The sequence below is a fragment of the Bos mutus genome, chromosome 22 (genome assembly GCF_027580195.1).
Source record: "Bos mutus isolate GX-2022 chromosome 22, NWIPB_WYAK_1.1, whole genome shotgun sequence".
In the NCBI taxonomy this organism is placed as follows: Eukaryota; Metazoa; Chordata; class Mammalia; order Artiodactyla; family Bovidae; genus Bos; species Bos mutus.
Genome location: NC_091638.1, coordinates 67,808,082 through 67,860,561, shown reverse-complemented (window position 1 = coordinate 67,860,561; position 52,480 = coordinate 67,808,082). Strand labels below are relative to the sequence as shown.

Genomic DNA, 52,480 nt, shown 5'->3' with positions numbered 1-52,480 from the left:
CTTCTCTTTCTACTGTTTCCATCCTCCTCAGGGCAGCCCAGTTCTGGGGAGACATGAGACAGAAGGCTTAAAATAGGGAAAGTCCGTTTCCAGAGGGGTCCTGAGTCATGGTTTTCTCCTCTGTGAAATGGGAGATAACCCATCCTCACAGCCCTAGGACTAGCGATTCCGAAGCGCTTTAAAAAGAGCACATCGGGGAGCTTCAAAAGGGAGGGGATATGTGTATACCTATGGCTGATTCAGGAGAGGGCAATGGCACCCCACTCCAGTACTCTTGCCTGGAGAATCCCATGGACGGAGGAGCTTGGTAGGCTGCAGTCCATGGGGTCGATAAGAGTCGGACATGACTGAGCGACTTCACTTTCACTTTCGTGCATTGGAGAAAGAAATGGCAACCTACTCCAGTGTTCTTGCCTGGAGAATCCCAGGGATGGGGAAGCCTGGTGGGCTGACGTCTATGGGGTCGCACAGAGTCGGACACGACTGAAGCAACTTAGCAGCAGCAGCATGGCTGATTCATGCTGAGGTTTGACAGAAAACAACAAAATTCTGTAAAGCAATTATCCTTCAGTTAAAAAATAAATAAAAACTTAAAAAACTATTTATGTAAAAAAAGAGCACATCAATTTGCAAATCCATAGAGAGCAGAGCCATGGGTACCAGGGGCTGGGGTGTGCAAGGAACGGACAGTGGCTGCTAACAGGTAGGGGGTTTCTTTAGGGGGTGATGAAAGTGTTTCTGAAGACAGTGGTGACGACTGCCCAGCTCTGTGCAGATACTAAAACCCACAGGGAATTCCCTGCTGGTCCAGTGGTAGGTCTCTGTGCTCTCACTGCTGAAGGTGCAGGTTTAATCCCTGCTGGGGGAACTAAGGTCCTACAAGCATGGCCAAGAACAAAACAAAACCCCACTCACTGACTTGTACACTTTGAAAGGGTGAATTTTATGGGTATGTGAACTATATCTAAATAAAGCTACTAAAAATGATGTTAAAAGAGGTCCCTCATGTACAGAACTTACACTGGGGGAGAATGGAACAGACAAGACAAATCAAAATTTCATGGAAAGAGATGCTACAAAAAAGCATAATAAAATAAGGTAATGGGACAGAAGTGACTGGTGGGACAAGGATTTAGCTGGGGCGCTCAGAGAGGCTTCTTAGAAGAGGGCATGTCTGGCTGAAACCTGAGTGAGCAGAGAGAGCCAGTCATCAAGTGGGGAAATGCCTTGGGGCAGAAGGAGCAGCGGAGGAGAGGCCTGAGCTGGGAACCAGCTTTGGCCAGTTCAGTGGCCAGAGAGCCAACAGCGTGGCGGGCACACAAGAGGCCAGCAGGGCCAGAGCACGCTGGGCCCCAAGGACTCCATTCAGTTCCCAAGGATCGGAGTGGGAAACACGGAGAGTGAGGTGTGGGCAGATTCCAGGTGCCCTGGAAACTGACAGGACAAAACTCAGCAAGCGATGGCAGCGTCGGTGCTGCACTTCATAGCTTGCCAGGGGCTTTGCAGCGTCCTCGGGGCTCCTGTCAAACAGGGCTGGAAAGGCCGCTATTTGAGCCAGGCAGAGGCCTCAGCGGCCCGAGCACCAGCAGTCTGCTTTAAGGCTGAGTCCATTCTCAAGAGCTGCTAGTCCCCCCGGCCAAAGCGAATCAGAAGCATCTCTTGACAGCAGGGTTGGAACTTGGAGCCCTCCGTACAGATGTGGCTTAGCCCAAGTCCCTGGCTGGGGCAGCCCGACTCCAGGACCAGTGTTCTGCCTGTTTTCTCAGCACAGCTTCTGGAAGCTCTTCCATCTCCAGCCACCATGCCTCTAAGCCTAAACCCCACCCTCACCCCCTCCCAGTTCCTCCCAGAAGCCTTCTCTGAGAACAGGAAGGGGTTAAAACTTCTCCATCCGACTCCTGCCCTGGCTCTCCCCAGAGCTGCTCAGGATGGGAACCAAGCACTGAAGATGGGTGCCAGCCACCAGTCTTTGGGGAGCATGGTCCTTACTTGCCTGTTGGGGTTCTGTCTCCTCACACCCCTGTCCACTGTACCAAAGAGACAGGTCTGCTGAGGACACTTGGAATCAGCACTCGTGGCTCGTTTTGCAGCCAGCCCAGGCCACCATCCCCTCCTGCTTGGACCATGACAGTGGCTTCCTCGCTGATCTCCCCACTGCCACCCTCAGCTCCCCTCCCCTGTCGATGCACTCCCTTCTCCCCATCACAGACCCCAAGGCTGCCCATCGCCCTGAGCCTCACATGACATGGCAGACCTGCCTCTCCAAGCTCAGACCTTACACCCTCCCATCCTCTCACGATCCAGCCACCCTTCAGTTCATCACACACAGACACCTCCTGTTCTGGGGCCATTGAGCCATCTGATCCATCTACACTTCATGCTCTTCCCTGCTCTGCACAGCTGGCTCCTACCTCGAATTCAGATCTCAGTGCCCCTTGCCTGTCACCTGAAATCAGTCCTGAATATTCACTGGAAGGACTGATGCTGAAGCTGAAGCTCCAATACTTTGGCCATCTGATTCGAAGGACTGGAAAAGACCCTGATGCCAGGCAAGACTGAAGGCAGGAGAAGGGGTGACAGAGGATGAGATGGTTGGATGGCATCACCAACTCGATGGACATGAGTTTGAGCAAGCTCTGGGAATTGGTGATGGACAGGGAAGCCTAGTGTGTTGCAGTCCGTGGGGTTGCAAAGAGTCAGACACAACTGAGTGACTGAACTGAACTGCCTGTCACCATCCACCACTAACGGAATGTCCTGCACCACACTAATCGTTTCCATCTTTGTTTGCCTTGCATCACAGGATACCCAGTGCTAGCATATAGTAGGTGTTCAATGAACATTTGTTGACTGAATTAAGGAAGGAGAGAGTGATATTGAACCGGTGCTGTATGAACAGAGCAGAAGGCACTTGCCCTTACGGAGCTCACAGTTCGGTGTTTACCCAAGTTCACATATACTGCCTAGTTCTAGATGAACTAGAACCAGAGCCCATGAACCAGAAGCCACACACTGACAGCCCATAGGTCAAATCCGCCCCACAAATGTATTTTATTTGACTCATTTCTTTTTCTTTTTTTAAGCTGAAGTCAATGTTTAAAAACTGGTAGGTTTCAAGGAATTCTCTGGCGGTTCAGTGGTTGGGACTCCAAGCTTTTGGTGTTGAGGGCCTGGGTTCGATCCCTGATTGGGGAACCAAGATCCTGCAAGCCACACAGTGAAGCCATAAGTAAATGATAAAAACTGGTAGATTTCACACACAAATTTCGATTTCCAGTTCCCAAATGGACGGAAGTGGCACCACTGGGTCTCTGTGCTTGAACGACATGCTTGCCACTGGCACTGTAGACAGTCACATTCTCCATGGCGCCCTCAGTTTCAGAGAGCTGCCTTTTGTCACTGAACTGACATTATAGTTTTCCTTATGATAATAATAATAATAAAAAAAGTCAGCTCTGCATTTATGCCTCTAGCAAAAGTTGGAACAGGAAAGGCTGTGTCACACGAGTCAAGAAACATAGGCTAGGGGCTTCCCTGATGGTTCAGTGGTGAAGAATCTGCCTGCCAGTGGAACACTGATCCACGATCCAGGAAGATCCCATATGCCATGGAGCAACTAAGCCCGTGGGCCGCAACTATTGAGCCTGTGCTCTAGAGCCTGGGACCCGCAGCTACTAAGCCCACGTGCAGCAACTACTGAAGCCCGAGCACCTAGAGCCCGTGCTCCACAACAAGAAAAGCCACAACGAAAAGCCCGAGCAGCAACAAAGACCCAGCACTGCCAATAAATAAAGCATTTTTTTTAAAAAACAAACATACGCTATTCATCCATTCAATAAACATTCATTGACACCCACTATGTGCCAGGCACTGTTACAGATGCTGTAGATACAGCGTGGACAACACAGACAAATCTCTCTCCTTCGCGGGGCCTCATTCTATACACTGGGTACACTGGAGAACTTTCTTTCCACAAGTGAAGACATCTGAGTTCTTTCCCCATAAAAAGGACTGCCCGTGTCCAGCATTATCCATGAAGACTTCATCAGAGTTTCCACGAAGTCCCTACTGTGTCCCAGCTCCTGTCAAGGTCTGGTACAACCAGGGTGCTCAATAAACATTTATCGGATGTCTGAGAGTTCAGGGTAAGAGTTGACAAGGTAAGTGTGGGCTGTGGGAGGCAGTCTTGGGAAAGGAAGGGGAAGGGGGCGAACATTAATGCCCCTGCCAGATCTCACACCATCCTCAACAGGGCCCCAGGACTTAGACAAGGGATTCTCAGGTCACAGACAATACAGGCTGGAAAGGAAAGCTCCTCCGCAGGCCAGACTCCCGGGTTCCAGGAAGATGTAGAGGAGGAGGCCCATCTGGCCCCTAAGTCCACCCTTTCCCCACCCACCCAGGGTGTGTGCCACAGAAGTTCTGTGGGGGGATGTTAAGGGCCTCTGGAACCTCCCTCTTAAAAAACTACCTTCTTTCACTACATGCCTGAAAGTCCACCATAGGCAGGCTGCTCCTTTTCTGACTCCTGACTTTTGAACTGTGTGAATTCATTTATCAGATTCATTTCCTCCTAATCTGTTTCAGCAAACATTTAATATGTGAGAAAGGTGTGTGTTGTGTAGCCGGGACTCTGAAATATTAGTTTATTTTACATGGCGGAAGCGAGGGGAGCTAAAAGAGGAAGGGGTCCCATCCCCTGCCCTTACTGGTCAGCTGGTAAGAGAAGCCCAGTGGCGCAAGCGTCACAGTTACTGTGCCTCACGGAGGCCACCAGGTGCTTCTGAGGAGGGCGGGGGGCTCCCTCCAGGAGGCTGGGCCTGGGGCCTGGGCAGGGCATGGTGAATGGTTGGAGTGAGGGTCCCAAGCTGAACCTGAGCCCTGGGTAGGACACAAGCTCTTTGCCTGCCGTGGCTGCAGCCAGGCGAAGGAAGCTGGTCCTCCACCATCCGCTCCCCTCCAGTCTTGCTGCACCCGAAATCGGGCCATCTGGGACAAAGACGAGGGCTTTGGGGGTGGGGCGCGGGGTAAGCCCCAATGGCTAAGGCGCTGGGGTCTTTCGGGAAGGCGGCGGACTCAGAGCGCTTTAAACGACCCTTCCTCCACGAAGCCTTCCACGCCTGCCCGGCGGAAAGGCGGGCTCTCGGCGGCCCCGGGCCCGGCGGGTTCTCTCCGCTTTGTATTGCGGCCGGCGCGGCCTGGCCTGCGGGTCCACCCGCCTGCGCGTTCCTGCGGCCCCGCGTGCCATTCCGCACGGAGCCGGCGACCAGCCAACACCTCTGGGCTGAGCCACGAATTGCTCAGCCAGGCCTTTGAGACCCGGGGCCGCCTGGGCCCAGGCCCGGTTCAACAAGTGTGGGCCGGGCCGCCCAGTCTCGCCCGACGGCTTCGCGCCTCCCCAGGCGCCCGGGGCGCGCCGGGCCTCGTCGGGCGAGTTTCACTTCATCACCCGCGGAGCGTGCGAGCGCCGGATAACGTTGCCCCTTCCCCTTCCTCCCCTGCTCGTCGGCTCTCTCTCCGAAACTCCGGTTGGCGAACGCTAGCCCTCCCGCTGGGCGGCAACCGGGCCGGCCCGGCAGCCGGGTGCCCTGCTCCCGCCCCCGCCCGGCCACCCCGCCCAGGCCGCGAGGCCACCTCACCGGCAGCGGAATGGAAACCGGTTCGACAGGTAACAAATAGGTGGGTTGTCACCGTTATTTCCCAACGCATGCGCCGTCGCTCCCCGGGCCACTCCAAGCTAATTAGCTCCGATCACCCCCTCCCCGCCCCAGCCACCAACACACACCGCCGCGAGCCAATAAAGCGTGAACCCGTCCGGCCGGCTAGCACTTTAAGACTCCGCGAGCGGCCGCGAGGGACGCCAGTCGCGCCGGGAGACGCTTCCCCGCCGGCCGCTGCACCTGGCTGCAGGGGACCTCATTGGGACCGGAGGACGCAACAGCTCCGCCGAGCAGAAACGGGCGCGCGCCGTCCCGGGCACGGCCTCCTGGAGGAACGCGAGGCGCTTTGGTTACTTCTTCTCCGACCTACTCGCCTCCCCACCCCGGCCACCCCCCGCCCGCCTCCAGCCCGGCCTGGGAAAGGTGGGACGACTCCGGCTCTAGTTGCGGAAGCGGCCCGTGCCGCGCGAGGAGGGTTCGAAGATGCCCCGCGCGTTTCTGGTGAAGAAGCCGTGCGTCTCCACGTGCAAGAGGAACTGGAGCGAGCTCCCCGACGAGGAGCGCGGCGAAATCTACGTGCCAGGTGAGGCGCTCGGCCAGCGCGCCCCGAGCCCCGCGCCGCTGAGAGGACGCCGGGCCCCGTCGAGCGGGCGGCGTGCGGGGCGCCGTGGCGCAGAGCCCGGCGGCCGGCGCAGCAGCGGCGCCCGATTTAATGTTTAAGCGGCCGCGGCCCCGTTAGCCCGCGCGGGCGCGGCCGACCCCGGGCGCAGGGGGGAGGGGAGGGGAGGGGAGGGGAGGGCGGGCGGAAGGAGCGGCCATGTAGGGGCGGGGGTGGGCGCGGGGGGACAGCGGTTCCCAGGCTCCGGCGGGGGCGCACGGGCCCGCGTGGGGCCGCCCTCCCCTCCACCGGCCCGAGCCGCGGCGCAGGGGAGGCAACGGGGTGTGTCACCGCCCCGGCGACCCTCCACTCTCGCGTCGTAAATCCAGAAAGCCGGGGCTTTTATGAGGCGGGCGGAGGGCACTGGAGCGGTGTCACTTTGGGGGAGCCGGGAGCGAGCTGGAGTTTGGGCTGAGGTTTGTGCAAAATGGAAGAGAAGACCCAGAGCGTTAGGCCACCTTCATTGCTCTCTCCGTTTCCCCCACAACGCGGGTGGCCAGAAGGTCCCCGTGGGGGTCGGGCAGGCAGGGAGCCCCCAGCCGTGGGGAACGCCAGACGCGACCAGCCCTTAAGACAAAGGTGGGATCGGGTCTCACCTCGGTTAGAAACGCGCCTCCTTCAGGCTCGAAGAGGAGGACACCAGTGAGCTGAAGGGTTTAAAGAACCCATCCCACAGCCAGGGACCAGCCTGGGGGAAGCTGGGGCAGCCAGTTTATTTTCGGAAGACGCCTTGACAGCGTCGGAGTCAACTTGGAATGAGTAACCCCAGTTGTTTCTTGCCCCGGCGGCATCTTCCTTGTTAGCCTTCTGTCCGCCCCACCCCCAACAGAATCTTTGGTCGGGAGCGAGCCGGTTTCCTTCGGAACTCCCCCTCCCCAGGCCTGGGGGGTGGGGCGAGGGATGCGCTGAACACTCTGCCCAGCGCCTCCAAGGGGGGAGAGGTTGTAATTAACCAACCGACTTTGACCCTTGATCTGCAGGCTCCCCGGCACCGCCCCAGGCCTTGTAGGCAAGTGGCGAAATGAGGGCGGTGAGGGGCCCTGTGAGGGCTCTTGCCTCAGTTTCTCTCCAGAATGCACGGTTGGAGACAGTGAGTGGAGCGGTGGCCTGACCGATATCAGGATCCTATGGCCTAGGGTGCTGGCAGGGTGTTTCACAGCTGAGCCTTGTCTCAAGCTCCTTGGCCCCTGTCTACAGCCTCCTTAAGACGAGGGAATGTTCCAAGCCCTGATGATCCCAGTGGGGAAACTGAGACATCAAGGGAAGTGAGCAGGCCCAGGATTCTCTGTGCGGTTTCTCCCTTCTCCAAGTTCCCCAGGGAGTTGATGCTGTTTCAGGTCCGGAAGGGGTGAGGGTGAGGGCCAGGGCCCCCTTCCTTGCTCCTGCTCCTCCCTCACCTGTGTTTGACTTGCTGCTTAGCTGCTCCTTGGGATCTGATAAACCGAACTTGGACTGTGTTAAAGGTGAGCGGAGCCTTGCTGGAGACTCAGTGTGCTGTTATTTTTAGTTTTATTTCACATCCCAATCAGTAACAGGTCATGTGTTGACTTTTACAAAGGACAAAGAAATTCCGCTTGTTCAAATCATTGGCCGCCTTGTGTCCTAGTGGTTTTCCCCACCGCAGTTCTGGCGGCTGTGGTGGGAGTGGCGGGGGGTGGGGGGTACCTACACCCAGGGGCAGGCCCAGCAGGTGCGGAGGAGGGCATCTGGATGTGTGCCACCTGCTGCTGCTGTCCAGGTGAGGGGAGCTGCTCAGCCTGCAGGACCACCCTGGACGTAGGGTGGGGTCTGACCTGTAGATGCAGGTGAGAATTTGCCAGGCACAGTCCTGTGGGGTCAAGCAAAGAGCAGAAGTCAAAGAACTGACTTTTGTCCCTCAAAGCCATGTGGCCCACTAGCAAGTTTTCCCACAGTTTTTGGAAATGAGAAAGCGAATGTTCTCGGGCTACGCTCGGGCGCCTCAGATGGCTGGAGAGTGGGGAGTGTGTTTTGTGGTGGCCTGTCCCCTGACTGGGCCATTCCATCACCAGCGGACCGTGACCCCAGGAGCCGGCTGGGCACGTTTCCTTCACCCCACCCCACAGACTCAGCACGTTGTGACCAGCTAAGCATTGACCCCGTCCGGTCCCCCGGGAGAGGCACTGGGAGGGCAGGGGAATGAAGCGTTTGAGGTCTGACCTTCCCACCCCAGACCTCTGAGACCCTCAGAGCAGCAAAGAATGCCTGGAAAGAAGGGCTTTACTGACTGAAGGGTCTGGCCCCTGGCCTGGCAGGTCTGACTCCAGGGCTCCAGCCTCTTCTCTAAGGCACAGTTCTAGAGGTTTCCCACCCTCAGTCCCCTGGCGTCAATCTCCCCCGAAAGCTGAGGGAAAGGCCCACAGGTGGGCACAGGGGCTGGAAGGCTGTGGGGTGGGAGACGGTGCCACTCCTGCTGGGAGCATTGAAAGGGCTCATGGTTAAGAAGCCCCCTCTTTGGGCTCCCCTGGCCCCCATCTCCCTGGCATTTCTCCTGTTGTGTCAGTACTGACTGTGAGAGGGCTGCTGGTTTCTTGAGGATGAACTCAGGCACCTGTACCCAGGAGCTAAATTCCATCTCCTGGACCAAAGAGGAAGCTCCAGGAACAGACAGGAACGCGGATGAAGCGGGGGTCCTCCTGGCCCCTGCTGAGAGAAATAGGCAAAGGCTGGGAAGGCCCTGGAGGGGCAGACCGAGTCTGGAAGCTGAAGCACACGCGCCAGCCATGAGCGTCCCGGGGCCTCTCCCCTCTCCCTAGCTTGGGACACAGCGTCTGTGGGCCCTTCTGCCAGTTCCCCAGCACGTGCCCTCCCCAGGGAGGCAGCCAGGCTGAGGTGGGGGGGCCTGGAGGCCGTGCGGGTTGCTGGGCAGCTCTCTTTCCGGGCCAGCGGAGATAGGAAGGCTGAGAAAGTCAGCTTGGGGCCCCAGCGTACCCATGTGGGGGTGGGACGGAGTGGAGCTGGGGTGCGATTATGCCTCTGCTGGTAATTATTCTAATTCCTGGGAAGGGTTGGCAGTGAGGTCTCCGTGCAGCAAGGCTGGGAAGGTAGGCAGCCAGCCCACGGGTGGGAAGGGTGGGCTCGGTGGGCTTCCTGGCTGTCCCATGGGGTGCTGTCACCCAAGCTGCCCTTGCTCTTTGTCCCTCGCTTGGGTGACCTGAGGCAGAATCCTGCCAGACTGTTTGTCCCAGAAAGAGAGCAGGTGAGGACGAGTCCTCTGGGCACAGGGAGGACAGGAGCAGAGTGTGGCCATTGTTGACGTCAGGCTTCCTCTTTAACTCTGTTCACTCTCAGCCGGGGTTGCGTGGCCTCCCACAGGGGGCTCCCCGTGCTGCCCCGGGAGGGAAGGTGGGCAGCACGCAAATGCTGCCCAGTCCCGCGGTGTCTGCCCGGGAGTGAGGGCTGGGGTGCGCCGGGTGACCTGCACTGTGGACTCCGTATGAAAAACGGTTGGCGGAGGGGGAAGGTCCCGCCTGAGGGGAACACTTGGCGTTCACAGGATGGGAACCACGGGCTGAGAGACGGGCCCGTTGTGTTTGCAGGGCTGCCCACTTCGGGCAGTTGGTTTCACTGGCTTCCTTTGAGGCCCTGCTAGCTGACCTGGGGGCGGGAGGAGATGGGTGCGGGAACCCTGCCCTTCCTGATGAGGGTGCAAGGCCGCCTGACAGCCAGGGCTGTGCTGACACTTGGGGCTCCCTCCGCCCCGATTCAGGGCTGAGCTGAGCCCCGACCCGCTCCCAGGTCGGCGCAGCCCCAGCCTCTGGGAGGCGGAGGCTGGGTGTCCTCACGCCTCCTTCAGCTGCTCTGCCCAGAGAGCCTGGCCCTGGCCTGAGGCCTTGGATGGGGAGGACCCAGCACCCTGTCTGGTATTTGGGCCAGGAGCTTGAGGGACTTGCTGAAGGCCGAGGAGCAGGGAGAAGGCCTTTTGGGGGGGTAGAGGGAGCTGCTCTGAACCCCTCATCCAGGTGGAGGCAAGCTGGGCAGACAGAAGGAAAGCCCTCAAACCCCTGAGGCTGCGGGGAGAGGGCCCAGCTGGCGCGGCCTGGCCACGCTCCTCAGCCGTGGGCGGGCGAAGAGTAGCCACAGCGGCCGCCACCTTGCCGGAAATGTCTAATTAGGGGACAGAGAGCAGCACCGGCAGGACCCAACCAGTTCTGCTTCCTGCGACTCGGTGACACCCAGCCAGAGGAGCGGCACGCGGGCGAGCACTCCCTGTGCGTGCGGCGGTGGCGGGGACACGCTCCTGGAGGTGGCAGGAAGACAGGTTTGGCGGGGCGGGTGGGAGGAGGTGAGCACCCCACCCTGATGGCCTCACCTGCCCCTGGCGCGGGGTAGAAGCAGCGTGGAAGCAGGCCAGGTGTCCCTGGCTCCCCAGCACCGTCATTTCGGGGGTTTCTGTGGAATGAGAGAGGCAGGCACTGGTCCCTCCCCAAACGGGCTGAGATCTCAGAACCCTGGCCTCGGACACCACCCCCCAACCCTGGTGGAGCAAGGGAGCCAAGAGTGACGACTCACTGGGGTGCAAGCCAGTTAAGCCTTGCCTGCTGTCACGCCTCCGTCTACTGCTCCGTGTGCAGGCGGTGTGGCCCAGCTCCAGTGCTGGGGAGCCTCGCTCATGCTACCCGATACTGAAAGAGAGAGAGTAGAGGTTCCCATTTATCCCTACCTGGATTGAGAAATGGAAATTGTCATCCAGCTTTGAATTCCCAGGCAGGATCTCCAACAGCCGTGTAAGCTGGCATCAGCTGAAGCTGCCAGCTCTCAGACACGCCCGCCCTCAGCAGCCCCCGTCCCTGTGGGAAAACTGGAGGGACCCCCGAGAGCTCCGGCCTGACGTCCAGCCGCCCAGGGCTTGGAGAGAGGCCAGGCCAGGGCCAGGCGCTGGTGAATCAACTCCCAGAATGAGGTGGCTCATTAGAATCCCCGAACGGACAGACAGACGGCGCCAGTGCCAGCCGAACGGGTTTGGGTGTCGGGCAAGCACATTCTTCCCCCGTCAGACCTTTGTTGTGCTTTGAGGGGGCGAGAGCCGGGGCCTCTCCCGAAACTGGGGTGCCTCCACAGCTGCCTCTCTTCCATCAGTGTGTCCTCCGCCCCCTCGGGTCCCGGCCCTCCGCCTCCAGCCTCACCCGCTGCGTCCTGTCTTACCGGCCAGGGGGCAGCGGCGCAGGGGTCTGTTCATGGTTCTGAAACCCTAAGTCCACTTCCCGAGTCCCCTCCCGGAAGCCCACTCATCCTTTCCTCCCTGTGCCCCTCTTGAGTTTTCCTTCTGAGGCTTGGAGAATGTTCCTGGCTTAGCCTCTCTGGGGGAAAAACACTAAGTTGAAACATTAGATTGTTTGCCTTGGCTCTGGGGGGTGTGAGACTCGTCTCTTCTTTGTCACTCGGGAGACCTCCCCGCCTCTCTAGTTGGGACGGGGTCCAAGCCCCCGTGTGTGAGGTGTCTGCTCGCTGTCGCTGGTGTCACTACCCGGGGGGAGCCCAAGCCCTCTAGGCGCCACCGTGAACTGAGCTTGGAGCGGTGAGGAGCGGTCCCTGCTGCGGGGGAGGCTTGCGTCACAGGCAGGCAGGCTGCCCAGGAGACTGTTAGGCCACATCCACCTGTTGCTCCCTGACCTCCTCCCTGCTCTGCCCCACCCACCTGTCTGCCTGCCAGGCTCGGCCCACAGGAGTGGGGAGCCTGGAGCCCCAAACAGCCGCAGTGTCCGGGACAGACCGGCCTGAAGGAGGGAGGGGTTAGGACCACCCCGTTCCCCACAACCAGCGGCTGAATCTGCCTGGAGGAGAGTCCCTGAGTGGCCCTGACCACCAGGACCCTTCTGGGGCCGCGATGAGTCCCGGGACCCCGGGCTTCCCATGGTGCCCTTTGTCCCTGTGGGAGCGTGGATGAGGCCTGGAATCCAGGGGGACTGGCCCAGGTGGAGCCAGCAGACAACTCAGGAGGAATAATTGGTAGCGCAGGTTCGGTCCTCCCAGTTCCGCTAAGACACAAATTACTCAGTGGGCAGGCCTGTGGGCCGTGGCGCTTGGCTGGCGTCACCTGTAATTACCTTAATGGGGTGGGAGGGAGGTGCGGCGGGCAGTGGGCTGGGGGCAGCCCTGCTCTGCCACATGCCTGCGAGGGGCGGGACAGTGGCTCGCGGTTCCAGCCAGCTCACTGCCAGGGAGCCCTCCTGAAACCCCACAGAGTCCCCTTTTCTCTTCCAAGCCCTTCACCTGGCTGCTCTTCTTTTCACAGTCAGCCTGGGCTTCTGTCCGCCACAGCCCTACCAGGAACCAGAGCCATCGGTGGCCGAACCCCCTTCTTGCCCCCTGGCTTTGGACATGAGCCTTCGGAACTCCAGCTATAGCGTGACCCCCGGGCCCTGCGTGGTGGCCCAGCTGCCCTCCGAAGACATGAGCCGTCTGGCAGGCCCGCAGAGCAGAGACCACGGCTTTCTGCGCACCAAGATGAAGGTACTGACCCTCACAGTGTCCCTGAGGCCCAGCGCACGTGGGTCCACATGGGTCCCACCCACGAGATGTGGCCCAAATGAGATTAGGCAGACTGGCTTTGGATCTGGGTCCATATTTCTACAGATGTGAACCTCCCTGGGGCATAGACAGGGTGGGAAAGAAAAGTGAGTCTGAAGTGAGAATGCCATGCATTGGGGAGAAGCAGTAGGGTTCAAGAGATGTCCAGCCCTTTGGAGTCCTTTGTGGGGGTTGTTTAGTTTTGTTTCTGGCCTTGAGGGGAGGCAGCCCTTACACAGAAGTCCTTGGAAGAGCGGGGAGGCGTGAGCCTGGCTCTGCGCCTTGGCCTGGCCTGCGTCTCCGCTGCCTCAAGAGTGAGGTCTAGGGTCTGCCCAGTGGTCAGCTGTCCCCTGAGGCGTGTGCCCAGCAGTCTCTGCCTCGCCCAAGTGTACGCTTCCGACCCAGGGCCTTGCATCTGGGGCGGGGCCTGGTGAGCCCCAGTTCAGCAGCCGAGGCAGGAAGAAGCACAGGGTGGCGGAAACGGCCCTGCTTTCCAGGAGCACGAGGCCTGCATTCCTGAAAGTGCTGGAACCTGGAAGCAGCTGCCAGTGGTGATCTAGTGGAAGGGCTCTCACGGAGCTTCCTGTGAGCCAAGGGACTGGAGAAAACTGGCAGGGAAAGGCTGCTCCTCCTCTCTCACCCGTGGAGGCCAGGTGTTGTAACCTGCCGGGCATCACCAGGAAATGCGCTGGGCGGCTGACAGGGGAGCTGACACGGCGCCCCGATCCCCAAGGGCCTCTCCTCCCAGCCCTTGAGCCCCAGCAGCTAGGGAGCACGTGGAGGGAAAGCAGAGGGCACGGGACCGTAGACGAGCCAGAGAAGTGAGTCCTGACCCCAAACAGCTTGCTCAGTGAGCAACACAGCCTCTACCCAGTGCCAAGGGCAGCGCAGGGCCAGGCGGTATGGGTGATGGGGGGGCCCCTTGGGCCCGGGGAGCTCAGGTGGCGTCGCCAGCGACGAGGCCACCACGAAGCACAAGCAGCCTCTGAGCGTTCAGAGCTAGGGCCTGGAGCCCACGTCTCCATTCCTGAACAGACCTGAGGTGTTGCACGGTTACCCTGAATATGAAAAACCTTTATAAAGAGAATCATCAGGGTGGCAAAGGGACTCAGACTAGACCATGTCAGGCTCAAGAAAGGCCGGGGCTGGGCTGGCCTGTGAGGCGAGGCAGCTCCGGGCCCCCAGCGGTGGCCTCAGCCTCGGAGGGCGGCGCGGAGACCAGGACCGCGTGTGGAGCCTTCCCCGTCCTGAGGCGCAGACTGAGAACTGAGCAGCAGCTAGAGGACGCCCAGGCTCAGCGAAGCGGGGCTTTCTGCCAGGGAGAGTTGCCCTCTTTCTGTCGGGAGCTGGCCGGCTGTCTTTAGTGACGGCAAAGAAGGGCCTCGCAGAGGGACTCAGGAGCCCAACAGGAGGCTGACCGAGGACCCAAGGAGGCTTCCGGCCCCACCACCCCATCTCCGGGAGCCAGCGGCCCAGAGGTGTGGCCCCTGGGTGGGCAGCGCCCCTCCTCGGGGCTGGGGGCTGGCACAGTGCATCTTCCCCATCTGCCACCTGCAGCCCCAGCTCCTGGGTGTCTATCACACACACCGCCCTCGCCCACAGGTGACACTGGGGGATGGTCCCAGTGGAGACCTCTTCACCTGCCACATCTGCCAGAAGGCCTTCACCTACCAGCGCATGCTGAACCGCCACATGAAGTGCCACAATGACGTCAAGAGGCACCTCTGCACCTACTGCGGGAAGGGCTTCAACGACACCTTCGACCTCAAGAGGCATGTGCGCACCCACACAGGTGAGAGGGCCCGCCCAGCGCGAGGCCCAGCAGCTGCACGGCCATGGCGGGGGGCCGGGGCGTTCGGGGCGGACTTCCTCGTCCCCTCTGTCAGGCCGCTGGGACTCCTGTGCCCCAGAGCTGGGTCCCTGACGCCCGCGCTACCCTCCCCGCAGGCGTGCGGCCCTACAAGTGCAGCCTGTGTGACAAGGCCTTCACGCAGCGCTGCTCTCTGGAGTCCCACCTCAAGAAGATCCACGGTGTGCAGCAGAAGTACGCGTACAAGGAGCGGCGGGCCAAGCTGTACGTGTGCGAGGAGTGCGGCTGCACGTCCGAGAGCCAGGAGGGCCATGTCCTCCACCTCAAGGAGCACCATCCCGACAGCCCACTGCTGCGCAAGACCTCCAAGAAGGTGGCCGTGGCCCTGCAGAACACCGTCACCTCCCTGCTGCAGGGCGCCCACCACGTCTGAGCAGTGACGCCCCGAGAGGGTGGGGGCCGCCTCCTCGCTGCCCCGCCAGCCCGCCCTCTGCGGCTTCCTGCCGGAGCACCCGAGGACAGGCCTGGAGCTGGCCACGCGTGCTTGCTCAGGCTAGCGCTACTGACCTCTGTTTGTATTTGCACTGGTGTCTTTGAGCAGAGGCCACTCTGAGCCTGGGCAGATGTGTGGGGCAGGGCGAGGCCAGGACTGCCTTCCTTGTGGAGCAGCTGAGTCCAGAGATAGGACTTCCTTCCCAGATGAGGTATGGGAAGGTGATTCTCTCATCCCTCGCTTCTGCAGCCCCGGGGCAGGGGCAGCTGGTTCCCCGTGGATGGCAGTCGGGTGCCCTGACAAAGGACACCCCGGTAAACGCCAGCGGTGGAGGAGCTGGCTTTGGCCCACTCGGCTGTGTTCCTCTTGCTCAGGGCTGCAGGGCTCTGCTCGTTGACAGGGAGATGCACGCGCGTGTGCACAGCCGTGGACGTGCGTACACAGGAGGCCTTGCCACGTATCACCTCATTTTTAAGAAATCAACTACTGGTGCCAAGGAGGTTTTATTTCTTTTTTAAAAAGATGACAAGTGTACAGATATTAATATATTTTTGGTGCCGATGGCGACTGCTTTTGAGAGAGGATGGAGCTGAATTTCTCCTCCCCGCGCGGTTGTGTTTATCCTGGACATTTCACACCGCCCCTGTGCCTCGGCTGTGGGGTGGCTGCCCTCCCGCACCCTCGTCTTTCCCCAGATATTTAATCGAAGACTTCCCTCCAGCCCTGGGGGAGGGTGCACTGCGCCCCGTTCTCTCCTCCTGATGGGACAGCCCGTCACAGCTTCTGCTCTTCCCTCCTTATAATTCGGCCTTCCTGCATCCTTTCAAGGCCAGCCTCCGGGTGACCGAGAGCCCTCTGGCCTCCTGATGACAGACCATGGGTGGAACAACTCACCATTCCAGAGGCCGAGGGTTTGTCTGGCTGGGGTCGTGGGGCTAAGGCCAGTGGTGGGGCTGTGAGTCTGTGATGCGCCCAGGGGCCCACCGCTGGCAGTAACAGGAAGAGTGCAGGGCCAGGCTGCGAGGCCTGCCTTTTCCTGGCTGAGTCAAAACCCTAGGACAGGAGCAAAAACATGGGACAGAGTAATAACCAAACACATCAGAAGCTTCTGGAGGGAGGACAGTATGAGATGGTTAACTGGTTATCTTTGTAGCCTTTTTGCTGTTTTTCTAACGGCAGGGTTGGCCCTTGAGCCCCTGAGGAGGGAGCCACCCCTGCATTAGAAGGACTCCGTTAGAAGGACTCGGCCAGGCTCCCCTGGCTTTAGCCGGGTTTCCTACTAAGAACAGGAAAGGGCTGTGGGTCAAAAGGGAGAGACAGGCAGGGGCTGGAGCTAGTCTGCCAAAGAGTGAGAAGGCAAACTCGAAAGAGAACACAGAGCAGGTGGAGTCGCCCTGCAAAGCCAAAGCCCAGGTGGCCCCAGTCTTGGCCTCTCCTGCAGCATCCACCCAGCCTGGGATGCGGGAGGGGGCCTTCTCTGACACAGCTCGGAATGTGTGTGGATGGTTTTGGAAGAGTCTTGCTTCATTTTACTCTAGAGCCTGCAAGAGCTGCTGTATTCTGGAAGTTGTAATGTATAAAATAACTTTCTCTGGAAGTTCTGTCTTGTTTACATGTCTGGATCCCTGTGTTTGTTGCCTGGTCATTGTTCATCTCTGTGTTCCTTGCCTCTCCAAGGAAGTTGCAAAGCTCTGTGTTGTCTGTTTTATTTTATAACTTTCCCCTCAGCTAGCAAAATAAAAGAACTGTCATTTTCTGTGTTTCAGTGTTTTTGTTTTATAGGCCTTTTTTTCCCCACCTACAGGGAAATTAATCAAAACAGTGGATACATTCTATTCAAAGTCTTAGCCTTTTACAGGTAGCAGTGGCCCTCAAGTCAAGACAAGAACCTGCTCAATTAAGTGGTCTGCCCATGGTCTAAGCAGTCAGTGCCTGCTGACCCGAGGGCCCCGTTCTGTTCTCTGTGGTGGCCACAGGGTCCAGTCTCTTCCCCATACCCTGCCAGGACCATAGGAGGAAGAACCGCATTCCCTAAATAGTAGGGCATGAAGTTCTTGTCAGTTCTGGGTCAGACACGTAGCTGTGGGGACGGTCACACCCACATAGCCTTTGTTCCAGGCCAGGCACATTGTGTATTAGCACCCTTGACCTTCCAGCCACACTCTGGGATGGGTGCACACTGCTGATGGGGAGGTTGGCAGATGGCATGGCAACTCAAAGTAGAGGGAAACTTAAGAGATCACCCGGCCATGCCCATCACCTACCTAGGATCACTGCAGAGACCCGATCGCTCGGGGAACCCGGGTGCCTGAGTGCCCGTTCAGTGTTCTTCCATCACAGCCTCGCCAGGGATGGAGGAAGCGGCCGCCAGGCCTGGGCCCTTGGCGTACGTTCTGGGAGAAGGGTTGGTAGCCCTGGTGCAGTGAGGAAAAAGGAAACCATTGATCTGACCTCCACGGCTCTTCTGTGTGAAGGCAGAGGGTGGAAGGGCCCCTGGCGCTCCCTGTGTCTCTTTAAATAGCCAAGCACAGAGGATTTCTTTTTATCTCTGGAAGCCTCCCAATGTGAAAGGCAAACCAAATCCCATTTTTCTGTGTCCCAGGATGAGCAGAGCCCATTGTCGAAGCCCAGATGATTAACTGCTATGTAAACTTTAGCAGGAGCAAGGTTTCCTGGAAGCCAGGGATGGGGGTGGGGGGAGGGCTCCCTCTGCGGCTCTGCTGTCTCCCCCTCCTCAGCAGGGCTCAGGGGTGGGACACCACCCAACAAGGTCAGGCCAGGCGGTCACATTTTGAGGGCCGGTAATGATCTCTGGCTTCTGCAGGATGGCTGCCGGATGTGAGCCTCCGTGGATGGGGAAAGAGGCCGCAGCCAGGCAGAGGGGAGAGATTAACGCAAGTCAATGTATAACGACGGCCAGACGACCAATGACCAATACTGCGGGACCCAAAAAGGAGGCTTTTGCGTTTGAAAGAGTAAAGATTTCTTGGAAGAGGTGGGGTTCAGCTGGGCCGGAAAAAATGGGAGGGTCTGAAGAGAACAAAAGAGGAGGGAAGGCGTTTCTGGGCAGGCGTGGGTAGGATCAGACCCAGAAGAGAGGAGGTGTGCGCCCTGCGCTGGGCGGAGGTCCTCACCGGTCCCATTGCCAGTCCCGACGCTGTCACTCATTCAGTCACACCATGGGTATTTTTTGAGCCCTGCCCAGGTGCCAATAAGAACTGGTAACAAAACAGGAGAGACAGAAGAGCTGGCTGGGACCTAGCAAGACGTCTGGTCTAAAGGAGGATGGAGGGAGAGTCCGATTTATACAGCTAAAAGCAAAGCAACCAAGTGCAGGGCAGAGGGGACTTTACAACACCAGGAAGTGTGGCAAAGATTTAGACTGTATATTTGTATGCATTTTCTAATGTTTTTACAATGAACATATATTATCTTTTATAATCAGGAAAAAATTAAGTTATAAAACAATTCGGGGCTTTTAGTCAACTTGAAGTTCAACACGTCACTGGGGACGGAGCTGCCCAAAGGAGTGCCAGTGTGACCCTGGAGTCAGTGGGGGCGGGGAAAGAGCAGAGATAGGGCTTCCCTGGTGGCTCAGATGGTAAAGGATCCGCCTGCAATGGGGGAAAACTGGGTTCAATCCCTGGGTTGGGAAGATCCCCTGGAGGAGGGCATGGCAACCCACTCCAGTATTCTTGCCTGGAGAACCCCCATGGACAGAGAAGCCTAGCGGGCTGCAGTCCATGGGGTCCTGGAGAGTCTGACACGATTGAGCGACTAAGCACATGGGACTTGAGGCCCAGCCCTGTCTCTGACTGCCTGTGGGGCCTTGGGCAAGTGACTGAACCCCTCAGTTTTTCATCTATAAAATGAGGCGGCTCCCCAAGTTGAAAGGTCCGTTCTGTCCTAACGACTTCATGTCTCGAGGCCCCCATCTCAATAAAACCCTTGAAGAAACTCACTGACAAACTGCGGTGGAGGAGGTGCAGAAGGCCGAGAAGGTTGTCCTGCAAGTGGGGGAGATCTACCACTCGGCTGCCGACTTGAAGCAGGGGGAAAGGCTCATTCCGGTGGATCCAACGGGCAGAACCTGGGCAGAGAGGTGAGCATCAGAGGGGCGTGGGCCCCCACTGCGAGGAGCCCTGGGGCAGCAGCTCAGGAGGGAGGCAACCCCAGAGAGGGTGCCTGGGATCTGCTGGCTGTGCCTGGGAAGCCATTTGTCAGGAATTTCTGCAGGGACTCAAGTTGGGGGGCTGAAGGCTAGACAGAATAATCTTCAAGACTTCCACCCATGGAATTCTAAGAGGTTGAGCAGTGGTCAGGACTTCCCCGGTGGCTCAGATGGTAAAGCGTCTGTCTATAATGCAGGAGACCTGGGTTTGATCCCTGGGTCGGGAAGATTCCCTGGAGAAGGAAATGGCAACCCACTCCAGTACTCTTGCCTAGAAAATCCCATGGATGGAGGAGCCTGGTGCAGGCTACTGCCCATGAGGTCGCAAAGAGTCGGACACGACTGAGCGACTTCACTTTCACTTTCATGACTTCCAAGCCCCAAAAATGCGAGTGAAGAGAATGGAATAGAAAAGGAAACCCTGGATGGGGAAGACCAGCTGGGAGCCTGGGCTTGGGTGGTTTTGCCAAGAGAAGGGCTCCCCTGGCTGGTCCTTGGGGCCACCCAGGAGGAGCCCACTCCCTCAGGCGGGGGCAGTCACCTGACCTAGGATGTCCCACCTTCTTCATGTCCGAGACCAGCCTGCCCTCTGTACTCCTCATCCCAGCCCGCTTCCCCAGTTCCTAGAGTCTGCTTTGAATTTTTTCTTTTTTGACCGTGTTGCATGGCATGCAGGATCTTAGTTCCCTGACCCCCTGCACTGGGAGCATGGAGTGTTAACCACTGGACCGCCAGGGAAGTCCGCTAGAGTCTGTCTGATACTCCATCCGTCAACCCACCAGTCATCTCCCTCAGGGACGGCCCTCCTTGTCTGGCAGCCCCCTGCCCCCAGGCGGCTGGCTCGCTGACACGTTGGGGCTCAGGTCCCACGCCAGCACTGGAGGGGACGTGAGTCAGATGTGAAGATTTTGGCCCTGGCCCAAGTGGGACATGGACAATGACGTCTTCCAGTTTCTATTTCCTGAAAACGTAAGAGCTGGGTATCAAGCGATCCGTGTCCTCTCTTCCCCACGTGTTCTCTGCACAGAAAATGAGGGAGACGACTTCTACCCCGTCAAGCTTTCACGGCAGGACACACATCAGGCATCTAGAAACACGCTTAGAGATGTGAAGGGCGGGGAGCCGGCTGCATGGTGCAACCTGCCGAACCCTCAAGCGGGAGCATGCAACTGTCCACAGAATTCTCTGGTGACTTAACCTTTGAGGGTGGATCGCCTGCATGCCCCCCCCACTCCCACCTCCACACAGAGGAAGCCAGGGCAGGGCGGCCCAGGGCAGAGAACAAGTGAGTAAGCTCTGTGTCCAAGCTGCGGGTCTACGCTGCCCGTTGGTGGACAGACGGACCATGGCATTCAAGGTGGGAGACCAAACCGGGAGAGGCTCTGGGTGCTGAGAGATGCCGGTGTTGCTCACTGCTGAGCCTGGCACTCCTGGGGCCACGTCACCGGCCCTTTAATAGCAGCTAATCACCACTGGCGTTTATTGAGCTCCTACTACACACCGCGCTGCGCTTCCCCTCTGACATCATTGCTAACCACAACAACAACTCTGGGAGGTGGCTATTATTGTTCCTATTTTTAGACAAAGAAATGGAAGCTCGGGGAGATGAAATGCCTTGCTCAGGGTCACATGGGCTCCAGTCTGAGGCCTGACTCTCAGGCTGGGACTCCTGTCTCTCCAGCCCTTCACGATCAGGCGGTGGGAGAACCTTTCCTCTCCATGAGCACCTACTCTGTGCCGAGCCCTGTGCTGAGGCCCTGGGGGTGCAGGGGGATGCGGTCCCTGCACCCCGGGGTTCACCTTGCCCTGGGGGAGCCGCACTAGAGCATAAGAGCCAGGGAGCAGGAAGGGGTGACCCCATGTCAGCAGAGCTGGGGAAAAAGAAAGGTGGGAGAAACCCTGACACGAATGAGCCCCCACGACTGCCTGTCTGGTGATTTGTGCCCTAGCCCCAAGGTCTGGACTCTCCAGATGAGAAACAGCACCTTCGTGCTCAGTCACGTCTGACTCTCTGCAACCCCATGGACTGTAGCCTGCCAGGCTCTTCTGTCCATGGGGTTTTTTGGGCAAGAATACTGGAGCGGGTTGCCATTGGGAAAGTGATGCCTAGAAGCATTAACAGGAGGCCAAGTTCACAGTGGCTACCCTGCAGAGCCACCACTGTGCAGGCACCTGGCTGGAGCCTCCCAGACTCTCACTGATGGGTGTCACACTATATTCCTATGCGTGAAATGCATGAAAATATAAGAAAAGAGGGTCCCAGAAACTCCTAAGCCCAAAGGTCCTCGGTGAGAGAAAGGGGCCAAGGGTGTCGGGGTCTAGCTCCAGCCACAGCCATCTTCAGATATTCCAAACCCAGAGGAAGGACAGGCAGGGAGATGCTTGGGAACCAGGATGTTCCAAACCGGCAGGAACTCTGAAGGGAGCTCCAGCACCTGCCCCCACGCCTGCCCTGACCTTCTCCCTGCAGACCCAGATTACCAGGTAGTGATCTTGGCCTGTAAGAAACTCATCCTTTCCTCACCCCCTTGGCCTGTCCAGTCCAGCCCGCTCCTCCAGGCCTCCCCCAGGACTCCAGGCAACAGGCCCGGGCACCTCCCCCTCCCCACGCGCAGGTGAGTTGGTGAAGCTGGCCAGGAGAACTGGCAGGACTCCCGTCCCTTCTGCCAGAGGCAGAACCTGCAGCAGTAATCACAGGGCAAAGGAGCGGGCCAGCCGGAGACTCAGGAAGAGGAGGGCAGGCTGGGGGCCCCAGGCTGGCTCAGAAGCAAGAGGGGCCCTCGGAGAGTCAGGCTCTCTGTTCCTGCCCCGACAGACCCAATCAGTACAGCCTGCCCTGCCGGACCCTGATGCTAATACCCCGACATAGTCTTCTTCTCCACCATCCTCCAGGCTTCTGAGAAGTTCACGGCCGGGTTTTCTGATGGAACCTCTGAGGGGCCCACCATCACCCACAGGAAGCAGCCTGTGAAAGAGGAGGAGGCGGTGATGTCCTGGAAGTTGGGGGTGGAGGGACGGGGGCTTGGTGCCCAGGCAAAGAGGAATGGCCTTCCCTAAGGAGGCCAGGGTGCTTCTGGGGGTGGGCACTGGAGGTGGAGTCCTCTACAAAGTTTGGTCTGTTGCTGGGGAATTTGTTAAAGAGACAGCAGAGGAGAAAGAGCATCTATGGCCTGGTTGGGAGATGTGGGGGAAATCCATACATTCCCACACTCAAAATGGTGCATGAAGATGTGGTGTCGAGAGGATTTCCCTGGTGGTCCAATGGTTAAGACTCTGCCCTTCCACTGCAGGGGGTGCAGGTTCAAACCCCTGGTCAGGGAACTAAGATCCTGCAGGCACAGTGTGGCAAAAAAAAAAAAAAAAAAGAAAGGGATTTCCCTGCTGCTACAGTGTATAAGAATCCACTTGCCAATGCCAATGCAGGGGACAGGTTCCGTCCCTGGCCCAGGAAGATTCCACAAGCCACAAAGTAACTAGGCCCGCGCACCATAACTACGGAGCCCTCGTGCTACAAGTACTGAAGCCTGTGTGCTTAGAGCCTGTGCTCGGAAACAAGAGAAGCCACTGCAATGAGAAGCAACGCAGAGTAGCCCCTGCTGCTGCTGCTAAGTTGCTTCAGTCGTGTCCGACTCTGTGAGACCCCATCGACGGCAGCCCACCAGGCTCTCCTGTCCCTGGGATTCTCCAGGCAAGAACACCAGAGTGGGTTGCCATTTCCTTCTCCAATACATGAAATTGAAAAGTGAAAGTGAAGTTGCTCAGTCGTGTCTGACTCTTCGCGACCCCATGGACTGCAGCCCACCAGGCTCCTCCGTCCCTACTCACGGCAATTAGAGAGAGCCTGAGCAAAGCAACGAAGACCCAGCGCAGCCAAAGATAAATACATAATTTTAAAAAAAATAAAGAAGAAAAGAAAAAAGACGTGGTGTCAAAATGAGTTTCACAGATAAAATTTTAGCCCTAAAATAAAGAATCCATGCATATCAACAAGAAAAAGAAAATACAGACTACTGAAAACTGGGAAATAATACGCAGGAGCTGTTTATGAAAGAGCTTCAAGTGATAAAAATCATGTAAAAAAATAAACTTCATTCATAATCAAGTAAAGAAAAATTAAAATTAAAATCAGATATAGAAGTCTATCATAAAACTGATTATTTCAATGAAAAAGCAGGAAAAATCCAAATGTTTACCCCTAGGTTACCATCAAAAATTATAACGAAATGTTGTGTATCCATTAAATACGATGTTATGAAAGAATTTACTAAAGGGAAAACGTTTACAATATATAAAGTGTAAAAATCAGCGTTACGGGTAGGCGCACCTTCCACTTTTGTAAACACAGACAGGCTGACGTACACATCATCAAAGCTATGGAAGACCAGACACCGTGACCTTCACGACACTAAGTTATTCCTCAGTGGTGGAACTAGGATTTTTGCTTTCTTCCGATTGTCTGTCTATACCTGGTACTTTTCTACAATGATCCCATATCGCTTTTGTAATGAAAAGAAACCTTCTTGGTGACTCTGAAAGGGTCCTTGGCAGAGGAGATGTAAGAATTGTTGCTTTCTGTATACACTCATCCCCAAGAAGTGGACAGCTTCTCCTGCTTGGTCATCACAGAGCTGGGGTAGGGTGGGAATAGGGGGAGGAAGGCTGAGGCCCAAGGTCAGCTGGGGGTCAGGAAAGGGGTCCAGGAATCCCAACTCTGAAGCTGCTCTGAAGCCCCCAGGGGCCCACGACCTTGGATGGAAGGTACAGAGGATTTGGAGGTAAAGAACGTGAGTGGATCCCAGGTCCTCCATTTGACACAAAGGAAGCCACTTTATCTTTCTGAAAATCAATGTCTAGAAAGTGCAAGTAACAGTAATGTAGGATATTGTTAAAGACCAAATAAGATGATTATTTTCTTTTCAAGGTACAAAGCCCCACTGGACTTCCTGGTGGTCCAGTGGTTAAGACTCTCCACTGTAGAGAGCATGGATTGGATCCCTGGTTGGGGAACTAAGAACCCAACTGCCTTGCAATGAGCACCCCGCCCCAACAAAAGCCCTAAACAAATGTTAGCTGTTGTAGTTATAACGTTCACCTCCGGTTGAGCCAGAGCAAGAAAGCTGGCCAGCTGCTGCTGTCAGGGCTGCGCTGGACATGCGGGAACTGAGGGGCAAGTGTCCCTATGTGGCTCAGGAGAACTCTTGGATTTCCCGGTCCGGTCATAGCACGTAAAAATAAAAATAAAATGAGCCTGAAGGAAAGTGTGCAGGCATTCACTGGCTACTCTTTGAGGAAAGAATTTGTAATAAGTGATAAGAACTCCCTGGTAGTCTGGTGCTGGTGGTGGAAAGGAGGAGATGGATGAAAATGCAAAAGATCTTTGGTCCCCTTCACCTAGAGTTGTTTACTGATGTTCGGGCAAAATGCTTGGGGGCTGAGGCAGGTGGACCAAGGATGCCACACTCGTCATCTAAGGAGACTGGGAGAGGCTGGGTGGCGGCTCCGGTTAGATGGGTCCCCACCCTGCATGAGATGGGGGAAGCCATGGCTTGTGGGTGGAGATGGCAGGCACGCCCGTGAATCACAAGCCCCTCTTGTTCAGAACCAGGGAGCTGGCTCTTACAACGCCTCACAGCTTTCATGCAGGGTGGCCTCAAACATCCCCAAAGAGCACCACTTTCTTCATCCCACCAGAAGAAGGGGATTTACTGCTGACAAGCTTTCTAATACTGACCATGTTTGGAGACTTAGTCTTGTTTTCAGTATTCATTTTTATTTATTTATTTGGCTGTGGGGTGTGGAATCATACTTCCCTGACCAGGGATCAAACCCAGGCCTCCTGCCTTGGGAGCGCAGAGTCTTAGCCATGGGACCACCAGGGAGGTCCCTGGAGACTCCTTCTTGACTGTGCCTCCCCAAGTCCTCCAAATGAGGTGCTTCATCTTCACGCTTCTTTCCTTGTTTTTCAGCTCCTATTAGGATGCCTTTCTTTCTGTTCACGCCCTTTTCTTCTTTGGGGCCATTTTGGTTGCTGCTCCTCTCCTCGATGCTCAGTACCCCCCCTTCTCCCCTTGTCCTCCTCTCCTCGATGCTCAGTACCCCCCTTCTCCCCTTGTCCACCTCTTCTCGATGCTCAGTACCCCTCCTTCTCCCCTTGTCCACCTCTCCTCGATGCTCAGTACCCCCCTTCTCCCCTTGTCCACCTCTCCTCGATGCTCAGTACCCCCGCTTCTCCCCTTGTCCTCCCTTGTCCACCCCTCCTTCTCCCCTTGTCCACCTGCTCATGCTCAGTACCCCCTTCTCCCCTTGTCCTCCTCTCCTCGATGCTCAGTACCCCCTTCTCCCCTTGTCCACCTCTCCTCGATGCTCAGTACCCCCTTCTCCCCTTGTCCACCTCTCCTCGATGCTCAGTACCCCGTTCTCCCCTTGTCCACCTCTCCTCGATGCTCAGTACCCCCTTCTCCCCTTGTCCTCCTCTCCTCGATGCTCAGTACCCCTTTCTCCCTTGTCCACCTCTTGTGCTCACCCCCCTTCTCCCCCTTGTCCTCCTCTCTCGATGCTCAGTACCCCCTTTCTCCCCTTGCTCGATGCTCAGTACCCCCTTCTCCCCTTGTCCACCTCTCGATGCTCAGTACCCCCTTCTCCCTTGTCCTCCTCTCCTCGATGCTCAGTACCCCCTTCTCCCCTTGTCCACCTCTCCATGCTCAGTACCCCCTTCTCCCTTGTCCACCTCTCCTCGATGCTCAGTACCCAGTTCTCCCCTTGTCCACCTCTCCTCGATGCTCAGTACCCCCTTCTCCCCTTGTCCACCTCTCCTCGATGCTCAGTACCCCGTTCTCCCCTTGTCCACCTCTCCTCGATGCTCAGTACCCCCCTTCTCCCCTTGTCCTCCTCTCCTCGATGCTCAGTACCCCCCTTTCTCCCCTTGTCCACCTCTCCTCGATGCTCAGTACCCCTCCTTCTCCCCTTGTCCTCCTCTCCTCGATGCTCAGTACCCCCTTCTCCCCTTGTCCACCCTCCTCGATGCTCAGTACCCCCTTCTCCCCTTGTCCTCCTCTCCTCGATGCTCAGTACCCCCTTCTCCCCTTGTCCTTGTCCCTCTCCTCGATGCTCAGTACCCCCTTCTCCCCTTGTCCACCCTCTCCTCGATGCTCAGTACCCCCTTCTCCCCTTGTCCACCTCTCCTGTGCTCAGTACCCCGTTCTCCCCTTGTCCACCTCCTCGATGCTCAGTACCCCCTTCTCCCTTGTCCTCCTCTCCTTGCTCCACCCCCTTTCTCCCCTTGTCCACCTCTCCTCGATGCTCAGTACCCCCTTCTCCCCTTGTCCTCCTCTCCTCGTGCTCACCCCGTTCTCCCCTTGTCCACCTCTCCTCGATGCTCAGTACCCCCTTCTCCCCTTGTCCACCTCTCCTCGATGCTCAGTACCCCCGTCTCCCTTGTCCACCTCTCCTCGATGCTCAGTACCCCCTTCTCCCCTTGTCCACCCCCTTCAGTACCCCTTTCTCCCCTTGTCCACCTCTCCTCGATGCTCAGTACCCCCCTTCTCCCCTTGTCCTCCTCTCCTCGATGCTCAGTACCCCCTTTCTCCCCTTGTCCACCTCTCCTCGATGCTCAGTACCCCCTTCTCCCTTGTCCCTCCTCTGCCCCCTCCCTTGATGCTCAGTACCCCCTTCTCCCCTTGCTCAGTACCCCCTTCTCCCTTGTCCTCTCTCCTGATGCTCAGTAACCCCCTTCTCCCCTTGTCCTCCTCTCCTCGATGCTCAGTACCCCCCTTCTCCCCTTGTCCTCCTCTCCTTGATGCTCAGTACCCCCCTTCTCCCCTTGTCCTCCTCTCCTCGATGCTCAGTACCCCTCCTTCTCCCCTTGTCCACCTCTCTCTGGTTCTGGGTTCAGCCAGCACCTTCACCTGTGCTCTTCAGGTCACAGATCCTCGGAGTCACCCGATGCCTGAGCCACAGCACAGAGGACAACTGTGTGCTGAGGCTGTGCAGGCGGCCACTGGTCAGTGGGGGGGGGTGCCCCTTCCCCGGGTCCACCAAGCCTGAGGGTTCATGCGCATTTCTCCTCGCCCCCTCACTAGTCCCTTCCTCAATTATCCAACAAGTCATTTCAAATCCTTCTCTGACTTTTTCTCATGATACTCTTGCCAGCCCTACTTCCTGGCCCCCAGGCCCCTCCCCGATCTGATCTGCGGGAGCCTTGATGTATCCAGGCCTTGCTGGTGCCGACATGCCTAGACTGAAAGCTCCGCTCGGCTGTGCGGTTTCGCCTGGTGAACAGTCACAGCCTCTTGCCTCCGAGGCGGAAGCAGCGGGGAGAGACCGGCGAGGACCGTCCTGCACTCCTGCTCAGCTCGGCGGCCTCCCTCCTGTTCTAGGCTCTTCTAGGCCTTTTGTTTGTCCCCGCTATCCAGCCAAGTGCCAGGACGGAGTTTCTCCTGGTCTCCTTCATTCCTGAGAACCTCACCCCACTGTGTTTTTTTCTAATCTGAATCTCATTTCGAAATCTCCTGCCCAAGGGGTTTCCCGACACCTCCCAGTTTTGAATCAACCCGCTGTTTAGCGCACACCCAGATCGAAAATAGAGATGTCAGGGGGGCCTGGATCTGACACTACACCCTGAAGACACTCCTGTGCCCATGACAGCTGTTGGACAGGTTGCACCTGGACAAACAAATCTATTCTCGCCTTATCTCCCATGAAAGAGGGAACCAAGTTGGCTCCAAGCTGCGAACAAGGCATGGCTCGAAGGCTGATGCCAACTCGGCCATATCCCTTCCCCAGGGGACACAGACGGGTGCTGTAACCAAGGGTCTGGCCTGCGTCTGGGCCATTCTCTCCAAGCAGCCCACGGAGCACTCTGCTCCGAAGTGTCCAGTCCCTCCCAGCTTAGCTCCCCATCCCTGAGAGAAGGGGTGGATTTCTGGCCACAGAGATCCCGAGACAGGAGCAGCCGCAAGAACAAACACAAAGAAGTGGGTCAGTGTTTTGCACAAGTGAAAACGGGTTGTTCTCTGCATACAAAGGTGACCCACCACCTGCCTGGTAACCTGAGCCCTGAGCGCTCCCTGCCACCAGCAAAGTGGCTCAGCCTGTGGTCCCAGCCGTGGGCTGTGCTTATTCTCTAGAGGAAGGAGTTTGAGGTTAAAACGGCAACCTGGGTTTCCGTATCGTGTCCTCGCCAATTTTATCTTTAATAGTCAAAGCCCCAGTTGTGCTTCTAATTCCCAGAGAGCCAGTCCCTTTGTCCAAGTGAGCAGAGTGACATGCAGACATCCAGCCAGCCTCTGAGGCTCTCGTCACCCTCTGACTGAGGCTGATGGTGCCAACCGGAACCAAGCCTTTCTCTCTGCTCCTGTAACTCGAGGCAAGCAAGCTCCCGCTCTTGGCGCATGGTGTCAACCCTATGTCATCTTGGTTCAGTGCAAAGCCTTCAAGGACTGGTGGCAACGACCCTACAGAGGAGAGGACTCTCCTGCGCCTCCCCCTGCCTCATGCGCCAGGGTCGGAGCCCAGCTGTCCTGGAGGGAGGGTCCTGACAGAAGGATGCGCTCCACGGCGAGGGGCTGGGAGCAAGGGCCCCATCTCCCTGAGCATGGCCTGGGTGGAACCTCGGCGATGGGAACTGTGGGTTGCGGACTTCACCAACATTTTCTTAAAACTCAGAACTGCTCAGCAGACAACCACACACATGCACACAAAAACACTTAAGTATTACTTGACATCAAAATGGCACATTTTGTTGGCAGAAACACAGGAGACATCCACTCATGACGGGCTCCCAGACTAGGGATTGAACCCTGGCTCAGGAGTGAAGGGCTTCCCTTGTGTGGCTCACCTGATAAAGAATCTGCCTGCAATGTGGGAGACCAGGGTTCAGTTCCTGGGTTGGGAAGATCCCCTGGAGAAGGGAAAGGCTACCCACTCCAGTATTCTGGCCTAGAGAATTCCATGGACCGTATAGGCCATGGGGTTGCAGAGAGTCCGACATGACTGAGCGACTTTCACTTCACTTCAGCAGTGAGAGCACTTATTTCTAACCACTTGGTGGGGATTCTTTGTCTGCCTCCTTTCTAAGGCATTGGCCCATCACACCTTTCTCAATCCCCAGGGCAGAAGTTAGCCATTTTTGTCTGCTAAGAACTCCTTTTGGCCACCCAGTGAATGTTCTAGTCCTTTCTAGTGAGTCTAATTAACTAACATAACGAAACCTCTCCTTCTGTGGCCCTCCAGCTCCACCATCTGCTCTGTCTCCCTTTCTTCAAACAACTGCCAGGTTCCTCTCAACAGGGTTTAATGAGCTCCCACTGGACTCTGGGCTCACTTCTACAAACCCCCCGACCCCCACTGTCGCCAGAAGATTCCTGTGTCCTTGGGGCTCTCCTGAGGCTCCCGAGGACAGCTCCTGAGGCTGTCCTGGGCTCAGTGGTTCCTCCTCTGGGGATGCGGATCGAATCCTCATAAGAAACCCAGCTCCTTAAATGACCCAATCAAAAAATGGGCCAAAGAACTAAACAGACATTTCTCCAAAGAAGACATAGAGATGGCTAACAAACACAAGAAAAGATGTTCAACATCACTCATTATCAGAGAAATGCAAATCAAAACCACAATGAGGTACCATCTCGTGCTGGTCAGAATGGCTGCTATCATAAAAGTCTACAAACAATAAATGCTGGAGAGGGTATGGAGATTAGGGAACCCTCTTACACTGTTGGTGGGAAGGCAAATTAGTACATCCACTGTGGAGAACAGTGTGGAGATTCCTTAAAAAACAGGAAATATAACTGCCATACGACACAGCAATCCCACTGCTGGGCATACACACCGAGGAAACCAGAATTGAAAGAGACACGTGTACCCCAATGTTCATCGAAGCGCTGTTTATAATAGCCAGGACATGGAAGCAACCTAGATGTCTATCAGCAGAAGAATGGATAAGAAAGCTGTGGTACATATACACAATGGAGTATTACTCAGCTATTAAAAAAGAACACATTTGAATCAGTTCTAATGAGGCGGATGAAACTGGAGCCTATTATACAGAGTGAAGTAAGCCAGAAAGAAAAAGACCAATACAGTATATTAACACATATATATAGAATTTAGGAAGATGGTAACAATGACCCTATATGTGAGACAGCAAAAGAGACATAGATATGAAGAACAGACTTTTGGACTCTGTGGGAGAAGGCGAGTATGGAATGATTTGAGAGGATAGCTTGAAACATGTATATTACCATATGTGAAACAGATAACCAGTCCAAGTTCGATGTATGAGACAGGGCCCTCAAAGCTGGTGCACTGGGATAACCCCCAGAAGGATGGGATGGGGGGGGAGGTGGGAGAGGGGTTCGGGACCGGGGCATGTACACCCGTGGCTGATTCATGTACACATGTACACCCGTGGCTGATTCATGTAAATGTACGGCAAAAAACCACCACAATATTGTAAAGTAATTAGCCTACAATCAAAATAAATAAATTAATTAAAAAAAAAAAAGAAACCCAGCTCCTCATGACCCATGAGGGAAGGTAGTCTGGGAGAGGCCTGACAGTCACAGACTACAGATTTAGTGAAGACACGACCCAGGGGGAGCTGGCGTGGGGAGGGCTGCCTGCCCAGCACAGGTGCCCTGCAGTCGCCCTCCCGCCGTAGCAGGCCACACTGTCACCAGCCCGGGAGGGACAACAGCATCTTGCTTATGAGGCCTGCAGTTTACCTCAATGGTCCCTGGTCCCAGGCCCCTGGCTGCCTAACTGGCTGTGCTGAGCGAGAGCCCCCAGGAAGGAGGGGTGTCCCTGTGCCCTCCCGCCAGAACTCTGGCCTCTACACACAAGGGAGTGGGGCTCACTGGTTCCCGGCTGCCTCATCCTTAAAAACACCTTGTCAACCTGCATCGGAGGAAACAATCTTCTCATTCTGCCTCCGTTTCTGGAACACTGGTGGGAACTGTGCGGCCTGGCAAGTCACGCAGGGGTGGCAGAGGGCTCACCTGACGAGGAGTCAAATCACCACTTATCCCACTTCTGGGGCTGAATGTCAAGGCCAAGGTCAGGAAGGAGCAATGCTGACCCACCCCACAGTACCACCCGGGGCTGTGTCCAGAGCATCTGCTCCTTGCTCTCCCGGCCTAGCCTCGAGGCCACAGAAGGAAGCCTGGACTGTGGAGATTCGTGAACTAACCCAAGTGCAACAGCAAGTCAGGCTGTGCTCTTCCTGAAATACTTCTAACTAACTACTTTACGACAAGTGTCTCATCGATCTGGCCAACAACCAAGGAAAGAAAGAAAAAAAGGAAAGAGAAGAAGAAGCCTTCTCATTTTATTGAAACAAAAGTGAATGGGGGGACATCCCTGGTGATCCAGTAGCTAAGACTCCGTGCTTCCAAGGCAGGGGGCCCAGGTTCGATCCCTGGTCAGGGAACTAGATCCCAGTGCAGCCAAATAAATTAAAAAAAAATTTAAATGAATGGGGAGGGGGAGCTTTGGGGTGAACCAGGAAGCCAACGAAAACGTGTAAACAAATTCAAAAATCCTGACCCTGGCCCCAGGGCCACAGCAAATCAGATAGTTGAGGGTGTGCATGTGTGTGTATGTGTCTGAGAGAGAGAGAGAGAAAGAGAAATGGAGAGAGGGAGGCACGGGTCCTCTACTCTGGTCTCTGACAGTTCAGACTGACCCCAAAAGATGGGCTGAATTTGACCCCTCTACGCTCCCACCCCCGCCTTCCCCAAACTTTGTAAATAATAGAGACGCTCACTAGAGTAATTAGAAGTAAAAAACTGTCAGCCAAGTGGTTTAAGAAGGTGTGGCTGGAAGCGTTCTGTGTGTTTTCTCTAAAGGAGGACTGTGTAGACAGTCAAACGTGCGAGTTTAATAAGCTTATAAACTTGGAGTGACTCCACATCTTACAGTGAGGTCTGGGGTTCAACTACGTCACCTGTGAAGTCAGAGGCGGCTGTGGGCTTCTCCTCCCTGAACGTGGCCTCCAAAGTCTGCGCCCAGGGATTCTGCCTCAGTCTATCTTTTTACCTGTGTAACTGACCCAAACAATTCAGCCCCTGGTGTTTTTGCAGAGGGAGGTAACAACTCCTGGTATTCAGAGATGTTTTTCTGATGTCCTATCTCTTTCCTCCCCTCCTTAGTCTGCCCTGAGCTACCTGAAATAGCTCAATCAGCGCTGATCTCCTTCAGGAACTTACATGCTTCCTAGGAGAGACGGGGACTTGTCCTGGATAACTCCGACAAATCCGCAAGGTGCTCAAGTTCCAGGCACTCTAATCTCAGTAATCACTGTTTGCTATAGTGCTTTTCTGGCCTCTTCTACCTACGGTATTTCTAAACATTAATTTAATTGAACTTAAAAGATACTGTGCATAATGGGCCATAATTGGGCAAGCAGATCCTGTCAACGGTATCCTGCTGACGGGCACGTGTAGAGCAGGAAACCACACTGTCAGCAGGACTGTCCCACGCGTGACTCTGAGCCCCAAACAGCCACAGCCTTGGGGCTCCCCCTGAGGGAGGCACACTCGGGTAACGTCACTCATCTGGGGCCTCGCTGCCCCGCTGGATCTAAAGGTGCTCTCCCTTTCCAGGCAGTTTGTTCTGCGGAACTCACACTTGGGCTGCCCCTTCAATATTTCACTCTTTCTGGCACATGCCAGCCTGGACAAGAAGACAGAGCAAGTCTGTAGCTGAATACCTTGTCAGCTCTTTTTTACAGAGCACTGCTAATATTCAGGGCGTACTGTCCCCATCATGGAACTATCTGTTAACAGATGGACAGACAGACTCCTAACCAGGGCCGCCACATATACTCTGACTTATGCCCTTGGTTCCACTCCTTTTGAAGATTATTTGGGTGGGGGCTTCCCTGGTGGCTCAGTGGTAAAGAATCCGCCTGCCAGTGCAGAGCAACTAAGCCCAGGCTCCCCAACTACTGAGCCGGTGTCTAGAGCCTGGGAGCCGCAACGACGGAGCCCACTGCAATGAGAAGCCCACGCACCCAAACAAAGAGTAGTCACTGCAACCAGAGAAAGCACATGCAGCAACAAAGACCCAGCACAGCCATGAATAAGTAAATGACAGGAGGAAATGATATTTATTTTAAAAGATTATTTAGAGGGAATGCTTCACTGGCCGATAATGCAGATTTGTTCTCCTTATGCCCCCAAGCTGGACGCTGGGATGTGACCCAACAGCCTGAGCCTCCTCTTTGCATCGGTGTTTTTCAGATTCTGTCATTCTCGTGAGTTTTCCTTTGAGAATATAACTAAGACTGGACTCGCTTGGCAGTCCAGGGGTTAAGACTCTGCCTTCCAGTGCAGAGGGTGGGGTTTCAATCACTTGCCCAGAAACTAAGATCCCACATGCCGCAGGGTACAACCAGAAACTGTAAACAAACAAGTAAATAAAACTCGTTTTTAAAAAACGTAATTTGTAAAAAGAAGACGCATATAACGAAGACAAAAGAGGTGCCCCAATCCTGTGGATGCTGCATGAGTGAGTAAAAACTTTAAGATGAGGGAATTGAGGAGAAACCTCATAACATCCTAAGGACTCTGGTGCAAAAGTTACCAAAGCCACTCTCTCACTCCCACAGCAGCCAGAGACACAGACCTGCCCTTCCCCAGGCCGACTGAGCTGGACTAGATAGGCATCAAAGAGCTGTGCTGCCTCCCTCCCAACTGAATCAGTGTCCAAGCCACTGCCTCCCTGGACTCTTCTGAAATATCACCAAGCAGAAGTCCTTTTGAGGGGTGATCACAACCTTCGGGAAGCCTGGCACCACCCAAGAGTGCTGCCCCAATCTCTCTGTCTTTGGCAGATTCACAGGAGGACTCAGGAAAGGGGGGTGTCCTGGAAGGTAGCAGCCCAGGTGCGAGTGAGGAACTGTGCCCGGGGGGCAAGGAGACGGGCTGAGAAAGAAGGCGCTTCCAGAGACGCTGCTGCACACACAGGTCTGAGCTGGAAGGCAGAACTAGAAACTGAATGATGAAATAGAAACACATTCTTAGTGGTGATCAAACTCCCAGATTAAACCCGCTTTATTTCTTTTTAAAAAAATACATCTCTGTAGCATCTGTTTGCCTCTGGGCATGTGAAACTTTTGCCTTCTCTCTTCCTGTTCAGTCCTCTTCCAGAGGCAAGAGGGTGAGAAGCGTCACATTCTGATTTGGCACCAGATGGGGTCAGGAGTGGATGGATCGTTCTCCTTATAAATGCATCAAATCTGACCAATCAACACGTGGGTCTGACAATCACTAAGTGTTTTAAACAAGAACCCACAGCAGTGAGGAGCTCTAAAAGGCCACAGCCTCTGCTTTGAGGTGCTTCTGTGGGACTGATCATGCCAGCCTGGCTACACCTGGCTTTATGCACCTGCCCTGACTTCTGCACAGGTCAGGGTTTTCTAAATGGAGATCTCAGCCCTTCCTGACTCACTGGTAATCAGACCCTTTGTTTTCATTTAAGACGTCCTCCACTGGTAACAGCTTTGGATAGTTATCCTCTGGTTTTTCTATCCTCCCACCTACTTACATCCTCCAGAAGAGTCTCATATTTAAATAAGTCCAAGCATGAATCTCTGGTAAAGAGAAGACTATTCCTGTAAAAAAGGGTACGTCTTCCTGGGTTTGCGTGCCTCAGCTGGGACTGCTGACACAAATAATTCTTTTTTTCTAGAACTGATCTCCATTGTATCTTCCATTTTCTTTTCATCTTTGATTTTTTTTTAATCACCAAAGAAGAGGTTTGTTGCCTAAACTGAAAAAAAAAAAACAGGCTGATAACCAATTTGTGTCTTGTTGAATCAAAAATTCTTTAAGGTCCTACAAATGCAGGTGATTATTACCAAAAGACTTGCATTACAAGGGAAGTGGAGGAATTCTGCAGGGAGCTTACGGCCTGGGTAAGGTCATTCCTGAGCAGGTAACAACTGTTTCACAGTGCTGCTCACAGGCCTCGCTGATGGCCACATTTTCAGAACTGAGAATTGGTGGCAGTCTGATGTGCCCAGCAAAAGGCCAGGGTCTTCTGCCTCAGAAACTGAGATTGTCCCAAAAGCTGATGCCATATGGCTTCCCCCAGCACAGCTCAAAGAAGCCTTTCTCTGCTGCACTCAGTAGGTGAACGCAGGGATCTCGCAGTCGTTTCACCCCTCAATTTCCTCCCACTGCCCGCTCTTTTTGGTAAACCAGAGTTTATCACGTTGAAGAAAGCAAAGGTTCAAACAATCCTCCAAACTGACCTATCCACAATTTTCATTTTTTCCCCCACCAAATCAGCCCCTTCCCCTTTAAAAAGAGATAGGTCAGCAGAACATGAGCATAGCTCCGCCTACTGATGATTCCTGGCAGGACCTGTTACTGCTCTGTATAAGGCTGGCACTTTCCAGATTAAAAAGCAATTCTTCCAAAACCGCAGTCCAAAAGCTATTAGGACCCGGACTTTGGACAAATGCCATAGGTGACAGTCCCGGGCATCTTCCAAAGACAGGAGGAAAAAGACCCACTAGAAGAAATCTTCAATGATCGCACAGAAAAGCGAAGTAAAATGTTGGAACCTGTTCAGCCACCCTACTTCAGTTAGAAGGTAGTTTTTAAAAACATTAGGAAAGCGAAACTAGCTGTGGGTGGGGTAGAAATGTTGCCAGGTCATCCCGCCTAAAAAAAAAACCCCACGATTGTGCCTACATGACAAACGTGCGGCGGTGGCACCATGGTGGCACCGCTGTACCACGTGGCCACGGGGACCAAGCTAGCATTTTCTGTGGCTCCTGCCCAGGGGGCTATTCCCCATGTTTTGGTGACCACTAGCTCATCACTTGAGGTGACTGGGTTACTGATTTGTTATTCCACAGCGTGATTAGGAAACTATCATCTAGGAAAACACAGATGCACACATCAGTGTGTAAGAGAAGGCCCGAGGGTGCTGAGGGCTTGCTGGGTCAGGCGTCTTGGTGCGAGGGTGGGCGGGGAGGGGGCAGGAGGGCAGGACCCCAGGGAGGTACGGCCAGGAGACTCCGAGGCAAGCCCAGCAGCGCCCTCTCCTGGAAGTCTGGGAGCACGCCATCTGGGCCGGGTGGATACGGACCAACCCGGCGAGAGCGCGCAGGCCTTCTTCCAACCAGATGCACGACTGCCCTCTACTGGACACAATGCTTTTCAGCTTTGCCGGACAGCCGGCTAAAGGGAAACATTGGCTATACGGCCCGCCAGGTGGCTTTAGGCAGGACCTTTTAAGTTTCAGTTTCCACATCTATAAAATGGGAGTGGTCGGTAACAATATCTGGCCTTGCAAAGGGCTGTTATCAGGAGGAAATGAAGTACCACTGTGTTCTACCCCTGCCTGCCGTTCTGCTCTCTGCCCTGACAAGATCCAGGTCACTTTCCTGAGGTGATCTTTCTCTCCAGTGTCTTTGAACCAAGGGCACAATCATAAAAACCACTTAGTCATAGTATTCTAAGCTCTAGTAGCTAGTGGCACCTCACTTCTGGTGGCTTTAATAACTTCACAAATGCTTTAAGTGTAATCCTGGAAACACTTTAAAAAAAAAGCATTTATCATGATTTAAATCAATTTTCTGATACTTTATGCTGCTCCTGCTGCTGCTAAGTCGCTTCAGTCGTGTCCGACTCTGTGCGACCCCATAGACGGCAGCCCACCAGGCTCCCCCATCCCTGGGATTCTCTTTATGGTTAGTGTCTAAATCCTCCACTGGATTATGAGTCCCCTAACTTCGAGGACCTGTGTGCCTTCCGTATTACAGGTACCTACCAGCACAACACATGTGTGATAAATATCTATTGAATAAACACATAGATGACTCATAAGAATTGGGGAAGGCCAGCCAGAAAGGGCACAGTCAGATATGGCGGAGGGCGGGCGGGGAATCCTTTTTCAAGAGTGCTAACAGGGACTCCCCTGGTAGTTCAGTGGCTAAGACTTCATGCTCCCAACGCAGGGGACCTAGGCTTGAGCCCTGGTTGGGGAACAATATCTCACATAGGACAGCTAAAGATCCTGCATGCCACAGCTGGAAAAGAAAAGAAAAGGAAAAAAAAGATCCCACATGCAGCAACAAAAATTCAGGATCTCCCATGCCACAGCTAAGATCCAGCACAGTCAAATAAATTAATTACAAATTAAAAAAAAGAGAGGTGACAACCTAATATTAAAAATGAGAGACTTCCCAGCTGGTCCAATGGCTAAAACTCTGCGCGCCCAACACAGCAGCCCCCGGTTCAATCCCTGGTCAGGGAACTAGATCCCACATGCTGCAACTGAAGATCCTGCATGCTGCAATGAAGACTCCTGTGCAGCCAAATAAATAATTTTTTTTTTTTACAAATGAAAGGGCAGGGTGATGAAAAAATTTCAGAACTAAATAGAGGTAATGGTTGCACAATCACGTGAAGACACTAAATTTCACTGGATCATACATTTTAAAATGGTTAATTATACGTTATGTGGATTTCACCTCAATAATAAAAAAAAAGAAAGGGCAGAATCGTAAATAATTATGATCCATGATGATTTAGACATTCTACAAATATTTGATGAAGTCAATATAAAGAGAATAACTTTGATACAGGGCTTGATGGTTTACATAAATGTCTCCGCGTAAATGATTCATCAGTGCCTCTCAACTGGCCCATGGACTTGCCCAGGAGGAAACCAAGGAGCCCGGATGTTCCCACAGTGACTTCCTATTCCTCAGACGAGCTAGGAGCGCTCACCACTGGGGGGCGCTGTCCCCTCGGCCTCCTGCCTGAAAAGGACTTCCTCCAATCAGTCGCTTCTCTCTCACCCCTTTCTGGGCCTGACTTGGAGAGTCAACTCATCAGAAAGGCCTTCCCTAACGACTTTCTCTGAAAAACACAGTCCAGCCACTCCCCTCTGTCATTCTCTCTCTGCTACCCTTCTTGGTTTTTCTTCGAAATTCTTAGCTCATATTACATATGGACACAGGTTTTCTGTCTCCTTCCACAACAGCATAAGCAACAGAACAGGAATATTTGTCAGTTTTGTTTTCAGTTACAATCCTGACTTCTGGAATAGTGCCTGATAGGTGCTGAAGAAATACTTGTCAAAGAATGAAGAAGTAGTAGAATTTTACCAAGAACCTGTCTGGACCCTTGGGGGAGTTTAGGCTTCATAGGTGATACTACTGAAATGAAATTACAATGTGTGTGTGCTCAGTCGTGTCCGACTCTCTATGACCCCATGGACTGTAGCCTTCCAGGCTCCTCTGTGGGAATCTCCAGGCAAGAAAACTGGAGTGGGTTTCCATTTCCTTCTCCAGGGGATCTTCCTGACCCAGGAATTGAACCTGGGTCTCTTTCGTCTCCTGTGTTGACAGGTGGATTCTTTACCACTGAGCCAATTATAATGTGACTGAGATAAAGTGCCAGTTGTTTCAGCACTGTAATGAAATGCCAGTTGTTTGTGAATGAGTCGCTGTGTATTCCTCTTGTCCCCAAGGGCGTGGCACCTGTCTGTTGTGTCCCTGGCTCAGCATGGTGCCAACCACCTAATACGGGCATTTGTCTATACGGTGTCAACAAAACATGGTGGATTCCAGGTGATACTGCCAAGAGTGGGAGAACTGACCACAACACGCATCCAGGTCCCACCCTGGGCGTGCGCACCGGGGCACCAGGGGTGGGGAATTTCTGAGGAGGAGAGGAAGGAGAATGTGCTGGGCAGGGCTCAGAGTCCAAGGGGCACCAGAGGGTGACCTTGAAAGCCTCATTACTCAGCATAGAAATAGCTCCTGAGACCAAATTGATCTTCAGTGCAAACCTTGTAAGATTAATTTGGGCCCACTAGGGGGAAGATCCCAGGGCAGACCTCTTAAGAGTTGGGTCAGGGTGGTCTGACAACACGATAACCCTTGCAAGGTGGACAATGAACCTCTGAGACCCAGTGGCCATCCCAGAGGAGTGCCCAGTGGCCTCTGAGAAATCCGTGTCCAGGAGCAGCAGCCGCCACCTTCCTCCAGTCCCTGAGTCAGGCAGCCAAGCACGGGGGAAGACCCTCTGGGGTAGCATTCAGCACACAGATCGGGAGCCCAACTCCTAAAGCTCTGCTGTCTCCTCTCTTCCTTGCACCTGTTTGGACCTGTGTCTCAAGTGCAGTTTACAAACTGCAGGCCATCTCACACAAACATAAATCCATCATTTGTCCAAGCTGGCGGCTGCCGTGGCCCTTGTTACATCTTAGATGGAACAAAATAGTTAACGTGGACAGGTACCTGTTCGTCATCCTGTGCCTCACATTCTAACTAAATGGAACAGAAACATGTTTCAACCTTTAGTGAATTGCAAAAACCTTTAAAAAATGTTCTGAACTTGAATTTCTACAGAGAATTCCAAGCTATGTAAGCTATGACACACACACATGTATTTTCTCCAAAAACTTCCTTATAATATGTTCAAAGTTCACAGCTCAAAATTCCAGCAGGGACTTCCCTGGTGGTCCAGTGGTTAAGACTTAAGCAGTGGGTAATGGGTTCGATCCCTGATCGGGGAGCTGAGATCCCACATGCCTCACAGCCAAAAAACCAAAACATTAAATAGAAGCAATATTGTAACAAATTCAATAAAAACTTTGAAAATGGTCCACAGCAAAAAAAAAAAAAAAAAAAAACTTAAAAAAAATTCAAGTAAATTAATCAATTACAAAACAAATTAAACACACAAAAAAATCACAACATGATTTGTATAATTCCCATTACTTTGGCCATTTTCCAAGGGGTGACTGACACTTCATTTTAGTGGGTGTTGCTTCGAGGAACTGGGACCATTGACCTTTGGCCTGTACGTAAACCTCCTCCTTGTGGGCGCTCAAGCATGGGTGGGTATTTAGTTTTTCTCAATTCCCACAGCACGAAAGAAAAAACAAACAAAGCAAAACGCATTACTGTTTTTATCTTATATTCCCTAACATTCAGAAAGAGTATTTGGCCATCAGTTGGAGGCCTGGGCTTGACATGAGATCAAATGAACAGGCACAGCCTGGTGTCAAACTGAACCAGCAAACTTGAGCATCTGCAAAGGGGGGCAGGGACCCAGGCAGGCTGGAGGGCTCTGGTCAGCAGCAGAGCGCCGGCCACAGCCAAAGAGGGAAGGCAGACGGGCAGCAAGAGTTGCTCTATGGGCCCGGGCGGCCAGAGCTTCTTACTTTTCAGGAAAAACCAGAAACCCAGGTTTTAATAGGAATTCTATTTTTAAACATTAGCAATTAGTTCTAAAAACTGCTTTCAGAATATTCTATGGGCCAAGCGACTGTTCTTGCAGTCCTGTGGTTAAGATCTTGCCTGTCAATGCAGGGGATGTGGGTTCGATCCCTGGTTAGGGAGCTCAGATCCCACATGTCACAAGGCCCCTCCCCCAAAAATCAAAACATAAAACTGAACCAGTATTGCCACAAATTCAACAGACTTTAAAACTAGTCACATAAAAAAAAACTTTTGAAAAGTCGTTTGGAAAAAAAATATTCTATGGGCCAAGCAGTACACATCTGTGGCCTAATATGGCCCTCGGGCAGCCTGGCTGTGAATCTGGGGAGCCTGAATCTGCCACTCATTAACCATGCCTGGTGGTTGCTTTCCTCCCTTCCCTTGGGTTCACATCCTTGGATTCAAAGTTATATACCTGCCTAGTCACTTTGACAACTCCAGGGCCCAACTTCCTCATCTATAAAACGCAGATAATAACATAACTCCTCTCATATGGCGATTATGGGAGAAAAGGAGATACTGCAGGCAAAGAATCTACCTGCAAAGTAGGCATTTGGTGAAAGACATCAGCGATGATTAGTTGTAAGCCTGGTGTCTCCCTCATCACCATCATTCATAATTAATCAGCAAATTCTGTCAAATAGGACCTATCCTTCTTGTTTTCATCCCCACTTTCTGTGCCTTAGTTTACATCTCGTCCTCTCACTCCTGAACTGTTCATTCCAGTGATCCAGTGAACGCACCTCCTGCACTACTGAGCAGGGGACTCTGTGCCAGGGACCCACGCAGTGTTCCGCTGTGACCCACTCCCATGCTGCTCCCAGAGGACTCAATCTCTCTGCTCAGCAAATGATGAAAAGCAAAGACATGCTGGAGTCTTTTTCCCTGTCACCTACAGAACAAAGGCCAGTTTCCTTATTCTTGCATGCAAGGCTCCCCCCAGCCCCAGCTCGCCTCCTCCCAGTCTCTGTAACCCTCTCTCTGTTCCAGCTACACCAAACTACTTTTTTCACCTTTTCCCAAGTGAGTCACGTGGTCTCTGGTCATCACACACTGGCAACACTATTCTTCCTGCTTAGAGTGTTTGTTGTCCTCTTCTCACCCAATGTCAACCCCTTCTCACCCTGCTAAGTCCAGCCCCAAGTGGTCATCTCCACCTTGAAGCCTTCTGAGATCACCTCTCTAACCAGCCAGCCTGCCTCCTCTGCATTCCCCACCAGACAGAGTACATAGGTCCCTTCAAGTCCTCTCTCAGTGTGTGGCAACTGGTTTACTGCGGCATCTCTCTCAGCATGAGACGGACAGGAAGCTGAGGGCAAGACCTGGTCCCTTATATTTCTTGCATTTCCAACTAGCACGTTGGTGAGTGTTCAGTGTTGGCCGAATGAACTAATGGGACCAAGAGGGCATTGAACAAAAGCCATACAATAATGCCACTTTTATACAACTTGTTAGAAATAGGGATCTTGGACTTCCCTGGTAGTCTGGTGGTTAAGACTCCAAGCTGCCACTACAGGGGGCGTGGGTTCAAACCCCTGTCAGGGAAGTTCCGACTGTTGCAATTTGTGGCCAAAAAGGAAAAGAAAAAAGACAGACAGAAACAGGGATCTTTGGGAAAATGCAAAGAAAGAATAATAAAAACATATAAAATCACCCAAGAGCCCACAATTCCCTGTAATGTGCACATTTTGGTTAAGTTTAGTAAAAAAAATATATATTATATACAGTTCTAGCTACTCAGATGATTGAAAATATCTGCACTTACACAAGGTGATGTCATGGTGTCTTGATCTTCACTTTTTCTTTCTGTGGTCTCAGTGGAATGCATCTCATATTCCAGGAGAAAATGTAATTCAGCCAAAGAACAAGTTTGATGATTTAGTTCACAATTTGTATACTGCGAAGCGCAGTCTGAAAGGATCACATAACAGTAGACTGTCCGTCTTGACCGGGTGCCGGTGCAGGCCTCTTAGGAGAGGGGCAACAGCTTCTCTACACTCAGGTATCACCAGAGGAGGCCCAGAGTGCTTGATCTTGGGGAGGCAGAGGTCTGAGAAAGAAAATAAACATCATTGTCTTTTGGCATTTATGTTCTTAAAAACTTGCCTCTGGGGGGGAAAAAAAAACTTGCCTCTGAAGTGCTCACTCAACAAGCATTCACTGGGACTTCCCTGGTGGTCCAGTGGTTAAGGTTCCATTCTTCCACTGCAGGGGGCACAGGTTCGATCCCTGGTCCAGGAACTAAGATCCCACATGCCACATGGCATGGCCAAAAAATAATAATAAGTTTTTAAAAACAAGCATTCATTGAATGAATGGACAGGTGGCTCCACAACCTTGCTCCCTGACTCCCAGCCAAAATGGCAGACCATGCTGTGAGAGGCTAGGAGAACAGGTTGTCGGGCTCAGCTAGCAAGAGCAGAAGCAATTCAGCACAAGTTTCCCATGCAGGTCTGGGTTCAGGCTGCCTTGACTCTGGGCCTGGCACAGGCAGTTTCTAGTTAAGTAGAGCTGAGAGATTGACAGTTCTTATCTCAAAGGGTTGTTGGAAAGATTAGATGATAGAGAACATGTTAAGTGCTCAGTACAGTACCTACGAAATTATTTTGATTATTATAAGAATTCAGGCAATGTTAGCTATCCTCATTTGCTAAGAAGATCCTACTAATAGGTTTGAGCCTTCTGTAGTATATCTCTACGACTCTGTCCACACCCAATATCTCTATTTTATTGCCTTAACTATGAGATCAGAGTTCCTAGAGAACGCAAGAAACAGCAAGCTCTAAACTTCCAACCAGGGACTTTCCGGGTGGTCCAGTGATTAAGACTCTGTGCTTCCACTGCAGGGGGCGAGGGCTTGATCCCTAAGCTAAGGGATCGGGGAACTAAGATCTCACATTTTGTGTGGTGTGGCCAAAAAAATAAACTTCTGACTGATAAATAAGCAGAAATAATGGATCCAAGGAGAAGAAAACAGGCCACATATACCACACTCCTGGTTGGGTACAGCGACTCAAGCATAAAATAGATCTGGACCCTTGGTGGCCAGGGACGTATGAATAACAAAGAGGCATGCCTTCACATTGCTAGGGGAAATTCCACACCTCTGCGAGCCTAGACAAGTGTGGAATGACATTTTCAGGAATTCAAGGCTTCAAAAAATCTGAGATATTCTAAGGAACAGCGTAAATTATTCCAGCAATTTCTCAATAGGTGTTAAATAGTATTGAGACAAGTCAAGTCAGTGAATGTGAAGGACTGATTCACACAGCACCTACATGCTGAGTACCTGTGATGCGCTCGTTAGAGAGTGGACTGGAACAGGTACCCAACAGACACACGTTGATACCCTCTGGAGCTTACATTCTAGTGGAGAGAGACAGTAAACAACCACAGAGGGGAAACTGATTCAGATGAATGCTCCAGAGAAAGATGGAGAAGGATATGGCAACCCACTCCAGTGTTCTCCAGTATGTCTGGAGAATTCCATGGATGGAGAGGCCTGGTGGGCTACAGTCCATGGGGGTTGCAAAGAGTCGGACACAACTGAGCGACTATCACTCATTCCAGAGAAAGAAATCAGGGCCGAAAGCCTCAGTTTGGAGCATACAAGAACTGTAGCTGATAGAGGATCCGGGTAAGTGACGCAATCAGATAAATCCAGAATGTTGGCCAACTATAAGAATATGGGCCAGAGACTCCCCTTGTGGTCCAGTGGCTAAGGGTCTGCACTCCCAGTGCAGGGGGCCTGGGTTCGACCCCTGGTGGGGGAACTAGATCACACATGCCACAATTCAAACCCGGCACAGCCAAATAAATGATCTGAAAAAAAAAAAGTTAAAAAAAAGAATAGCCTTGCAATGCAAGGCATGCGGGTTCCATCCCTGGTCAGGGAACTAAGATCCCACACGCTGCAGAGCGACTAAGCCCAGCGCACTGAACCTGCGGAGCCTGTGCGTGCTGGAGCTCACGCACCACAACTGGAGAGTCAGTGTGTCACGAGGAGGGATCCTGCACGACCCAACAAAGACCCGACGCAGCCAAACAAATAAATACATGTTAAAGAAAAAAAAGAATATAGGCCAAATTAGTTAAAAAGTTATCAAAGTTGTTAAAAAACAAAAGAAGTGGGAGATTAATGTAAATTTAAAAGAGTTAACAATCACATTCAACATATAAACCTTGCTTGGATCCTAGGCCAAGGGAAAAAAATTATAAAGTATATTTTGGGAACAAGGAAGGACTTTGGAATACAGGCTGAATGTTAGATGATATTAGGGAATTATTCTTAATTTTTAATTTATTAAATTAAAAAATTTTAATTTACTTAGGTATTATGAATATGTAGGATAATGTTTCTATTCTTAGTAGATACATACTGAAATACATAGTGTGCTGTGTGCGCGCAGTCGCTCAGTCATGTTCAACTCTGTGACCTCATGGACTGTAGCCTGCCAGGCCCCCTGTCCATGGAATTCTCCAGTCAAGAATCCCGGAGTAGGTTGCTATTTCCTATTCCAGGGGATCTTCCTGAACCACGCATCGATCCTTGCATCTCCTTCACTGGTAGGTGAATTCTTTACCACTGCACCATCTGGGAAGCCCCAAAATATATATAGAAAAGGCAAATAGGGCAACCAGTACCTTCTGAATCTAGAATGTTCTATTGCCTATCGCTCTAATCATTAACTTTTCTGTATATATTAAAATGTCCAATATAGAAAAACTGGATAAAAAGGAATGGAGAAGGACTCAGTCATGTCTGACTCTTTGTGACCCCGTGGACCATACAGTCCATGGAATTCTCCAGGTCAGAATACTGGAGTGGGTAGCCTTATCCCTTCTCCCGGGGATCTTCCCAACCCAGGGATCAAACCCAGGTCTCCAGCGATGCAGGATTCTTTACCAGCTGAGCCACAAGGGAAGCCTGAGAACACTGGAGAGGACGGACTATCTTTTCTCCAGGAGATCTTCCTGACCCAGGAATTGAACTGGGGTCTCCTGCATTGCAGGCGGATTCTTTACCAACCGAGCTATCAGGGAAGCCCAATCATTAACTTTTCTGTATATATTAAAATGTTCAGTGTAGACAAACATGATAAAAAGAAGTGGAGAAGGACTTCCCTGGTAGTCCAGTGGTGAAGAATCCACTTGCCAGGGCAGGGGATTTGGGTTAAATCCCTGTTTCGGGACGATTCCATGGGCTGAGGGGCAACTAAGCCTGTGTACCACAACTACTGAGCCTGTACACCTGGAGCCTGTGCTCTGCAACAAGGGAAGTCGCTGCAACGAGAAGCCTGTGCACCACAGCTAGAGTGGCCCCTGCTTGGCGCAACTAGAGAAAGACTGCGTGCAGCAGCGAAGACTCAGCACACGCACACAAAACAAAACAAAACAAAAAAAAAAAAAAAAAAAATATATATATATATATAAGGAATGGAGGAGAAGTAACATAGATAACTTTTTGGAGGAGTTTAGCTGTGAAGGGAGTGTATTAGTTTTCTAGAGCTTGCTGTAAGAGATTACGATAAACTGAGTGGCTTAAAAGGACAGAAACATACTCTCTCACAGTTCTAGGGGCCAGAAGTCCAAAATTAAGGAATTGGCAGAGGCCACCTCCCTGCAGAGGTTGTAGCAAAGAACCCGGGCTGTGCCCCCCACCTCTGGGGGCTTAGCCCCGCCTCACTCCAGCCTCTGCCTCTGGAGTCACATTGCCTCCTCCACTTCTGCCTGTGTTTGATCTCTTTCTGTCTCTCTCTTATAAGGACACTTGTGCTGGCCTATCAGGCTCACCCAGATTATCCAGAATAAGTTCCCCCTCTCAAGATCTTTAACTTAATCACATCTTTCACCATATAAAGTAACGTACGTTCTTCTGCCACATGGGCGATAATCACAGGTTCCTGGGATTAGGAAAGGAATGTATCTTTGGAGGGCCACTTTTGTGCCTAGCATAGGAAGAAAGAAAATGCAACAGTATCTAGAGAGGAATGTGGGGCCATGAAAGGTTTTGTTTTTAAGATGAGAGAAAAGATCGCACGTTTACAATAACTGGTTTGAGACATTTTGCTGTACACGGCAGTAACACTACAACAGTTCAGTTGATTTGTTCATTGTGTTAGTCACTCACACACAGGAGAATTCATAAAGAAAACAGCAAGGCCATCATCTAAAAGTCTACAAATAATAAATGCTCGAGAGGGAACTCCCCTATGGTGCTGGTGGGAGTATAAATTGGTACAGCCACTATAGAGGTTGCTCAGAAAACTAAAAATAGAGTTACCATAGGATTCTGTAATTCCATTCCTGGGCATCTATCTGGAGAAAACTATAATTCAAAAAGATACCTACAGGGCTTCTCTGGTGGTCCCCTGACTAAGACTCCATGGTCCCAATGCAGGGGGCCAGGGTTGGATCCCTGGCCAGGGAACTAGATCTGGCATGCTGTAATAAAGATGGAGGATCCCACACGACTCAGTTAAGACCTGGTGCAGCCAAGTGAATACATAAATAATTTTAAAAATGTGGCATAGAGTTTACAGACCTTTTGGAGACTGGGGAAAATTATAAAGGATGTGTATAAAACTTTTTTTTTAAGGTTTACCAACATGTTTCGTATACAATTTTATTTATTTATTTATGGCGGTGCTGGGTCTTCGTTGCTGCATGGGCTTTTCTCTAATTGTGGTGTGCAGGCTTCTCATTGTGATGGCTTCTCTTGTTGCAGAACACAGGCTCTAGGGCGTGCAGGCTTTAGTAGATGGGGCGTGTGGGCTCAGTAATTGAGGTTCCCGAGCTCCAGAGCTCAGGCTCAACAGTCGTAACACATGGGCTTAGTTGCTCAGAGGCATGTGGGATCTTCCCAGACCAGGAACTGAACCCATGTCTCCTGAATTGGCAGGTGAATTTTTTACCAGTGAGCCATCAGGGAAGCCCAGAAAACTTAACAGTTAAAAAAAAACAGGACTATTATTAATATAAACTTGTTATGAGACTTACTTATGATATGATGAAGTTTCTACCCCTTAGAAATTGTATGGATTTTTAAAAGTATGTAGAGGAGAAAGGGTGAAGTGTTCCTTTCACTTCAATTTCACTTTCACTTTCACTTTCAAATAAACTATCCATGACTGCTTTTCACCCCCTCTTAGGTCCCTACTGGAGACACCAAGTCTTGATACTGAGGCTTTGACACGAGGTACTTAGGGCGTCTCCTCTCTTCCCCGGGGTGACGGTGGATGCTGGATGACAAGTGGAAGACACAGAAGAAAGCCCAAAGGAGACAGGCGCGGGGGGAACTCCATCTGATTAGATGAACAATTAAAAGTCAAAACGGAAACAATACAAAATAATTGAGGCAATTGCAAACCAAGTATGAGCAATTCAAATTTGACGCGGAGGTAAGGGGAACTTGTGGAAATAGTGATCACGGTGAAGTGATTAAAATGGTGGAATCCACTGTATCATGATTGGTCAACAGGAAAATAATAGAATTCTATATCAGCAAAACTACCATTTAATAGAAAAACCTGTAATCACTTTTTAAAATCCAGATGCATATCAGAATTATATTGGAATTTTTTGAAAAATACAAATGCTACTTTTTTTTTCTTTGCTACAACTCCAGATACGTTTCTAATGAGCAGCCATGTTTACAAAGAACTGGTCTATATGAGGATCTTTTATCTAGCTTGTTTCACTTCTACTTCATACTCACTGGTCCCATTTCATTTAGTTTATGCTTTCCAATTTCTCCATCTCTTTTTCTTTGGATGAACTTTCTCAAGCCTTTATCAAGCATAGTAGAAAAGCTCTTGTATACATATATATAAATAATATGTACAATATATATATTAGAAAACTTATGAATTTTTGCCTAAAAATTTATGACACTTTGATTCCACTTGTTTGACTTAGCATAAATAGAAAGCTAGATTTCTAATTTAAAGAAATACATATGTAAGAAAGCAACAAAGGTTTGCTGTATAGCACAGGGAACTATAGTCAATATCTTGTCATAACCTATAATGGAAAATAATTTCAAAAATAATATATGTGTATGTGTATAACGAATCACAAAAACAATTCTATATTTTGAAATTTAGTAATGTTTATCTTTTTGCCAGTTTTTCGAAAAGTTCTATGGACATCTAATAACATAGAAGATACAAAATTTTAAATTTATTTGTATAGGATATAAGATTAATATGAATAGAAATCTATTATATTAAAATTATTAATGACATTATTCAAGATGCTCCTTATTTTTTCTGAACTTCATATTCTCAGAGAAATGTTAATATATCTTACTATGATTATATATTTTTTCTTTTCCCTTATATTTCTTCTGATTTTTGCTTTATGTATCTTTGTTTGTTTGTTGTTAGTGGCTAACGGTTTATGATGTCTATCTTCTCTGTGAATTGTACCTTTTATGATTAAAAATATTTTGTTTCATTTAAAAATAAGTAACTAAATTTAAAATAGGGGAACCCATGGGACTTCCCTGGTGGCCCAGTAGTTAAGAATCTGCCTTCCAATGCAGGGGTCGGGTGTTAAGTCCATGGTCAGGGAACTAAGATCCCACATGCAGGGGGCAACTAAGCCCAGTGCACCACAACGAAGGGCCCATGTGTTGCAATAAAGACCCAGCACAGCCAAGAATAAAATAAAACAGGGTAACCCAGAAGTTATTCTGGATACAATTTGCAGGCTAGAGGGATGATCAGGGAGGCTGGGCTCGGTCCAGATACACAGGGCTCAGTGAGAGGCCTGTCTCACTGCATTGTAAAATTAGCTACATGGGAGAGGAGAGGAGAGAAATAGGGAAGAAAATAACTTTAAAATCCAACAAACATAATTACTATTATGGGATGTGGCTTCTTACTTTTTTCCGTCACTTCTTTCTCATCTCTGCTCTCGCCTTTGTCACGCTCCTCATGCTTTAGGATCCTCTATCAGACACTGACCACTCCAGCCCACATCTCCTTCCACCACCTTGATGATCTATCCACACCCTGCTGCCACTGTCCATTTTTCTCACTATGCATTCTCCTACATCTCATAAACTCAATCATCTGTTAAACTAAATCTTTCTAGCCCATCCTCAATCCATTTCTCAAGCACCTCTTTACAAACTCCTTAGTCACAGCTGTTTTCCAAGAAACCACCATCCACTTTTCCTCTAGCTATCGACACGTTAACAAATCTTCTCTTTCTTTCCAAAATGTTCCACTTCCCTCTTTATCAGACTTCTCTACTTCCTTTGGTCCTGGTGTTCACCTTCATTCCCAGTAGCTCTTCAATCCCACTCTTTCTTCTCTTAGGCTCAGATGCTCTTTCTCTCTCATATTTACCCCTTTAGGGTCAATAACATTCTGCTTCACTCTAATTTCTCCTCTTTGACTTGCAAAACTTCCCCTATTTGCTTCTCTTTCCTTCTTACATTCTCCATCTCCTCACTCACTTCATCTTCCTCCTCTATAATTGGTTTCTCTTCCATAGAAACAGATTCATCACTATTATCATTCTCTTCTTCCAAGATATCCTCCTCCTCCCCTACTCCTTTCTCATTCTCTTCATCATTCGCCTCTACACTTTCAAAAGGAATTTCCATCTCAGCATTGGTAATTTCTATCAATTTTTCATCCCCAATCACTTCCACCACTTTCTCAATTTGTTCTTCATTTATGCTGCCCATTCTTGAACGCGCCAACTTTTCTCCACTAGTCCCCAGCTTCTCCCTACTGGATCGCTGCTTCTCTGTACTTGACCGCTGTTTATCTCCAGTGGATCTTAACTCCTCTCCACTTGTCCCCAGATTCTCTCCCCTGGATCCCCGCCTCTCTCCCCTGGATCCCCGCCTCTCTGCCCTGGACCCCCGCCTCTCTCTCCTGGGTACTAGCTTCTCTCCACTTGTCCCCAGATTCTCTACCCTGGATCCCCGCCTCTCTCCTCTGGATCCTCGTCTCTCTCCCCTGGATCTCTGCCTCTCTTCCCTGGATCCCCGCCTCTCTCCCCTGGATCCTCGCCTCTCTCCCCTGGATCCCCGCCTCTCTTCCCTGGACTCCAGCTTCTCTCCACTCGAATTCAGCTTCTCTCCACTCGATTTCAGCTTCTCTCCACTCGATCTCAGCTTCTCTCCACTCGATCTCAGCTTCTCTCCATTCGATCTCAGCTCCTCTCCACTCGATCTCAGCTTCTCTCCACTCGATCTCAGCTTCTCTCCACTCGATCTCAGCTCCTCTCTACTCGATCTCAGCTTCTCTCCACTCGATCTCAGCTTCTCTCCACTCGATCTCAGCTCCTCTCTACTCGATCTCAGCTTCTCTCCACTGGGACTCAGTTTCTCTCCACTTGACCTCAGTTTCTCTCCACTTGACCTCAGCTCCTCCTCATTCTGCTTTACTTCGTATCCTCTGGATCTCAAGTCCTCTCCACTGGTTTCCACGTCAGTAAACTTCAACTTCTCTTTAAACTCAGGCCCCTTCCGAGATCCCGCTGCAGTCCCTGCACTCTCAGATTCAGCCTCTACTCTGTGTCTGAATTCTTGCTTTCCCCACACCTCTTTTGAGCTGTCTTTCCGCAAACCGGCCGAAACCTGTAGTGCACTTGATACACTGCGCACTCGTTTCACATCCATTCTTTCTGGACTCCGGCCTGACTTTCCTCTTAAGACTGGCTTTTCCACATCTTCCAGTCTCCAGTTCTCAGACTCAAGCTTCAGGTCCCACGTTTTAGGTTTTTGCGTCTTTCTACCCAGGAGCTCCATTTTCCTCCCAATGACGATGAGCCCATTCCAGGGCATCCATAACTTTTCTCGCATCGTCTGCGCCCCTCTGCTTCCCGGTTCCAGCTGCGACCGCCCGAAGCTCCCGGCCTGGCCTCGGGCGCCCTGGCAGCGGTCCTTGTCGCGCCCCCTTGCCGCCCTTTGTGGCTTACCCCGCCACTCCCTCCTGTCCCAGAGCGGATATCCAAACGGAGCCCCTTTCTCCAAAGACATTACGCCTCTCCCCGACCCCTAGTCCGCCCACCCCACCCCAGCTCCCCATTCCCCCGACCCTCCCCACCCTCCCACCCAGCCCACTGGCTCGCCACCCCGCCCACCGCCTAGAGGGCGCGAGAGGGGACTAGTGCGCACGCGCAGACCGCGCGAGACCGTTGGAAGGCGCGGCCCAGAGCGCCAGCGGGCGGGAGTCAACCAGCCCGGAGGCGGGGGCTGACCGGACTCGAGACCTCTGCGATCGTAGCACCCCTCCTCCCCATCCCCTCGCCTCCCGCCTCCACGCAATGACCTGTTCCCGGCCCTCTCAGTTCCGCGCGGCCCCTTCGAGGTGGGGCCTGGGCACAGGAACGACAGGCTTTGCAGCCAATGGCGTCCCGCACGGTAAACCTGCTACCCAATCACAAGGCGCGGCTGCGAGGGAACGGAGTGGGAACCACGCCCGGCTCCAGGTGACTCCTTGGCAGGGAGGGAAGGGCGCCTCGGTTAGTGGATAGGATCCCCACTGGGTCCGTTCCTCGGGGCGAGGTCTCGCGGACCAAGCTGCCGAAGCGTGCGGCCAGTGACCTGCTGTGGAATCCTTTAGTGCTGTAGTCGAGGAGAGTGATGGAGGAGCGTCTAGAAGCTGGGAAGGACAGCAAGGTAGAGAAAAGATGCAAACCCCCTGCCATTCCTACAGCTCCCTCCATAATACCCGCTGATGCCCAATCAGGGAGGGAGGGAGTGAGAGAGAGAGAGAGAGAGAGAGAGTGAGAGAGAGTGTCTGTCTGTCTGTCTGTTTACGCTCACGCATGAGTTAGAAAAGAGATCTGAGCAAGGGACTGGTGAGGAGGCAGGGTTTACCTTTACCCCGACAGATGGAAACGGACCCGTCTCTCTTACTCCTCCCTCCCCTCCCCAGGGCCGACTCA

General features: G+C 52.6%; 1 protein-coding gene and 2 long non-coding RNA genes across 4 annotated transcripts; 1 reads left to right on the top strand and 2 right to left on the bottom strand.

Annotated features, from left to right (window-relative positions):
* The first annotated feature begins 5,787 nt into the window (after positions 1-5,787).
* Positions 5,788-15,103, top strand: OVOL1 (ovo like transcriptional repressor 1). Of its 2 annotated transcripts, none has more exons than XM_070358894.1 (4): positions 5,788-6,243; positions 12,572-12,789; positions 14,449-14,638; positions 14,794-15,103. In XM_070358894.1, exons 1-4 carry the CDS (start codon positions 6,144-6,146, stop codon positions 15,087-15,089), a joined length of 804 nt encoding a protein of 267 aa, XP_070214995.1. In that variant the 5' UTR covers positions 5,788-6,143; the 3' UTR covers positions 15,090-15,103. The 2 variants fall into 2 exon arrangements, with proteins under 2 accessions (XP_070214995.1, XP_070214996.1); XM_070358895.1 differs by lacking the exon at positions 5,788-6,243 and adding an exon at positions 10,325-10,597.
* Positions 7,839-11,073, bottom strand: LOC138984614 (uncharacterized). Its single transcript, XR_011461852.1, has 3 exons — positions 10,849-11,073; positions 10,649-10,728; positions 7,839-8,146 (listed from the first exon to the last, which is right to left on the bottom strand). It is a non-coding gene; the product is annotated as an uncharacterized lncRNA (long non-coding RNA).
* Positions 15,104-16,070: 967 nt separating the features above from the next.
* Positions 16,071-50,386, bottom strand: LOC138984613 (uncharacterized). Its single transcript, XR_011461851.1, has 5 exons — positions 49,455-50,386; positions 42,333-42,617; positions 19,112-19,239; positions 17,414-17,563; positions 16,071-16,202 (listed from the first exon to the last, which is right to left on the bottom strand). It is a non-coding gene; the product is annotated as an uncharacterized lncRNA (long non-coding RNA).
* Positions 50,387-52,480: the final 2,094 nt, after the last annotated feature.

Bases quoted from the DNA above. Each gene is read 5' to 3' on its own strand.
- OVOL1 (XM_070358894.1), top strand. From the start codon at position 6,144: ATGCCCCGCGCGTTTCTGGTGAAGAAGCCGTGCGTCTCCACGTGCAAG. The intron at 6,244-12,571 runs GTGAGGCGCTCG...TTCTTTTCACAG, and splicing joins CGGCGAAATCTACGTGCCAG to TCAGCCTGGGCTTCTGTCCG. The intron at 12,790-14,448 runs GTACTGACCCTC...CCTCGCCCACAG, and splicing joins TTCTGCGCACCAAGATGAAG to GTGACACTGGGGGATGGTCC.